General features: G+C 32.2%; 6 protein-coding genes and 1 long non-coding RNA gene across 11 annotated transcripts in view; 6 read left to right on the top strand and 1 right to left on the bottom strand.

The window, feature by feature from the left end:
* Positions 1–1,356: 1,356 nt before the first annotated feature.
* Positions 1,357–25,330, top strand: LOC132752743 (uncharacterized). Of its 4 annotated transcripts, XM_060743114.1 has the most exons (9): positions 1,379–1,500; positions 17,490–17,501; positions 18,815–18,943; positions 20,405–20,467; positions 22,483–22,544; positions 23,011–23,077; positions 23,539–23,631; positions 24,712–24,911; positions 25,216–25,330. In XM_060743114.1, exons 1-9 carry the CDS (start codon positions 1,422–1,424, stop codon positions 25,240–25,242), a joined length of 732 nt encoding a protein of 243 aa, XP_060599097.1. In that variant the 5' UTR covers positions 1,379–1,421; the 3' UTR covers positions 25,243–25,330. The 4 variants fall into 4 exon arrangements, with proteins under 4 accessions (XP_060599096.1, XP_060599094.1, XP_060599097.1 ...); XM_060743113.1 differs by lacking the exons at positions 17,490–17,501; positions 18,815–18,943; positions 20,405–20,467; ... (3 more) ...; positions 24,712–24,911; positions 25,216–25,330 and adding exons at positions 2,456–2,581; positions 4,058–4,120; positions 5,412–5,473; ... (2 more) ...; positions 7,697–7,896; positions 8,398–8,517 and having other exon boundaries at positions 1,357–1,515; XM_060743111.1 differs by lacking the exon at positions 17,490–17,501 and having other exon boundaries at positions 1,370–1,515.
* A 3,892-nt stretch (positions 25,331–29,222) lies between these two features.
* Positions 29,223–32,448, top strand: LOC132752742 (uncharacterized). Of its 2 annotated transcripts, none has more exons than XM_060743109.1 (3): positions 29,223–29,305; positions 29,936–30,117; positions 32,139–32,448. In XM_060743109.1, exons 2-3 carry the CDS (start codon positions 29,938–29,940, stop codon positions 32,331–32,333), a joined length of 375 nt encoding a protein of 124 aa, XP_060599092.1. In that variant the 5' UTR covers positions 29,223–29,305; positions 29,936–29,937; the 3' UTR covers positions 32,334–32,448. The 2 variants fall into 2 exon arrangements, with proteins under 2 accessions (XP_060599092.1, XP_060599091.1); XM_060743108.1 differs by lacking the exon at positions 29,223–29,305 and adding an exon at positions 29,609–29,747.
* A 3,361-nt stretch (positions 32,449–35,809) lies between these two features.
* LOC132752741 (uncharacterized) lies at positions 35,810–37,489 on the top strand. The gene is made up of 3 exons (XM_060743107.1): positions 35,810–35,936; positions 36,732–36,907; positions 37,254–37,489. Exons 1-3 carry the CDS (start codon positions 35,915–35,917, stop codon positions 37,437–37,439), a joined length of 384 nt encoding a protein of 127 aa, XP_060599090.1. The 5' UTR covers positions 35,810–35,914; the 3' UTR covers positions 37,440–37,489.
* Positions 37,490–38,496: 1,007 nt separating this feature from the next.
* Positions 38,497–40,648, top strand: LOC132752740 (tol-Pal system protein TolA-like). Its single transcript, XM_060743106.1, has 3 exons — positions 38,497–38,515; positions 39,797–40,254; positions 40,355–40,648. Exons 1-3 carry the CDS (start codon positions 38,497–38,499, stop codon positions 40,646–40,648), a joined length of 771 nt encoding a protein of 256 aa, XP_060599089.1.
* A 1,784-nt stretch (positions 40,649–42,432) lies between these two features.
* Positions 42,433–43,494, top strand: LOC132752747 (uncharacterized). The gene is made up of 2 exons (XM_060743117.1): positions 42,433–42,684; positions 43,172–43,494. The coding sequence occupies exons 1-2, from the start codon at positions 42,448–42,450 to the stop codon at positions 43,352–43,354; spliced, it is 420 nt and encodes a 139-aa protein (XP_060599100.1). The 5' UTR covers positions 42,433–42,447; the 3' UTR covers positions 43,355–43,494.
* Positions 43,495–58,629: 15,135 nt separating this feature from the next.
* On the bottom strand, positions 58,630–70,030 carry LOC132752746 (uncharacterized). Its single transcript, XR_009628848.1, has 3 exons — positions 69,894–70,030; positions 69,691–69,747; positions 58,630–58,802 (listed from the first exon to the last, which is right to left on the bottom strand). It is a non-coding gene; the product is annotated as an uncharacterized LOC132752746 (long non-coding RNA).
* A 696-nt stretch (positions 70,031–70,726) lies between these two features.
* Positions 70,727–72,089, top strand: part of LOC132752745 (uncharacterized) — a 1,732-nt gene continuing 369 nt past the window's right edge. The window contains exons 1-2 of the mRNA XM_060743115.1: positions 70,727–70,950; positions 71,872–72,089. The exon at positions 71,872–72,089 is cut by the window's right edge and continues 369 nt beyond it. Coding sequence (XP_060599098.1) covers positions 70,873–70,950; positions 71,872–72,089 — 296 coding nt within the window. The 5' untranslated portion in view covers positions 70,727–70,872. The remainder of the gene's footprint in view (positions 70,951–71,871) is intronic.

Genomic DNA, 72,089 nt, shown 5'->3' with positions numbered 1-72,089 from the left:
AACACAACCTCTGTGATATATTTTTTTATATCTGTTATGCATTTTTCTTCTGCCATTTTATCACAAGTGTTGCGCATTCCGTAACGTAGTTTATACATGCAAATAAATCTTTATTTTATTTACTATTTTACATGAATACATGCTCATAAATGTTTTGAAGATTGTACAATGTAGTATTAACGGAGTTAATCTTCCATAGATATGTACATGTGATGGTTAAATTTCATGGATTTCAATTTGCACGGGAATTTCGTGCTTCATAAAACATTGATTGTTCTAAAGAGGCTCTTCTGATGGATTCGTAATTAAATTAAATTTATTATGAGTTTGTTATTGGATTGTGAAATGTTACGCTATTGTTAAATACCCCATTCTTAATGTTAAAATCCCCTCTTAATGCCCCACTATGCAATCACTATTACATGGTTAATGTAAATTCAAAAGCACAACATTGATTATATTAAGGCCTATTAGAGACAAATATTTTGGCCCATTCACAAACTTTAAAACCCCATATTTTCCCCAGTTATAGAATACTTTTCAACACAACATTTAATAAAATAGACAATCCCTAAAATGTGTTATTGAAATGTCGAAAGCAATATGGATATAAACAGAACTATCCTGATTTTAATAGCATTGAAATTGAGTATACATGTTTCAGGATTAAGTATACATGTATAAGGAAATATTGTTCAAACCTTGCCTAATTCGTTTTTGAACCTAAATTGGTCATCTTTCTCCAAAATTGCAAAAAAAAAAAATGTTGTAGTCTGAGTTCGGTTGAGCCGGTTCATGGCCGATACTGGAAAGTGCAAACTACCGACCATGCCCCTTGCACAAGCATAATTATCAACATGAATTACGGTCTCCAAGTTCCTGCATACCATGGACAAGCCGTCACAAAAAGCAGAACACATGCCATGTACATGTAAGGGCGATTATGCAGTATTTAAGTTGAAACCACAAAACAAGAAAAAGTAATGACATGCTGAACGACCTTTAGTAATCAGGTTGTAACTTCTAAAATTGAATGTTCGGGCGACTTTTTACTGCCTCCATACAGCAAAAAACAATGCTATCACGAAACAGTATTACGATACTTACATTTAGACACTATTACTGTTACTGCACTAACTAGGTAAGTGTATATGTTCAATTTGAGTCTGTTAACCTTCAGTATAATGTCTGTATTGTACTTGCTATATGAAGTCACTCTTTGTATTGTACAAATTAAAAATGTAGTCAGTGTAATTTTGTAATATTTTACATATATACTGAAACAATGTGACGACCAGGGTAAGAAATGCTTACAATTTTATTTTTTTCGGGCCTCATCTCGTGTAGCTAAGGGTATAAATACTGGCACATGCAGTGACATCTTCACTATTCTTCTTGGACAGACGACATTAGAGTAAATAATGCAGCTTCAAGTTTTCATTCCTTTGTGCGTGGTCTTCTTGTGCGTTGTTGATAGCCGCAATACGGATTTTCAACGACGCCGTTTTCCTCCAGGTAAGTGAAGATTCTTTGTTATTTTATAATACATAATGGATACTTTTGGCACGAACATAACACTATAGCTGGAAGTTATTATGTTTCTCGTGATACTTTTAGATATTCTTGTACATGTAATCACTCGGTCTTAGTGGTAATATGCATATGTTCTGAAAAAATTCGTATGATGCATATAAATAAAGAAATAGTACACAACACTAAGAGTCTCGTAGCATTAAAATGACCTATCGGTCCGCCGTGACAAAGCCAAAAGTTTAGGTATGCTTGATGTTTAAGGCTGAATTGGTGGTCACTATTATGCTATAAGGTCTGAAGTTTTGATTATTCCGCACCTTACTGGAATAAAATGGTAAAAGTACGAGAAAAAAAATAGTATTTAGATATAACAAAACTATTCCAAGCATGTTATACCGAGAACTTTCGGAAGTTTGCCTAATAAATGCCTATTTATTACATGCCATTTGTTGGTTTATAGAAATAAATCGGTGAAATATAAAACTGATATGTACACCGTTTTGATAATCCCGTTATGTTGTTTTAGTGAAATACCAGCGTGCACATTACTGGAAACAACTTAATGACGTCAAGTTGTATTATTTGGCGCGCTTTATATTTAGAATTGGATTTTCTTTGCATATAATAAGAGTTTTAGTTTAGTGCAAGATCGATTTATTCTTCACCTTGTGAACACCCAAAAGTTCATATTTGACTCGTGGCTACGCCACTCGTGAAATATACCTTTTGGTGCTCGCTCCGTGAAATCCGATTTTACAGTATTTTAAACAAAATTTAATATCCTCTTTTTAAAATGTACGTTTTGTATACCGGTATATATGTTTAGAATTATATGAGCTATTTAATCAATAATAAATATTGCATTATATAGGACTTGTGAATGTATCAAACTTGTTTACTATATTTAATAACCAAATTCTAGGATCTCGTGAAGTAACGACCGAAGAGCCCATTCCCACAGAGAGCTATCCGTCTTCCCCAGATGAAGTTCCTGATGTCGACATTCCAGAAATCGATTACGAAAACTGGCCATACGCAATGATGGAATGTAAGTTGCAACAAAAGTTGACCTTTTCGTTTTTCTCAAATAACCAGAATGTACGTTGTACCTTGTACGTTGTATAAAGTATTTTTGTGCCCCCACTTTAGTGGCGGGCATTTAGATTTACCCTTGTCCGTCCGTCCGTTCTCTTTTGTTTCGCACGTAACTCAAAAGTAATTGACCTAGAGTCAAGAAACTTAAGAGGAATGTTGATCAGTATGTGTAGTTGTGCACCTGGGTATTTTCGTGTGGATTTATTTAGTATTGTTAGAGTTATTGCCCTTGACTTAGTAAAATTTTGCAATTTTCAACTTGTGTCGCATGTAACTCAACGGATTTGACATAGTCATGAAACTTCTCAGGAATGTTGATCAGCATGTGTAGTTGTGCACCTGTGTATTTTCGTGTGGATTTATTTAGTATTTTTAGAGTTATTGCCCTTGACTTAGAAATGTTTTGCAATTTTCAACTTGTGTCTCGTGTTACTCAAAGGATTTGACATAGAGTCATTAAACCTTACGGGAAGGTTGCTCAGCATATGTAGTTGTGGGATTTCGCTTGTGGATTTATCCAGTATTTGTAGACTTATTTCCCTTGACTTAGTAAAAACCTGTTCATTATGTTATTTGTTCCTTGAGTTATTATCAACCGACTTTACAGGAATAATGATAAACATTACTAAATTACAGGAATAATGATTCACATCACTGTGAAGCGATGCACCTTGGACTTTGCATGTAGATTTTTTCAGTTTTCTTAGAGTTATTGCCCTTGACTTACAGTAGTATAAATTTGCAATTTTCAACTTGTTCATGCATAGCTCAAAAAGTATTTCACTTGTAGGCTTGAAAGTTTACAAGAATGTTGGTCACCATGTGTACTTATGCACCTTGGGGTTTGCTTGTGGATTTATTCAGTATTTGTAAAGTTCTTGCCCTTTACTTTATAAAGATGTTTAGTTTTCAAAAATATTTGACCTAGAGTCATAAGATTGACAGAACAATGGCGCAGTGGGGGCACCCGTGTCCTATGGACACATTTCTAGTTTTGTATACGAAAGTTACTGACCAATAGAAACAGCTTTTTTTCTAGCCTTTTCTTGGCAGTAAAACAAACGCGTTTTTTTTTTCAAATAGAAAATTTCACCGTCAAATTTTCTACATAACTGAAATTCGATGCAGCAATGAATTGTTAGTATATTTCGTAATAATTATAGTTTTAAAATTTGCACTTATTTACGAATTATTTAAATCATTTAAATGAAATAAAATTACAAACCTGTTTCTTTTTTACTCAATTGAATGATTAAATATTTCCATATTAAAGTCGGAGACACCATCACCAGCATTCCCTGACTATTTCATATCTATATTTGGATTTGTGTTGGATACATTAGCTGTAAAACTAATGTCAATATACATGCACTACTATAACAAACTTATATAATGCTAAATTGTATTGATATATGTACCCTTATTTCAGTTTCAAGCTTGGTTGGTAGATGTGTAACAGCACGACTTGTAACTGGGAGATCACCAAACAAACGTAAGTTATTACTATATCATTTGTAAAATACTATTTGCAGAATCCAAAATGTCTTAACAAATGCATGTTATCCTCTTTGTAGCCTCGTGCCCATTGCCAGGTCAAAAAAATTATATCCCCCCATTTCAATAACAATGAATAAACAGTAAAGGTCAATGTGAAAAAAGGTTATTATACATGGATGACCAGAACTGATTCTAGTGGACTAGTGCATTTCTACATAACGCCCTCTGTCCATCTCGGATAGCGCCTTGTCCAACAGCTTTAACTGTGTACTCGTCCATTAAAATTAAAGTAACTCGACATCTATTTTATTATTTCATACTTTCCTTAAAATATGACTAAGAGTTTATGCACATTTTCATGTGTGAGATAACGGACTTCTATGCTAAAATTGTAGTCGAGGGTCGAATGTTCGATTACGGAATTATTGTTTTACTTTAAATTTTATGGAAATATAAATTTCACTAGATATCAATATTGTACGGAAGTTTAACTTTCCGAGGCTTTGTATTTTATTAAGAGCACCGTTGGAAAATTGATCTCGCAAGACTTAAAGGTCGAGCGGGACAATTTACCTACGCTGCTACTAGCAAAATACACAGCCTCGAAATGCTAGTACAGTGAAATTGTCATTTTATTATATAACTCTACGTTAAGAAATAGTTTCAATATTCATAACATTTATTTCGTTAATTGATTCGTTAAAAAGAGGTCAACAAATAAAACATACAAACACGGATGAATGCGTATTTTCTTGCTAAGAGGACATATAGATAGTTTTGATTCCCGTTATTAAATGCTACATAGCTATATCTAAGATGGGAACCAATGTGAAATAGTCCGGCACTTCTTTATATAGTAACAAATTTGCCTGAAACATAAAGCGATTATTCTATTCCTTGAAGTGTATTCGAGCTTCATGATTTGCTTGTAATTTAGGGATAACATGGGTATATAATAAATCATTAAATAAAAGTATATAATAAAGCATCAAATAAAAATGTTGTGTATTAACTGCAATGACTCTTAAAACTAATGAAGGTAATGTAACTATGCACCTGGCAATTGTGTTTTAAATGTAAAATTGTTTCAAAGGTATCGTGTGGCCTTTACTCTAAAGACAAATTACATAGTGCTAGAGATTATTCATAAATAATGTCTTTTATAACTTTACATACTTCTGCGGATGAGTAATGTATTAAAAAGTTTTCAAGCTATTCAACAGTCGGTTTGTTTTTGTTTTGAAGCTATGACCTATTTCTAAATTGTTTCTTACATTGCCTTGCAGCTCAAAGACAATTTCTATCGTTTGCTTGTCCACGTATATTTGAGGCAGCCAGACATTATGCAGTAAGTAGAATATTTATACATTTTTTGTCAATCTAGCCTCTTGAAATACAATTGAAAGAATGCGTGTTTACAAAGTAAATATATAGATAATTATATGCATAAATACATATGGATAAATACATATGTATAAACTGTAAACTTGTCATACTTTGCACAAAACAATTAAGGATTCAACCCGAAACAAACCATAAAGATCAAGCTCAGTATTGTAATAAGTTGTAAATTAAGGGGTGTGTATTTTTTTATAAGTATCTTTTGAAATGTTGAAAAACATTCACAAGAAGTTTTAAAAGAATGTGAAAAATGGAACGTATTTAATATATAGAGTTCGAGGGATTACCTATGCACACAAATCTCAAAAAGCAGTGTGCAAAACAAACTTATGGATAGTAGGGGTTTCAAAATATGCTCACATATTGAAACATCAAGGTCCTAGTCTGCCATATATTCTACTACACACATGAAGAAATTACTTGATTATATGCATAATCTAATGCCATACATGCATGAATAAGGATCAGTCATTAATTTCATCGTAAATGTGACACTTACATTAAAATCTTTTATTACTTTTCAGGAGTCGGAAGAGGGTGAAAAACATAAGATAGAGGAGTTTGCAGAAAAAAGCTTTGGTCTTTTACAATGTAAGATGGCTTTAATGAATATCTTAATTGTATCATTCATTACATAAATGTTTGTAGCTTGGGACCGGTAATTCTGTAAACTAAATGGATAATTGATTTCAACCCTTAAAGTTCTATTTGTCTGCAATGGACTTTCCCTGGTTTACATTTCGAAAATAGTTTATTCGAAGCCTAAATGTACCTTTCAAAGCACGTTAAGCCTCGAAATGCCAAATGCTTTATATTTGGATTTTCAGTTATAGTTTGTAAGTCATTAGCCACGTAGTAAGCGTAATTAATTTCTTTCTATCGAAAGAACTACATTTAAAAATATTAGTTTCATACCGCACAGCAATTCTGACCTTGAAGAAGTAACACAGAGTCGGTTTCATAGTAATATCCGCGAGGGAGTATTTAAGTTTGTTTCCAATATAAAATGCAACTCCGTTTTGATAACTGTCTTTGAGAACAAAGTCAATAGTTGTTTTTAATGACTTTATTGAAATTTGAGGATTTGTTTTTGCTATCTGTAGGCGCAAACCTTTATGCCGAAAAGGAAAATGTTGAAGCCGTCAGGAAAATGATGAAATCAGGTCCAATGAAGTCTAGGCATTACAACATTCCAGGTAAAACATTATAGTCTAATTTGTTTGACCTGTCGGTTATAATTACAGTAAACCAATCATTTTAATTTCTGGTCCATCTCCGGTAGTTTAGGAGAATTAATATGGGGTATTTAACTAAAGTTTAAAAAAACGTCATGACAACTTAATGCGTACGACATCGTCAAATCAGCAATAACAGTCTAATCATCTAACTGCGTGCATTTCCCAGAAAATTACCGAAGATCAATAGAAGCTTTAGATTGTGTGTATTGATCGCATAGTCGGGTTCATAGAATCAAACAATACGTTTTGTTGCACATTAATGTAACCTTACAAATGAGAAACCTAGCAAAAACATCGATTTAAAATTTGAATTGCAAATAGAAATTACCAAACTTTAGGACTACATAGCTTTGTCGGCCTTTACGTCCAAAATATAATTTGATAATTGAGCCGTCCGTTTGTCTGTGTCGGGTTAACCTGGCACCTGAATACATGTATATCTTTGATTCTACCTGTACCAATGCCTGGTCATTTACAACTCGGCTTTGCAATACATTTTCCTTAATTATTTCCATTTTTCCTGTAAAAATAGAATGTTAACCTATGTGTTCTTGTGAATTTGAAAAATAGAATTATATATCAAATTAATTGCAGTTAATCATGTATTTATAATTTCACTTGCAATCTGCAATTGTGGAACTATTAACTTTATTGACAATATAATTATTACAAATTTGCATTTTGTCTTTATATAACACTGGTATGACATTCCCTTACCTTGAATATTGTCATAATAATTTTATATCGCGATTCTAGCCAAATGCTATATAGAATAGGAGTTTAATTGAAGCAGTTGCTTCTTACGTGGTTAATATACATGTAGATATTTCAGATAAAATGCCTCAATGTTTTGCAGGTCTGCATTTTGACTAATAACGAACTACCTTTGCATGTCAATATTTGATAAATAATTTTACAAGATTATTTTGCAGGTCTAAGAGCTGAATCTACAGTAACGGGAGATTGGTCAGTTGAAGAAATGTCCAAAGTTCTGTTTGAGGAGTCGAGAGAACTGTACGACTTATGTGCCAAGACATTTAATGACGCTTCCATATCTGTAGGTGAACAAAACATGGATATGCAGAGAGCAAATACACCAGCAAAGCGTTTTATTTTCATCACTATGGGAATAGTAAGCTTGCTGAACTTCATTTTCTACGTATCGCTTTTAACTCTTTTAAAATGTTGTGGTGATTTTGTTGGATGTTTAAATTGTATTGACACAACTATTCAGATTTGCTAGTTGAGGAATATTTATATAGGGTGCCCTCCATTCATTATTCCGGCCAGCGCCTTCCTAGCTAACTGAATATCTTCCTCCAATGAAATGCATCGAATCCCTTATGAGATTCAACGCACAGCAGCTATTCAACATCGGCGACTTTCATCCAAGTTCTCTATCAATGGTTTCACTTATCCTCTAACCATTTTTGATCATTAATTACTCATAAAGTACCAAAAAATACTTGAAACTAATATTGCTTAAATTTTTTAAGCTTTATATATTCTGAAATTGAATATGAAACATCACAAAAAATATATAATGAAGGCTTTCTCTAGGACCGTCAAACCCATTTGTCATAACTGGTATTATCTGAAGAAAAGAATTAAAATGTTCATTATATCGTTTCAGATTGCTGCTGCTAAGGCGCTTGGATAAAATAACCAAGCCAGCTTATGTAATGGTGGAGTTGTTCTTTTTTTCTAATTACTTGTTTGTTTATGAAAGATTATTAAATTGTACTTAAAAACAGCAATGGTTTGTATTTCATTGAATTCACATCTAAAGATGCACACAAGTGACGTGCATTAAACATTTTTTAACGTTTTATCATAACAATGTACATGTATTTGTAACACATTTACTCGGCCACAGGTAACCTGAGAAATAATAAACTTTCAATCCCTTTTATCGCTATTTCACTGGATGTAAAATGTCATAAATACTTATGGCAAATCACTAAGATCTTTGCTACTCTAAAAAAAAGACCATCTTGATCCCTTTGTATTGCAGCTGCAAATAAACCAGAAGTGTTTTTTGGTCACGCATGTGTAATAAACCTGAAAGGAAACTTCATAGCTCGGTTCAAAATGTAAGAAATCTAAAATATGGCAAAAATATCAATATTTGATTACTCAAAATGTAGTGAATTCATATTTATGAATCTTAAAATATGGATAGTATGGAGATTATACACATCAATTTTATGTCGTACTCGAGCATCGGCGACCTGGTCAAGATTTCTGATTCAAGTTTTTTTTACGCTTTATCACAAATAAGTTCTTTCTCAAAGTATTTACTCCAAACTTCAAAAGTGTTTCTTATCATCAATCATATCATATGTGACAAGGTTTACAACTCTTAACACAAAGAATATGAGTTTTCCCCCTTGAACTTAGTGATGTTTTTTTTATCTAAATGTATCTCAAACTTCATATGTGTTTCATCACTCGAATCATTTGGGAGAAGGTTCAATACTCTAGCTTGACTATTTCTAGATGTTTTTCTAGAAACTATTATTTTTACTTTAACTTCCTCATTTCTTGTAGCATTTACTTCAAACTCAAACATATGACACGGGTTATAAATCTAACGTCCATAAAGACTTACCCTCAATGTCTGTCAGTTTGTCTTTTTGTCCGTTCCCGGAGATCACCTTAAAGAACTTTCCAACAAATTTACTCAAATTAGAGAGAATTTGAAACATGATATAGATATTCGTCCTGAGAAAATTGGATCTTCTGATTGTCTCTTGTATAAATATAATTTCATTACTAGACGGGAAAACTTAACACATTACTAAAATACAGACAAACAAAGAACTCGAAAGCTCATTTATTCATTGTGGCATAATTCAATGACCAATGGCCCGTCAGAATGTTTGTCTTGTAAATGTTAATTTTCCATAGGCCACTAGGTATTCTTACCGTTGAAGCAAGTGTACCATGCGACTTAAGAAATTTATACGGTTAACAGAATAAAAGTACTTTTAACAGTATAAAAATCTGTGGTCACGTGTTTTTTAAACTTCCAATGTTAGAATAGTTGAGTAATTGTTACTCTAGACTCGATTTGTTGCATTTTGTTAATTTTCAGAAGTATTTAAATATTACATTGGTTGTGGATAACAGTAAAAATATTATTCTTTAACCTCGGGAAATTTTCAGTTACCGACAAACCAATGATATTTTATATACTTTAAAAATGAAATTTGCAAATTTAAATTGCCCGATTACAGAAATCATGCTTTCAGCATAAAATATATGGCTCACTATCCTACACTTGAATCTTATCCTGAATCTATTATTTCTTCTAATTCCGCGTACAAGTAAAGCAACCACCGATAGTACCAAAAACACCATACATTACAAATGACTTTAATATAGGTAGCTTAAACTCCAAAACCATTGACCACCCCTTCTCAAATATTTTACGTAAACCAGTATTAGAGTATAAAATTCTTAAGGACACAGACTATAAACCAAGATACTCTAACATCGCAATTCAATTGCCATCGTCTTTGATATTTACAGAAATATTCAAGTTGAATTTGGTATATTTTTTTCACTTTTGTCGGACTTTATTCAGGCGGTCAAACCATAAAATTGTTGTAAGAATTTGTTTTGCCAAAAATCTCTTCAAAATATTTGTTCATTTCTTTAGAGATTTTCGATTTTTCTTCTTTTCATTCTATATATAAAATTAGACTTATTCCACTTTTTGCATAACACAAACGTTTCAAAAACGTTTTCCGTGTATTAAATATGGGGAATATATTTCATAGTTTGTTTGCAAGGCATGTTCCAAAAGTACGTACACATGTACTTCATTTCTATATTCGTCTAAAGCGAGACTTTAGTCATTAATTATAAACCAAGATACTCTTAACATCGCAATTAAATTGCCCCTTTTTTATGAGATAGGAACAAAGAGCTGGCTACCATTTTATTCGACGGCCGACTTCAAAGACAAATATGGCATTTTCAGTTCCGGACTAAAACGAACCAGTATTTAGTAATTGGTGTAATTTGTTTTTTGCTAACAAAATCAACAAGTCTAAACTTTCAGGTTGGCGCCTTTTGGATAAAGCGAAAACAAAAGAAAACGTATTTTTTCCAAGTTCTCTATCGTCTATAACTATGTTCTGTTGATATTCCAAAGTTTTGAGTTTGTTTACAACGAGTTTATATCAAGTGATTCTAAATTATAACCTTGTCAAAATTTTAATGTACGTGAACCAGTTTACAGACACAAATTTTCTCATTTAACCTCGTATTTACCTAAGTATAGAGTGAAGATAAGAAACACATCTTAATGAATCATTTGTGAAGAAACAACAATTTGTGTTTATCTTAGTTCTTCCCTTTTCGGCAGACGTGACCCGTATAGTTAAGGCATGCCAAAATATGTAGCAAAACATGTTTATGAACGTTTAGTAATAAGTACGTTCAGGGGCTGTTCCAAATGTAAAGAAAAAAAGAAACAGAAGAATGAATTAAAAATTTGAAAAAATAAAATTTTTTTTCCTTTTCCCTTTCTTGTGTTTAGAATCTAATTTTCTCTTGTTATTGTCCCTTTTTTTATTTTTTAAACTAATAATTTTGATAAAAAAATCAGTAATTTGTTTAGGGGAAATAAAAAAATTTTAAAGGCCGACTAAAAAAAAACAACAAAAACAGTTAAAACCCAGAGTTTTTTTCGGATCAGCTTTTCAAAAAAATTTCACTATAAAATGCGAAGAGAGGTAATATTTTTCAAAACAACGACGAAATCTTATTAAGGTAAGACATTGTCTTTTTCAAAATTGCAATACAATATTTAGCATAATTCTTTGCCATGTTTGTTAACTTCCAATTGTTAGCTGCAAACATGGACTTACTTTTTCGTCTTTAAATATCGCCAAAAGGTTGACTTGTAGATTCCTTTTGGTGGATGAATAGTTTTTTATTTGTATAGCTTGTAAATTACAAACTTTATCACAGCTTTGATTCATATGCATGGTGTGTGAATCAAATATTGAAGATATGAGTGTAAAATGTTGAAATGTCACATACACTGAAAGAATTATTTTGTACGTGAGTACAAGGCATCGAGGTCGCTTACAATATATGACGGTTTAAAATGATGTTTGAGAAATAAATATATCTTTTTTTTATTTTCGAATGTAAATGTGCTTCCATTTACATAAAGTTTAAATGTGCTTTTCCTTTTCTAAATGGGTTTTTTTCTGAAGGGGTTTTTTACTTATCAAAAAAATTTTTTTTTGTTTCAGTTTTTGCATCAAATAAAAAGCGGTTGATGTACAAAAGGTTTTTTTCTGCAGGTATTTTTGTCAAATTCAAAACTTTTTGAAAAAATGTACAAATTAGAGGGGAAAGGGAAAAAATTTTGGGGGTTTTTTTGGGGGGGGGCCCCCCCTTCCCAAATTTTTAAAAATTTTCTGGCTTTTTTAGAATTTTTAAAAATCCCTAATATAAAATATGTAATTTTTATTATGTGGTAGGGATATGTGGGGATATTTTGAATTTTGTTGGGGGGGATCGGTTCTAGCAGGACCGGCCCCTGATATAAGCTCAATCAAGATCACTGACTGTAATTGTCATAGATGTCTCTTTACCCAGATAGGTTATGACTTACATGGAACTGTATCTGCGACTTTCGGAGGGAGCAAGGTATATACTTGGTCAATTTGATTTTAAAAAAAAACTAACATAAGCAACGGGAAGTAACTACGTTTGTTAATTATCGGTATATATTGAATTGTTTCCCCTGAATTTGAAGGACATTGGGAGGTGGAAATAAATAGATAAATACATAAATATAAATTTCAGAAGCCACTTTTGCTGATGACGTTTTACAAATCGATGCATAAAATGAATGAATAAAGGACGTAAATAATAAATGAAGTATTGATATTGTTCTTTGACCATCACTGAGCATTTCATATTGTGTTCCTCCAAGCAAATATATTTTAATGACTTAATGGTGATTTAAGTCCATACTGATCATAATATTTACAGCAAAAATATCCTCATTTGTTCATATTCATTCCCCAATCTGTATATTCATAAATATCAAAACGCCAAGATTATTTGCAAAAAAAAAACAAAAAAAACAAAAAACAACAGGCAACTTCGTGTTACATCTTGAAAATGTTTAAATCTGATGCACATTTGCAGCATTATAATTGCTTCTACGTAATAAGTGAAGTGGGCAACTGTCCACTGTTGTATTTACAAAGATGGTGTATTTGTTATAAAATGATACATTGTAACTATACAAATTCCGATACGTTTTTACAGATACTTCTTACATAAATATCTCAAATTACTATTAATTACTATTATGATTTTTAGGTAAGTTGTTCTGATGAAGCAATCACAGATTTTGGAAGTACAGTAATCGGTTGGAACTACAACTGTCCTATTAGTGGCTCGTCAGGTGGAAACATTTGAAGTATCATACAACTACGGACATCAAAAATATGTGGTAAAAACTGACACTGAAAATAGATGTTCTGGAACACCGTGTAGTTCATTCGGCCCTAAAATAAAAATGTGTAACGAATGGTACAAATTAACTTATCAATCGTTTGTTGTGAATATTTTCTGTTGTTTTTTTTATGATTCATTGCAATTTCGTCTCGGAAAATAAATGTATACATGTATAACAGGCAGTAGTTTTGTTTGAAAGATATTTAGCTGTCTTTTAATATGTTCATGTTTGAGATCTACATGGTTGTAGACTTTGAATCACTTTCTTTTTGTCACAATCAGGTTCGAATCCCGGAGATGATCTTGCATTATATCGTGCGAGAAAGCAAATCAATCCAGCTAGCTTGTGGCAAGTGGTTATTCTACTCGGGTATCCCCTTTTGTCTTAAATAATGTGCGGATCTTAACCTTTAATATATCAACGAAATCTAGTAAGTCGACATGTGACCTTTTTAGAAATTAACTGTTAAAAAGAAAACGGCTGAAAAATATCCTGTTTTCCTGTCACATTTAGTCTACAACATTTTTCTTCACATTAAGTTCTAAATATGTGATGGAAGACAACGGCTATGAACGAAAAATTAAATAAAAATATCGAAAGAATAGCTAAGTACCGAAATAACACAAGTTTTGTATGGCAATGTGGCAGGGGAAATTTAAAAAAAAAATCGCACAAAAACAAAACAAACAAAACAACAATATTTAATGAACATAAAATAAAATAAAATAAAATGAAATAACAAAGTAAATCTACAAATTTACATACATGTTTAGATGACAGCTTTGAATGTGAAAGGTATATTTGAATCTACATATAATACAAAGTTGTACTTTGGTGTTTTTAAAACCTTTTCATTAACTTATATTTTACATGACATGATTTAAAAGATAATAGTATGAATATAGCTGTAATTTGTAAAGAAACAGTTTTAAATTCACGAGAAGAAAAAGAAATGTCGTACATGTGTCTTTGCTATTATCAACTGTTGAGTTCGATCATAATCATACATTTATGCAAGACTGTTCTTTGTCGTTGAGTATCGACATCGTTTTATTGAGTTTTATGGCCCAGCAACACATATGGTGTGAAATAGGAAAGATGATTTTGACTAACCTCGGGTGTTACAAACTAAAAGCAACACCAGGGGTCAAAACCACCTCACCTTCTGGAGCTAGCTAAGAGATACATAGACTCCTGTAATTTTAACCTGCTTGATAACCTTTACGATCACGCAGGAATAATCGATGGCTGAAATTCTGATGCTTCAACCTTTAAAGGCCACCCCGTCAGCAACAAAGACATGATTCATCTAGTGTGAACTGAGTCAATTATTTTTTACATACACAAATTAATATTTTCATTAGTTAACTTTTACATCCTAGTGATATGCATAACATAGTGATGTTAATATGTGACACCGGAAGTTTACTTAACGTGTTTAGTTCAATGTAATTACATTTCACCGAGTGAGCACCAAAAGGTATATTTCAAGAGTGACACGAGGTGAAATATAATCCGATCTTACACTAACTAAACAACTTTTCTTTTTAATATATGCAGAGAAACGTTAAAAAGACATTTTAACCTAATACTAAATGAAAAGCCTATTACTAAATGAAAAGCGCGCCAAGTAATAATTAAACGTGACGTCATTTATGACGTCACGCCATTAATTTGGTTTCCAATACTGTGTACGCTGGTATTTTACTGAAACAACGTAACGGGCTTAAATTCAAAACAGTGAAATTATCAAATTGATAATTTTATTGTTTTAAACAGTGAAATTATCAGTTTTTTATTTCACTGATATATTTCTATAAATCACCGAAAAGCATGTAATAAATAGTATTAACCCTAAATATTTTCATTTATCACATAAACCGCGGCGCAGGAGTGTAATAAAGCCATTTAATAAAAACGATATTACACTAGTGTAATAACACTTTGACGTGACGTCATTTGCGCTATATATAAACATAGCGTTAGCGTTACACTATAGGCTCGTCATTGAAAAATTACTCATTTTAACAGTTTAATGTTCTTATTTTATATATGTGATAAATAGAATATTATATTCGTGTAGATTTAATACTAAATTTATTGAACTCGTTGAATAAAACAATATTATACTCGCCAGAGGCTCGAAAATATGATTTTATTCAACTAATTCAATAAATTTAGTATTAAACTACACTCATTTTATATCCTCTGTTTAACAAAACGTCCAATACACATATAACGTAATGAAGCAAAATATAATAAAATGACAGATATAGGAATGCAGCAAAGGTGTTCCATACAAAGAATATTATTAAACAAAAAAACAATAAAAAATTTAAGCGATATACGAGATGTGAAAAGGGTGCATATTACAAAATTGAATCTTAATTTAACGTAATGATCGGTTATCATTACAAAATACAACGACAACCTCTGATATATTTTGTCGAACAATTTATTATATCTGTTATGCATTTTTCTTCTTCCATTTTATCATTTACACTTTTTAATCTGTGTTGCGCAGTCTGTAACAAACTTTATACATGCACATGCAAATCTTTATTTTATATGCTATTTTACACGAATACATGCTCATTTATATCGTCACAAATGTTTTGAAGTTAGCGTTAGCAATGGTGTATTTACAGAGTTAATCTTCCATAGATATGTAAATGTAATGGTTAAATTTCATGTTTTTCAATTTGCACGGGAACTTCGTGCTTCATAAAACATCGATTTTCCTAGAGAGGCCCTCCCGATGTTTTCGTTATTAAATTAAATTTATTACGCGCTTGTTACTGAATTGAAACTATTCATACCAACGGATATTCAGATGCTAAAATCCTTCTTCCACAATTCCACAAGTTGAAGATACATATTTTCCCCACTTATATAGTACATTTACACATAACATTTGATACAATAGAAAATCTCTAAAATATTTTGGGATGTTTTTGAAATGCCTTAAGCAGTATAGATTTATGTAGGACTATCATTGTTTTAACTGCTTTGCAATTGAGTATACATGTATAAGTAAAGGTTGTTCAAACCTTGCTTAAATTGTTTTTGAACCTCAATTGACAGAACACGGCATACATGGACAGAAAGTAAAACGCCATTTCCCAGGTTACTCCCGTGCTCCTCCTACTTTGTGCTATAAACAATGCACATATATTAGTTTAATAGCTGCAATCTTGTGACATTACAAACTGTTGAGCAAAGTTAATTAGAAATATTCTTACAACATGTCACCGATGCTATTTCTGTTACAATTATATTTTTTTATTTATTTATTTTTATAAGCATAAATATGCATTTATAGCTATCCAATTAGGAATAATTGTGTTATATGACAAAATATTCAGAGTTACTAGATAGTGCGTTTGTTCAATTTGATTTAAAGTATGAACCTTAATTACAAAAACAGAGAAAAAAGAGTCCTTTTAGAGAGTCCAAAATTATTGAAAATGTTGTAGTCTCGGTTCGGTGGAGCCGGGATATCGCCGGTAGTGGAAAGTGCAAACTGCCGGCCATGCCCCCACCCCCCTTGCACCAGATTAATTTTTAACATGAATTACGGTCTCCAAGTTCCTGCATATCATAGACAAGCCGTCAAAAGAAAAAAAAAAGAAAAAAAAAGGAAAAGCAGAAAATATATCATGTACATGCAAGGGCGATTATAAAGTATTTAAGTTTTAACCACCAGTATTTAAGACGAAACCACCAAACAAGAAAAAAGTAATGCCATGCTGAACGACCTTTAATGATCAGGCTGTAACTTCTAGAATTGAATGTACGGGCGACTTTTTTACGGCTTCCATACTGTACAAACAACACTGATTGTATCATGATAGAATATCATAATACTTACAATTATACAATATTACTGCAGTTTAATTTGAGTTTGTTTGCCTTCTTCAATGTAATGTCTGCATTGTTATTGTTATATGAAGGCACTCTTTGTATTGTGCAAATTAGAAATGAAGTCCAGGTTATTTTGTTATATTTTACACATGTACTGAACGGGTAGGAAATCCTTACAATTTTATTCGTCCGGGCCTCATCACGTATAACTACGGGTATAAATACTGGCACATGCAGTAACATCTTCACTATTCTTCTTGGACAGACGACATTAGAGAAAATTATGCAGCTTCAAGTTTTCATTCCTTTGTGCTTGGTCTTCTTGTGCGTTGTTGATAGCCGCAATGCGGATTTTCAACGACGACATTTCCCTCCAGGTAAGTGAAGATTCTTTGTTGTTTTCTTTTGTAATACATTATGGATACTTTTGGCACGGACATAAAACTATAGCTGGACGTTGTACTGTTTCTCGTGATACTTTCAGATATTCTTGTACACTACATCAGTCTTTGTGGTAATATACAGGTGTTCTGAAAATGTTTGCTGCATACAAAAAAAACCAGGACACAAAACTGAGGGCCTCTTAGCTTTATAATGACCCATGAGCCAGTCCGTAAACATTTTGAGACATGTCCGAAAGTTAAGGTTTGCATAGTGTTTTAGGCTGACTGGGAGGCCACTACAATGCTATTAGGTCCAAAGTTACGAGTACTTAATTACTCCGCACTTTACTAGAACAAAATGGTTAAAGTACGAGAAAAGAAATTGTATTTAAATATTGCAAACATATTCCAAATATATTATGCCGAGAATCATTGGGAGTCTGCCTATCTATTACATGCTTTTCGTTGTTTTATAGATATATATCGGTGAAATATAAAACTGGTACTTTCATCGCTTTGAATGTAAACCCGTTACATTGTTTCAGTGAAATACAGGCGTACACGTTACTGGAATCAAACTTAATGACGTGAAGTCGTAAATGTCGACCCGTTGTATTTGGCACGCTTTTCATTTACAATTAGATTAAAATGTCTTTAAACGTTTCTTTGCATCACAGGAAATTGACAATTCTATAAGCAAATGATTAAAAAAATAACGGCAAATATATACCCCATCTACACTATAAATAAACAAAAGGAGAGCAACGCCTTTTGCACATACATGTACGATACACATTTTATCTAATTACACGCGTGGAAAATCAATGTCAACAAACTAGTGTAGCAATTTCGATACACAATACAAAATAATTTCTTTTACAACCGCTGATATTTTAAATCAAAGCATTGTATAATTGGCAATATTTACAAAATTGTCAAACAAAATATTTTGTCTTGCACTCCATGCGCTTTTGCACATTTGCCGTTATTTTTGAATTATTTGCTTATATTCAATTATTGATAGAATGTCAATCTCCTGTGTTTGCATATAATAAAATATTTTAGTTTCGTGCAAAATCGGAATATGATTCACCTTCTGAAAACCAAAAGTTCATATTTCACTCCTGGCTGCGCCACCGTGAAATATACCTTTTCGTGCTCACTCTGTGAAACATATTACGATCTTACACAGAACAAATGTCCTCTATTTAATGTCCGTTTTGTTTACCGGTATATCAAGAATTTATCTCATTACATATAGGAATTGAATATGTCTAATTTGTTTACAATATTTAACCAAAATTTAGGGTCTAGAGAAGTTACGACCGAAGAGCCCATTCCCACAGAGAGCTACCCGTCTTCCCCAGATAATGAAGTTCCTGATGTCGACATTCCAGAAATAGATTATGAAAACTGGCCATATGCAATGATGGAATGTAAGTTACAACAAAAGTAGACCTCTTAGTTTTTCTCAAATAACAAGGAAGATACGTTGTACCGAGTACCCTGTATGTCGCATTCGATATTTTTTGTACTCGAAAATTCTTGACCCAATAGTCACTAGAAGAAACGGCTTTTTGTATCATTTCTAGACAGTAAATCATTTGTTTTTATTTAAAATAGAAAAGTTTACCGTCCCGTTTTCAAAAAGTGTCTCACCCCTTTGCCCAATTTTGTTTGCATATAATATAATATTTTGGAAAAAATTATTTGTTTTAACAAATTTAAAGTAATCAAGTAGCAAGTGATCATTGCTTTTTATAATCTTGTTTATCTTAAATAAAGTACATGCTTGTAAAAATTTACCCTTTCAGACGCTCAAAAATGTAACATCTTTTTCCAACTTAATCCAATGATCTTCAATACTTCATACAAAAGCATCATCTGATTATATAAACGGGTTCTAAAAAATATTTTGTGGCTATTTTTTCGTGTGGATATATTTAGCATTTTTAGGCTAAGCAAAATTTACAAATTTCAACTTGTGTCGCATGTAACTCAAAGTATTTGACCTAGTCATGAAACTTTATAGGAATGGTTTGATCAGCATGTTGAAGTTGTGCACCTGGGATTTCGCTTGTAGATTTATTCTGTTTTTGTTACTTTATTGTCATTGACTAGTAAAAATTTGCAATTTTCAACTTGTATCGCACGTAGCATGGGGTCATGAAACTTTACAGGAATGATCAGCATGTGAAGTTGTGCATCTGTGTTTTCGCTTTTGAAATGTTTTGTCAGTCATTGCCCTTGACTTAGTGAAAATTTGCAAATTTTCAATTTATGTCGTGCGTAGCTCAATATGTATTTAAACCTAGAGTTTGTGAAATTTAAATGGAATGTTGATGAGCACGTGGATTTATCCAGTATTGGTAGTGTTATTGCCCTTGACTTGATCTGTAGGCCTGAAAGTTTACAAAGAACGTTGGTCAGCAGGTGTGTTTTATGCACCTTGGGGGTGAGCTTGTGTGTATTTATTCAGTATTTGTAAAGTTCTTGCCCATTTAACTTAGTAAACAAGATTTTTAGCTTTCAACTTGTGGCACATGTAGCCAAAAAATATTTGACCTAGAGTCATAGACTGACAAAACAGTGGAGTGTAGGGGCACCCGTTTCCTATGGACACATTTCTAGCTTTGCTTAGAGATTGTACAAAATCGCATGCTGTGTAATCAATTGAAATTAAAAATCTTGCATTCATTGAATGAATTTATTCTTATCATATGAATATTAAATGATAATAACCCCAGCATTATGACTATTTCATAAGGTATTTTTGGATTTTTTTGTAATGTTTATTAGCTTGAAAACGGCAACAATAGTGATAAGTGATAAATGACTATGTACATACGCCACTATACCAAACTCTTACAATGCTAAATTGTATACCTACTTTTCAGTTTCAAGTCTGGTTGGTAGATGTGTAACAGCACGACTTGTAAAAGGGAGGTCACCAAACAAACGTAAGTTATTACTATGTCATTTGTAAAATACTAAAATACTATTTGCAGCATAGTCCAGAGTCCAAAGTCTAAACTGTCTTATCAAATGCATGTGGTACTCTATGTACCCTCATTCCCGTTTCCAGGTGAAAATTTTTTTATCTCCATTATACCCCCGCACAACAAAGTTGTAAGGGGGGTATACTGGAATCAGCTTGTCCGTCCGTCCGTCCGGCCGTCCGGCCGTCCGTCGGTTTTTTCTTGTCCGCCCAATAACTTAAGATTCCTTTGACCCTTAGTCTTCATATTTGGCATGGAGGTTAGTCATGATTAGTAGATGACCCCTATTGATTTTGAGGTCACTGGGTCAAAAGTCAAGGTCACAGGGACCTAGTCCTAATTATAAGACCTATACGTAACCTATTTCATATTTATCATTTATTAATCTGATATTTTACATTTTTCATTTTCCATGTTACGTTAGGTTCTTAACAGATCTTTTGCAAAATCGTGTAGCAAAAAAATTGACATTAGACATCGATTTAGATCTAATGAATTTAAACAATTAAAACAGCGTGTATTCACATTAATTTTGACCTATTTATGAACAAAACTAAAAAATAAATACCTTTTAACAAAAATAATTGAACTGTCACATCCGAAAAGTCATGATTAAATCCTCTCATTTAATTAAATTCCTTGTACAGCCAATATACAAATGGCCGCCATACAGTGCGCGAAATCTGATTGGCTAATTCAAATGCAAGCGTTTAAATGAGTCCAGAAGTTCCTAACGGAATATTTTTTCAACGAAATAATTGCCCATGCACCGTCAGTGTGTTCGAATATATTTTTCCGTTCAAAAAATTGGAATCAATCTGTAAAACGCTTTACTTAACCAGTATGGCCGATGAGCGAAATAGACTGATATGTATATTTTATTTTCAATTGATAAGTACATTGTTTGAAAGTTTTTGTTAATGATAGACCATGCATTTGAAAGAACAGAAGATAAGCTCTTGAATAAAGCTTGAAAGGCAAGTCAACAGACATTTTTTTTTAATTTTCAAAATGCTACGCGTTTTTGAGCAATAACTATTAGACGTCAGGCTTGACCAACATAAAACTATAACAAGCCTGTAACGTCTAATCTATTGGACTAACAGGGACCTTGACAAAAAAAGCTTTTCTTCTTAATTGCTAAAGAATGTCCCGCATTGTATTGATTTTGACATTTTCACATTTGAAGCATGTAGAATACATAACTTAGCAATGCACTGGCTTAGTAACTTCAGATTTGGCCTGAAATGGCCACTGTTGATTCTGACAAAGTGGTATGCGGGGGTATTCACGCCATGATAGTGGCAGTTTTAGTTGAAATAACAATAAATGAACAGTAAGGTCAATGTCAAATAAAGATCATTATACATGGATAACCAGAACAGATTCTAGTTTGGACTAGTGCATTACTACAAAAGTAGCAAAATACAAAGCTTCAGAAAGCTACTGCAACACACTCATCCTTTTATTATATACCTCTACGTTAAGACAAATAGTTTCAATATTTATACCTTATCAGTTATTTCATTAATTGAAATATAACAGTCAACAAATAAAATACACAAACGACGGATGAATGCGTATTTTTGCAAGAGGCCAAACCTTCCAATAGTTTTGGTTCCCATTTTCAAATGTCTCCCAACAGATTACTCTATCCTTTGGAACGTATTTGCGTGTTTTTTAGGGAGAACGAATTTAGTAAAAATGTTATGTATGAACTGCAATGGCTCATAAAAGTAATGAAGGTAACTGCTCCTGGTAATCGTGCTAAATAGGTAAAATGGTTTCGAAAATGTTATAGCCTTTACTGTATCTAGGAAAAAATACAAAGATTCAATTAAGGACATATTCATATTCATTAAGCACTATTTTAGAACATTAAAATACGTAATAATAAACATTATTTAAGTTATTTAACAGTATTTGTTTTAGAGTTATGTCATATTTCTACATTTGTTTCTTACATTGCTTTTCAGCCCAAAGACAATTTCTATCGTTTGCTTGTCCACGTATATTTGAGGCAGCCAGACATTATGCAGTAAGTAAAATATTTATACATTTTGTGTCAATCTAGACTCTTGAAATACAGTTGAAAGAATGCGTATTTTAAGTAAATTTATTTGGATAATTTCGTATGTTTCGTAAATAAAGTATTAAATTGTTTTTCTAAGTATCTTTTGAAATGTTGAAAAATATTTACAAGAAGTTTGAAAAGAATATGAAAAATGGAATGTGTTTTATATATCGAGTCCTAAGCACACAAGTCTTCCAAAAGCAGAATGTGAAAAACAAATGAACTTAGATATGACTGTAGATCTTATAAAAGCAATTTAATTATCGGCCTCAAGGTCAAAGTCTGCCATATATTCGACTATATACCTGAAGAGAAGACGTGACTTGATTAAATGCTTAATTTAAAGCCATACATGCATGAATAAGGATCAAACTTTCATTTCATCGTTCACCTCATGCTTTGATTATAAAAACTTTGGACTATTTTTCAGGAGTCAGAAGAAGGCGAAAAAGATAAGATAGAAGAGTTTGCAGAAAAAAGCTTTGGTCTGTTACAATGTAAGATGGTTTTTACGAAAATCTAAAATGTATTTTCAAACTGGTCTGCAATGAACTTGCCCTGGTTAAGAACTTAAATAGTTCATTCGAAATCTAAATCTACCTTTAAAAGCACGTTTAACCTCAAAATACCAATCCTGATCATTTCGGTTTTCAGTTTCTAAGTCATTAGCCATGCAGCTAAGCGTAATTTGTTTCTATCTATCGAATGGTTTAAAAATCTTTATTTTATACCACAATACACGACAATGCTTGAGAATTTTAAGCTTAAACAATTACGACTTATTCATATACATGTAGTAACATTATTTAAGTCGCTCTCAGAGGAATATCCGCGAGGGAATATTGTTTCCAATATAAAATGTAAATCTGTTTTGATTACCGTCTTTGAGGACAAAGACAATAGTTACTTACAATGACTTTATTGAAACTTGAAGATGATTTTTGTTTGCTTTCTGTAGGCGCAAACCTTTATGCTGAAAAGGAAAATGTTGAAGCCGTCAGGAAAATGATGAAATCTGGTCCAAAGAGGTCTAGGCATTTCAGCCTTCCAGGTAAAACATTATAGTCTAATTTGTTTGACCTGTCGGTTATGAATACAGTAAACCACTCATTTAATTAAATTATTTTCTAATTCGCTTGCTCAAACGAAAATAAATTATTTATTCTCTTAAAAAGCTATTAAGCATAATACACAACAAGACATAATTAGGATTGGCCAATTGCATTGCTTTTATTATATCAGAAATACAGAAATAAATTCAAATATAAATCATTAATTGAAGTTTGCCTCTTCTCACTCCATACTTGAATGAAAGCATCACCTGTTAAATATAACAGAACATGAATAACCATCGAAATGAGCTTATTTTTCTTTTAAACAATAACCTGATATGAAACCAGTGTACTCAATCAAATTGTAGGGGTGGGAGGGATGGGATGGGAAAATAAACATGCGAATAAAGCAATGCAATTACCTCGAGTGATTTGAAAATACCTTTCGATACTTTATATAGAAATCTGATACGCTTAGTTGATGCACGAAAATCTCGTGCAACACAATCTTTACACAATTACTATATATTACAGCGTAACTTAATAGCTCTACAAAGAATAAATACATTTTCTGATCCTTCCCCGGTTCTGTCCGTGTAGTTTAGAATTAATACGGAGTATGGCATACATTTTCCTTAGTGATTTCCCCTTTTCCTGTCAAAAATAGAATGTAAAGCTGTGTTCTTGTAAATATGAAATATCTATATATCAAATTAACTGCAGTGAAACATGTATTTTTAATTTACTTGAAATCTGCAATTGCAGGAATATAACGTTATAGACACGCTATAGTTTCTTATTTCAAAATTGCAAACAAATATTCATAATTTCTTGCAGAACGTTCCTTAATTAACTGTGAATATTGTCATAATAATTTTATATTTCACCACATTCAAGCCAAATGCTATACATGTATAGAATATGAATATTATTTCATTATTGGTTTCTTATTTGGTTAATATCGATAGTTAAGACAAAATGCTTCAAATGTTTTTGCAGGCATGCTTTTGCTAATAAGCAACTACCTTATCATGTCAACTTGTTTTGATAAGAAATAATTTTACAAGAGTATTTTTTAGGTCTAAGAGCTGAATCTACAGTAACAGGTGATTGGTCAGTTGAAGAAATGTCCAAAGTTCTGTTTGAGGAGTCGAGAGAACTGTACGACTTATGTGCCAAGACATTTAATGACGCTTCCATATCTGTAGATGAACAAAACATGGATATGCAGAGAGCAAATACACCAGCAAAGCGTTTTATTTTCATCACTATGGGAATTGTAAGCTTGCTGAACTTCTTTTTTCTATATATCACTAGTAACTCTTTTTTTTAAATTTTGTGGTTTTGTTCGATTGTTTTAGTTGTATTGACACTGTAAAGGTCAAGGCGAATTTACAGATTGGCTCGATAAGGCACATATATTGCATAAAATATTTTACTTTTTGTATATTCTGAATTTGTATATGAAACGTTCACAAAATATAATTATATAATGAAGGCTTTCTCTGGGACCGTCTAACCTATTTGTCATAGCTGGTTTTATCTAAAGAAAAGGAATTAAAATGTTCATTATATCGTTTCAGATTGCTGCTGCTAAGGCGCTTGGATAAAATAACCAAGCCAGCTTACGTTATGGTGGAGTTGTTTTTTCAAATTACTTGTCTGTTTATGAAAGATTATTAAATTGTACTTTAAAACTGTAATTGTGTTTCATTGAAATCGCATCCAAAGATGCATATAAATGACGTGTATTAAACATTTTTAGCTCGACTATTCGATAAGAATGGGAGCTATCCTAGTCACCCGAGCGTCAGCGTCGGCGTAACCACTTATGTTAAAGGTTTTGTAATACCTCAAATATTTTAAAAGTCCATTGACATATAGCTTTGAAACTTTGCACTCATCATGCCCCAAATCTGTAGACAAGAGAAGGTATTTCGACAGAAGAATGCCATTTTTTTCGACGTGAAGTTTGCATACCACCTTAGATATATTCATATTCAATTGACATCTGGCTTTGAAACAAAATTCTTCTTTGAGAGCATAATGGACCTCTCCAATGCCTATAACTGTAACATAGATTTCAAGAAAATTGGCCCTTTCGTTAACTTAGTAAAAGAGCCTTGATAGATAATGTTAAATTTTCTATCGAGCACCAATAGTCGAACATGCTGTCCTACCGACAGCTCTTGTTTAACATTTTATCATTACAACAATGTACTTGTGCATGTAGTGTAACACGTTAATTAACTCGGCCACAGGTACTTGAAAAGTAAATAGTAATCGAATTCCTTTCCCTTGAATCCTGGATATAAAATATCCTTTAAGTTTAGATACTGATGGAAAATTTGTGATGAAACTGTGCTGCACTGAAAGAATGGACCATGTCACCGTGTATATCCAGTAACGCTGGAATGTGCAAGTAACGCAGAGTTGTGCAATTTAGTCGCTAAAACCAAAGGGGTCCAAGACACTTGGGTGTGTTCATAGATAGAGTTATTAACTTACACAAGCCATTTGAGAAATTATGGGGACAATATTTTTTATAGTCTCTATATAAAATATATAAAATTTTGTATTGTGTATATGTATGCGATTTAACCCTTCTCATAACTGTGATTCTATTTATACGACACTTGTAGTTTGACAAATGAGCCGCGTCACAACAAAACCAACATAGTGGGTTTGCGACCAGCATGGATCCAGACCAGCCTGCGCATCCGCGCAGTCTAATCAGGAACCATGCTGTTCGCTATCAGTTTCTCTACTTGTAATAGGGTTGGTAAGCGAACAGCATTGATCCTGATCAGAGTGCGCGGATGCGTAGGCTGGTCTTGATCCATGCTGGTTGCAAACCCACTATGTTGGTTTTGTCGTGACGCGGCTCAAATGTCTTCGGTATAAGACTATGAAATTGTTCTAAAGGCGTTAAATGAACATATTTATTTGACGAAACACAAGTTTATCGGGTTGTCATTCTCACGAATGATCTAATGAAGTAAACATTCCTGAAAATTGTAATGCTGGTTATAGTCTGAGTTTATTGACCTGTCAATTATGCATACATTATAGGACTCATTTAAATATTCGATTCCACTTCGGTTTGGTCCGTGTAGTTTACGAGAATTAATGTGGAGTATATTAATCATGGATTGAAAGTCACGCCAGTTTAATGTGAAAGTTTTCGTTAATTCACAATAGTACAATCGGTAAAGAGAATGCCTAATAATTGAGAGGTCTGGTTCGATCCTCACTGTTGCCATTGTTTTAGTACTCTTTCTTTATTTTTGCAGTATATTTTAATGGAACAAATTTGTAGTGTGTTTTACGAGTTGCATAGATATTTATTGATTTTAATCCGATTTAATTTTTAACATGAATTCTTAAAACATGCTATTTAAAAAGAGTATAGATATAACAAAATTAAGTAAAACATAATAAAACAAAACAACAACATAAAATAATCATAATTATATAGCTTTAATAATTTTGAAAGTATTAATAAGAAAAAAACATGGACCAACGCGGTCTCGAACTTAAAACACGTGTGGCACTTAGATTATAAACTAGTGCTTTACCCTATCGCGCTATATCGCTGAGTACACTTAGTTTAGAGATACAAATTAAATTAAATTCCATCGTACAGCGTACATCTCACGGAACTTACCGAAAATCTACCGAAGATTAATATACTGTGTGCATCGACCGTGTAATCAGTATGTAATTGACAGGTTAATAAAACCAAACAATAAAGTATAATGATGTAGCAGCCGTATGCGCTAATTCATTTCATTAAATTTTATTTAGAATAAAATATTTTTGTTTACTGTGTATATTGTCCAACAACATTGACCTGGCACTTCATTAACTTTCGTAAAGGTCATTTGAATAAACACTGACCAGTATCTATCGAATATACCAATATATTTGCTAACTTCACTCGTCAGTGAGGTGTGGTGTATTGGTATAGATGTCGGACTACCGATCTGAAGGTCTATGGTTTGATCCTTTACAACACCCCATTATGATTTTTTTTTAATTTACTCGCAAGAATTAATTTGAAATAGTTTTACTACACCTAGTTTAACAAAACCTTTATAGTGGTGTTTTTATACACAATTATATTTTTTTATTTTATAACAGTATCATATTTTTTATAACAGTTTCTTTCAACGGTTCCTTTTGTGACATTATGAAATCGTTTATGCTTTAACGCATACGCGCTATAAAGGCAATTATTATAAATACTACACCGTTGGTACACACAAATAAAAGATTTGCAATAGTTTTGAGAGATGGCAATTCTAAATATAAAAAAGTTGCAGTAATAGGATTCAAACCCACCAGAATTCGTCTAAATTCTTCAAGTGAAGTGAAACCTCCTTTACCAACTGCGCTAAGATTGATTTTTAATTTACACAATTTTATCAATTCGATATTTACATTCATATTGATTTACAGGTAGATCGTAACGTTTACGGAATATACCGACAACAGGGTCAAATGCAAGAGTGCCAGGGCAATAGTGTTGTACAATAAAATTTGCCAATGGCGTTGCACATATTCGGCGTAACTTATACGTTATTCGCGCATTTCTACGTTACTGAATATGCACGATGATGTAAACCCAATTGCATCTACAAATAAACAGTAGCGTTTTTGGTCTCTTATGTGTAATAGACGGTTTTTATCTTAACAATGAGAAAAGTCTTACGCCTAACCATGATATTCAGACTTGGTTAGGTATTATTAATTTTATGTATGGTATTAGTTAAACAATGTGTGTGACGGGGAATTTAGAAATAAATAACTACAACAACGGTTTAATATGATCAATCTCGAATTCTTTATTTGGTAAATTTTCAAATCTGTCTCGGATTTTCTTTTTTCACGACCAAGCCCTCAAGTTAGCCGGAAAGCTGTTATCGGCATTTATGCCATGTCTTTAAAGCGCTAAAGTTCATAAGCAATGTTCCATTTCCTTTCATGTGTTTGACAAAAACAACTCAGTTTTGCTTGTATATCATTATCTTCAAAAAAGATATACCCCTTGCAAATTGTTAAATTGCTTTCCCTTTTATAAATCGTTAAAAAGGTACGAATGTGACAGAAATAAATTTTTGTTTTCGAAATGAAATTTTAATGGTATAAAAGAGTGTTACTCGAAGAAATTTAGCAGATGGCAAAATGGACATTTTGTACAATTTGTTTCCTTACGGTTTCAAATAAGACTGCCCTTTTAATTACACCATTTTATGTTCATATTTAATTTCTAATGATTTTTTTAAATAAAATTGCTGGTGGTAGAACACCACTTTGTTGTACCTTTTGAGCCCACTCTTTTCTTTGGTGTCCTGAAAAGTTTTTTCAAACTAGACACATTTATCTCATCAATTTTGAAGACCTAAGTTTAATTGAGAAAGAAAACGAGAACAAAAGTTTTAAAAACAAAACAAATTTACCCAGATTCTCCATCGTCTATAGCTATGTTCCGTTGATGTAGTAAAACTTAAAATTTGATTGCACATAATAGAATCGAATGATTCTAATTTATAACCTAATTTAATGTCTACGTGAACCAGTTTACAGACACAAGTTTTCTTATTTAAGCTTGTATTTATGTAAGGTTAGAGTGAAGATAAGAAAAGCAACCAAATTAACCATTTGTGACATGTAAGTACTTACAAACAAAACAATTTGTTTTTCTCTTACTACTTCATTTTGAAAGAGAAGTGAGCCGCACAGCTATTGCATGTCAACCAAAATATGTAGAACCTACAATTATCAAAACAACTTTGGCTGTTCCAAATGTAAAAGGTAAGTCAACAAAAAAGCAAAAGAAGAATTAATTAATAATTTGAAAAAATCATTTTGCTTGTAACTTGCTTGTATTTAAGATCTAAGTTCTTTTGTTAGTTGTACCTTTTTATTATTTACCAACCATATGGTATAAATTTATACTGTGATATAGCGGAGTAACAAAACTATGCCGACTAAACGAATAGCCTTAAACAGTTAAACTTTAAATTTTTTTGTATTGGCCTTCCGTAAATATTTCACTATAAAATGCCAAGAGAGATAATATTTTTCAAAACAAGGAAAAAACCTTATTAAGGTAAGACATTGTCTTATAATACATTTATTAATAAACAAATACATATCCAGTACATTTTCAATACAAATTTATAACGAATTATTAACTTACCTCAATATATAAAACCGTTATTTTTATTATTTCCAAACGTTATTTCAAATCAACAAATTAAATGACATAATGTTGACATGTAATATGTTTTATCTAAGCAATGGGACTGTGTGTAGTATATGTGGCATATGTGCTGGTGTTGGTGGGATCGGCTCTAGCAGAACCGGCCCTTGATATAAGTAAAATAAAGATCACTGACTGTAATTGTCAAAGATGTCTCTATACTCAGCTTGGTTATGCCATACACGGAACTGTATCTGTGACTTTCGGAGGCAGCAAGGTATATGAAATATTGTATGCTAGAGTAATTAGATAGAGGATATTTGTTTAGTTCAGTGTAAGATCGGAATATATTTCACCGAGTGAGCACCAAAAGGTATATTTCACGAGTGGCGCAGCCACGAGTGAAATATGAACTTTTGGTGTTCACAAGGTGAAATATATTTCGATCTTACACTAAACTAAACAAATTTTCTTTTTATTATATGCAAATAAACGTTTTAAAAAGACATTAAATCTAATACTGAATGAAAAGCGCGCCAAATAATTATACAACGTGACGTCATTTACGACGTCACGTCATTAAGTTGGTACCCAGTACTGTGCACGCTGGTATTTCACTGAAACAACGTAAGGGGCTTAAATTCAAAACAGTGAAATTATCAAAGTGGTAATTTCACTGTTTCAAACAGTGAAATTACCAGTTTTCTATCACTGATATATAGAGGATATTTGTTTAGTTCAGTGTAAGATCGAAATATATCTCACCGAGTGAGCACCAAAAGGTATATTTCACGAGTGGCGCAGCCACGAGTGAAATATGAACTTTTGGTGTTCACGAGGTGAAATCTATTTCGATCTTACACTAAACTAAACAAATTTTCTTTTTATTATATGCAAAGAAACGTTTAAAAAGACATTTTAACTTAGTACTAAATGAAAAGGGCGCCAAATAATAATATAACGTGACGTCATTTACGACGTCACGTCATTAAGTTGGTTTCCAGTACTGTGAACGCTTGTATTTCACTGAAACAACGTACTGGGCTCAAATATTCAAAACAGTGAAATTATCAAATCGATAATTTCACTGCTTCAAACAGTGAAATTACCAGTTTTTAACTCACTGATATATTTCTATAAACCACCGAAAAGCATGTAATAAATTTCTATAAACCACCGAAAAGCATGTAATAATAATACTTAATCTTTCTTATTTTTAAAAAATAATCTACGGAAAGTAACTACATTTTGTTCAATATCGGTACATATTGAATTGTTTCCCTTAAATTTGAACGACATTTGGCGAGAATTAACATTTTATAAAGCCAGTTTTGCTGATAACATTTTACAAATCGTAGCATAAATTGATTAGAAGAAGTAAATAATGGATGAAATATATATATGAATGTTTCTCGTGGGACTAGTTCCGAAATGGCCGCTTCGTGAGCCGCGATGTTGTTAAAATAAATGGTTACCGATTTCTATCCGCCTGGCGTCTGGCATAGTGGTAGGAGTTGGGAGGTACATATAGTATGCAAGCAAAAGGTGTCTCATAAGTCAGAAATGGCTGGCCCTTTCAGAAGGGGCGACACTATAATAAACAAGAAATTTTCCTTTACCTTTTATTTACATGTTTTTTTTTTACCTGTACTGAGGTTTCCATATTGTGTTTCTAAAAACAAATACTAAATTAATCTGTCCGCTAGTCTTTGTTCTGTACCATAGCGTATTGTTTGACACCAAATATTGAAAATAACTGTGAACTCCAACGGTGATTACAGTAATTTCCCTTACTTTTTTACCTTAGCGGTCTACACGAATTTATGATTTTCGGCACCCCCCCCCCCCCCCCCGCGAATCTATTTAAACATTGTGAATATTTGTATAGTGTTGTTGTGTAGACCCAAAAAATGGACCTTTCTGCGAAAATTTGCTTCCGCGAATTCAAATACACATACAGTATTTTTTAATGACTAAATTGTATCTTAGGCATACTGATCTTAATAAAGATATAACTTTAATCGTTCAGTTTTGTTCACCAAGCTGAAGTCATAAATATAAAAACGTCAAAGATACTTTTTGCAAGTTATAGGCATCGCCATGTCTAATCTTGTAAAAGGTCAAATCCAATGTGCCTTTGCAGCATAATCATTGTTTCATGTGTTATTAGTGCAGTGGGCCACTGACTAGTTTTGTCTGTACTGAGATGATGTGTCTGTTCTAAAAACAAACTCCAACAGATTACAGATACTTCTTACATAAATAATTCAAAGTACTATCAATTATAATTTATTTTAGGTAAGTTGTTCTGATGAAGCTATTATAACTTTTGGAGGTTCAGTAATCGGTTGGAACTACAACTGCCCCATTAGCGGCTCGTCAAGTGGAATATTTGAAGTATCATATAACTACGGGAATCTTCTATGTGGTACGACCTTCGACAGAGTGTTACTACATAGATGCTCTGGAACACCGTGTAGTTCATTCGGCTGAAGAAAAATGTTTTACGAATGGTACAAGCTAACTATATCAACCCTTTGTTGTGAATATTTTCTGTTTTTATGATTTGTTGCCTTTTGTTCTCGGACAATAAATGTATATAACATGTTGTAGTTTTGTTTTAAAAGACACATTACTGTCTTTAAGTATGTTTATGTTTGGGACCTCCATGGTTCAGCAGACAAAGTCGTTGACTTTAAATCACTTGCTACTGATCACAGTCGGTTTCGAATTCCCGGAAATTATCTTGCATTATATCATATGAGAACTAACTAACTAACTAACTAACTAACTAACTAACTAACTAACTAACTAACTAACTAACTAACTAACTAACTAACTAACTAACTAACTAACTAACTAACTAACTATTTAACTAGCTAGCTAACTAACTAACTAACTAACTAACTTACTTACTTACTTAATTACTTACTTACTTACTTACTTACTTACTAAGTAACTAACTAACTAAGTAACTAACTGACTAAGTAACTAACTTACTAAGTAACTAACTTACTAAGTAACTAACAAAATAAGTGACTAATTAACTAAGTAACTACCTAAGTAACTAACTAACTATAACTAAAACTAACTATAACGTCCTATAATTAACACTTACTATAATTAAAACTTACTATAACTAAAACTAACTATAACTAAAACTAACTATAACTAAAACTAACTATAACTAAAACTAACTAAAACTAACACTAACTTTAACTAACACTAACTATAACTAAAACTAACACTAACTTAAACTAAAACAAACTATAGTTAAAACTAACTAAAACTAACACTAGAACTAAAACTAATTAGAACTAACACTAGAACTAAAACTAACTAGAACTAAATCTAAAACTAAGTAAAACTAAAACAACATGTATAATTAAAACTAACTACACTTTAAACTAAAACTAACTTTAACAAAAACTAACTATAACTTAAACTAAAACTAACTATAACTAACTAACACTAAAACTTACTATAGCTAAAACTAAAACTGGTGGAATATTTAGAAATTATTGAAGAGAAGATGGATTTCGTGAGCATGAGGTCTATTAGAAAGTATCATGAATAAATTAATATTTTAAATGAACAAAAAAGTTTTACTCTTTCCCAGTTACGGTAGCACAAAAGCGCTGATAATTGTTTCCTTGAACGGCTTTCAGCGTTATTCATTATTGCTGATGAATGGCTATCGATGTTATCATTAAAAAGATGCGAACGGCTGATGACGTTACTAAAATTTGATGACACTCAAACTTAAATACCCTATAAATTTAACAGAAAAGCATCTTTGAAGGTATTGTTTGGAATATTTAATGACGAAATGTTGACGTTTACGAATCGTATGATAAAAGGATTTATTATAAATAAAAAAATTGTTTTGTGACTTTAAAAACAAATGCTGCATCTCATCGGATAGTGTGGTTATTTTCAGTCAAAATTCACGTGAAGTAAAGCTTGCACAGGGCCAGAAATTTGTTAGCATGCTCCTTTGGATGTTGACTATGAATCCATAACATTGATTTACTCGAACACAGTTGGGATATGTTAAAAATAGATGAATACTTACCGTCCGTCAATTGTGTTTCCTGCGCCGACATGTATATACCGGTACAGCTGTCGACGCTTGAACTGCTGTCTGCCCATTTGATTGTACGGTGTGTATATGGCCTTTTTATATTGTTGGTGTTGTAGCGTGTATTGTTAAAAAAGAAAAATGCTGTGATTGATTCTGTTTTCCTGTCACATTTAGCCCACAAAAATTTACTGCACATATGTTATGGAAGACAACGGTGCAGCAATATTGCCAAACAAAACGTGTGTTATTCCTAAGATTCAATGTCACGAACAAATACAAGTTGTACAAATGTTTTATTTGCCTATACATTCTACGCGTCCCAAATATTTGGTACTTAGGTATTCTTTTGATTTTGTATTTATTTACTGAATTATTTTCTAAAAAAAGAAAAAAAAAACACACAAACAAAACAAACAACACAACAACATTTAAGGAATGTGAAATAAAGTAAGTAACAAGTTAAATCAACAAATTTACATACATGTTTAGATGACAGCTTTGAATGTAAGGTAGATTTGAATCTACACATAATACAAAGTTGTACTTTGATATTTTTAAAACCTTTTCATTAACTTAAATTTTACATGACGTGATTTAAAAGATAAAAGTACAAATATAGCTGTAATTTGTAAACAAAATGTTTTAAATTCACGAGAAGAAAAGAAAACAAGTCTGTGTACGTGAGCGTAAATTGTAAACAAGTTGTACATGTATTTTGGTACTGAAACCGGAAAATATCAAAACTTTAAAAGGGTTGTTCAAGAAAATTTATCAATAAGTCACTCTTTATTGCCTTAAAATATCCTTGTCATTCGAAACTGTATTGGTCATTGAATAAGTTCAAACGTAGCAAACCAATATAAGTTTGTATGACAATGTTACAGTTGAATGAACGAATATATAGGAACTAGACATATAAACTTGTATATGTTTTGTATCATGGCAACAACCCTGTTTCGTATTAAGGTAACTCAAAAACGAGAACGGTGATCCCATTTTTTTCGCTTAACATTTTTCTGTTATCATATTCTAACAACATGCCAAGTTTAAATAAATTCTATTACATTTGTAATATGGTATATATTTATCATAGAATCTGGTTTACATTTCACATGTAATATAGTATACAATAAACATGTACATTGTAATATGGTATACTTACAACATCTAATACGGCAAACATTTAACATGTAATATGGATTACATATAACATTAAATATGGTATACATTTAACATTTAATTTGGTATCATTTAACATGTACTACGGCAAACATTTAACATGTTATATGGTATACATTTAACATTTAATATGGTATACATTTAACATGTAATATGGTATACATTTAACATGTTATATGGTATACAGTTAACATGTAATATGGAATACATTTAACATGTTATATGGTATACATTTAACATGTAATATGGTATACATTTAACATGTAATATGGTATACATTTAACATGTTATATGGTATATATTAACAAATAATGTGGAATAAATCTAACATATAATATGACATACCTTTTTCAATTGACAAGGTATACTTTTAACACATTATATGTTTTATAATTATGTTTCACATTTAAAATGTAATTAATATGATATACATTTAACATTTTATATGAAATACATTTAACAAAGGTATTCATGTCTACTTTAACCAACAAATCATTGAAAAATACAAAGCAGCGAAATATGAATGGTTGAGAAAAAGTTCGCAAATGCCGACATGTAATTTTAGAGTATTTACTAAGCATTATTACAGTTTTGTCTATTATTTATCTAAACTCGATTTTTATATTGTCATGAGAAGAATTTGTGTTAAAATTGAAATATTTACTATCATTAATGATCAATTGTTCACAATCTTATACAATTTCTATAAACATACAGGTATGTCATTTGAATTTTATTATTTTCGTACCAGCCCTTCATATTGTAATATATTATTATTGTGCAGCCCCAAATTCTATTTCAGTTTGTTTGGATGACATTGGAAAAAGTAACAGGTATGTTTTCCAAAACTTTATTCCTGTTCTTCGACGAAATTATAAATCAGTATCTTTTAACAGTCTAAGCTGAAATTAACTTTTACCGTTTCACGCTCGTTCAAAAAAATCTACTTTCATATGCTTTTAGAACTATGTTTGTATTGCTTTATTTTGGTTTATTAGACAACAAATCCATAACATATTTACTTTTACAATCCACTTTCTAATGAATAAGTTGCTAAATTTGTTGGAAGTTCTAGTCCAACAACCGGTTTAAGATTGAACATTTCTAAAGCCGGTGCTATAGATCTATGAGATATTTTACTTTTTGGTGACTCTCATTGACAGACTACAAATGTATCACAGGTTGAGAAAAATGTGCAACCTGACTTGGACTCGAACCCGGAATCTTCGGAATACCTCTCCGCGGCTATACAGACTGTGCTATCCTGCTGCCTAAATAGTGAACAGTTCTGAGCCGTTACAAATTTCCCCGCTACCTCGAATGTCACAGGATGAGAAAAATGAACATTTGGACTGGGACTCGAACCCAGGAGCTCGGAATACCGTGCCGCGGCTCTACCCTGAGCTTTCCGGCAGCCTACACACTTTCTCTCCTGATTAGTGAACAGTTCTGAACCATCACCTATGTTCAGCGCTCAGTTTTATTATCAAGTCAATCTTTATTTGAAAGACTCCTACCGTAATCTCGGATCATGTTCCAACCCGAACATTGCTTAATAAGGTTGTATGTATCTCAATAAGTTTGTAAAAATATTGAACTAATGTTAACAATAATATATTCTTTTTCAGTAATGAAGCTGTGCACATCAATTCTTCTTTTGTTGCTCCTGAGTTCTGTCTTGGCTGGACCTGCTCCAGATATAAGTAAGATAGAGATCACTGGCTGTGATTGCTCAAGGTGTTACTATACACAGATTGGGTATGCCATACGCGGCACCGTGTATGCATTGTTTGATTATAGTAGGGTAAGCAAAAGTTTCTTTTTAAAGATAATTGTTTTCCTTAGCATAGTGTAAGCTCTTACATTGAATGTTTTAAGAACCATAAATAGCATCAACATCAATTGTTTTTTATCTTTGACTTTTATGAAAACACGGTGTGTTGAAGATAAATAGCATATTAATTTAGAATATAAGAATCATTAATCTTAAACTTTATTCACTTTTGTATAGTTTCAACCTACGGTAAGACATTCTTAATAGCATGACCAATCAAAATGAACGTCATAAAAAGTATTTTAATGAGTATGACCACTTTAATTCATTTTTTTGGTATACATATACGTTTGATAATTTGATAATATATCTGCAGGTCAGATGTACTTCACAGGCGATTGTAAATTACTGGAGAATGGTAATAGGGTGGAACTATTCGTGCCCAGTCAAGCCAACGGGAAAGTTCGAAGTTAAATATATAACCTCGCGGCCTCTAATGTATGGACTTACCTACGACAAGATTTATGTGTGCGACTGTACAGCTCAATCTTATCCATGTTAAACTGATGTAAATATTTCTCAATGAAATAAAGATTGCACAATATAAGACTACATTAATTTGCTCTTTGTTTTTTTAACTGATATATGGTTAACAAATGGTATCTTTATACCTACATATATAAATTGTTTTCGTATTGTGATTTATGTAGTGTACACATTTTATTCTTACAATAAATTCCTGAGTTGATTTGTTTTAAGGCTCTCCACGTTAGGTCTACAATACTTCAATAAAGACCCATCAAAATGCACGCTGAACTGGTGAGATTATAAATATAAAGCTTGAAAATTATACAGCTCACTGTCCTCTTCTTACATACATTTATAATAGGAATGATTTATGTCTCCTAAGATACATAACAAAGTAAACTTAAATATTGCACGAGTTACTGACATTAACGTAAAACATTGTAAACTAATTAACATGATAAAGTATCCTTTGAAACTCCGTAAATATATGTAGGCCTATATGTTCAATTTCAATTCTTTGATTTTTAAGATTTTAGTTGTCAACAATGATTTTTCATTTGCTCTTAAATGCCATAGAATGAAAACAATTGTTATGTTTAAATGGGTTTATGTTATTTTAAAACGAAACAATTAGTAATGGGACGGACAAGTATGCGCAATGACGATGCGCAATTCAGGAAAGGTCGTCTGCAAATGATTTTGTAGAACAAAAAAAGAATAAACTTCACATGCTGAAAGAAAGTGGAAAAAAACACACACACACACACACGCGCGCGCACCAACCCACGCGCACGCATGCACGCAAGCACGCACACAACTAAGCTTAAATTAGATATTTCAAAAGATTATTACATGTATCAAAATCATGAATTATGAATTATATTCTGATCTTTTTAGTAAAAACATCCGTAGCCCCAAGCATATCTCCGTTGTACCAAAAAGTCGGTAAGGTTATACATTATCTATCATTAACGACACAGTATATCGGAATTGTTTGAATTTCAAAACAAACATCCATTGCCCGACTTTTTTTTCTATGTTTTTACTTTTCTAAAAGTACACAAAGTATGAGTTTTAAAGATTCTTCAAAAATGGAATTGAAACAAATGCGTAAGGAAGTATTTGCATTTCTTTTAAAAAGGGATCAGTTAACATAAAAGTTCAAATAAACATCTAAAACTGTGCACATGGTTCAAATCATATTACTACCGGAAGAAAAAGACAAAACAAAAAAACCCCCCAAAAAACAACAAAAAAAAAAACAACACATAAAACAAGATAAATTCACTAATTTGACATTGACTGTTTTACGTTTCTTTCTTTCTTTCTTTCTTTTTTTCTTTCTTTCTTCTTTCTTTCTTTCTTTCTTTCTTTTCTTTCGTTTTTAAATCCAAACGATTATAACTTGTGTTCTTTTTCAGTAGAATTACCCTTAAAATTCATGTTTGATTCTTAAACAGATGCACGTTCAACTTTTTAACAGATTCACGTTTAAGCTCTTTATAGGTAATGAAACTAAAACTAATACTGAAGGTTTAATGTTTTATGTTATTTTTAGATAAATCGTTTCATACAATTGTTAAACCAAAATAATTATGGCGGAAAATGAAATTTGCCGACGATTAAACACCAAACAACATCAAAATTCAACTTATTGTTAAACAGATGAATTAAATCCGTTAAAGTTAATCGTTTGTATGTATGTCGTAATTATGTTCTATGTTGTTTTTTCCGCTAAAAATATTGATAGTATCGGCAGTCACCGGAGTTTTCTTCATTTCGCAATTTAATGTTAATTTTATGATATAAAAAAACTGTAAGGTATACCACAAACCAGGATGTTGTTGTTCTTAACAGCTAAAAGGGTTGGCCATGAATTTCATTCCTGTTATATTTATTTCTATTTAATTGATGGTATATAATAATAATAATAATAATAATAATAATAATAATAATCATCATCATCATCATTATCATCATTATTATAACCATCAATCATCATCATACTCAGTCTATCAATCACCATCATTCATCAGAACAATCGATCAATCAACATCATAAATTATCATTATCATAATCATTTTCGACATCATAATTATTTTCATTATCCTCACCATAATCATGATCAACGACGACATTTACAACCATTAGAATCGTTGTCATATTCTTCATAAGCGATATCATTTTATAAAATAATGGTGATGATGATGATAATGATGATATTTTTATACATATATAATGATAATTTTAATAATACTGACAACATTATAAAAAAAAAATGACACCAATGAAGCAAAACATCATCAAATATCAAAATCAACATTTATAATAATAATAATAATAATAATAATAATAATAATAATAATAATAATAATAAAAAATCATCATCAGCAACAGAAGCAACAACAGAAGCAGCAACAGCAGCAGCAGCAACAGAAGCAGCAACAGAAGCAGCAACAGAAGCAGCAGCAACAACAGAAGCAGCAACAGAAGCAGCAACAGAAGCAGCAACAGCAACAGAAGCAGCAACAGCAGCAGAAGCAGCAGAAGCAGCAACAGAAGCAGCAACAGAAGCAGCAACAGAAGCAGCAACAGAAGCAGCAACAGAAGCAGCAACAGCAGCAACAGAAGCAGCAACAGAAGCAGCAGCAACAACAGCAGCAGAAACAGCAGCAGAAGCAACAGAAGCAGCAACAGAAGCAGCAGCAGCAACAGCAGCAGAAACAGCAGCAGAAGCAACAGAAGCAGCAACAGAAGCAGCAACAGAAGCAGCAACAGAAGCAGCAACAGAAGCAGCAACAGCAGCAACAGCAACAGAAGCAGCAACAGAAGCAGCAACAGCAGCAGAAGCAGCAGCAGAAGCAGCAGCAGAAGCAGCAACAGAAGCAGCAACAGCAGCAGAAGCAGCAGCAGAATCAGCAGCAGAAGCAGCAACAGCAACAGCAACAGAAGCAGCAACAGCAGCAGAAGCAGCAGAAGCAGCAACAGAAGCAGCAACAGAAGCAGCAACAGAAGCAGCAACAGAAGCAGCAACAAGCAGCAGAAGCAGCAGCAGAAGCAGCAGCAGAAGCAGCAACAGCAACAGCAACAGAAGCAGCAACAGAAGCAGCAACAGCAACAGAAGCAGCAACAGAAGCAGCAACAGAAGCAGCAACAGCAGCAGCAAATTCTTCATCATTACCATCATGCTTGTTACTTCAACATCAACATCATGATAATCGACATTTGCACAAATTATTATAATTTTACTTTACGTTGTTTTTCAAGACATATAGAATGAATGCAGGAAAATGATTTTTTTAATATCCCTGAATGTTTGTTATAAAAAATGTATATGTGGAAAGTATAAAAACAGGAAAAGTAAACATGTATTTGTTCAGTAATTGTAAGAAGACGAGACAGGTAAGACTGTTAATATTTTGTATTTGTTTTTCAACTGATTATGTTATTTTACCTTCATGAATATATTAAAATGGTTGACAATAGTCGGATTTATTAAAGTTATTAACTCACATGTCAAAATAAGATATCAAAATATTTCAATATTGTTCGATTTAACAAAATTTTGTATGGGACATAAAAATGGCAACAGAAAAAGCCATTAAAATTATAAAGCTAAACATAGAAAACTTGCAGAAAGAATATCTTTATGATTATTTGAAGAAATGAAACTTTGGAATGAAACTATCACAATAAATGTAGAAAATCGTTATCAATAATAATAATAATAATAATAATAATAATAATCATAATAATCATAATAATAATAATAATAATAATAATAATAATAATAATAATAATAATAATAATAATAAATGTTTCAAACCTTTCGAAACCTCGAAACGTTGAATAATAATAATTATGATAATATTTCATTATAATAATAACAAACAGTAAATACCTACAAGTAGCTAGGTAATGTACGAGTTTATATGTCGTTGTTTAAAATGATATTTTTTTTCTACCTTCAGTTAGTTAGCAATTTTATTCACTTAATCTTTACAATAAGAGCAGAAATTTTATTTAGACATGTACATTAACATCTTACTATCTTTACATATTATGTGTAGGTTAGTGTTTACTGATGGATTGAGTTGGCCAAGAACGGCTGAAATGTAAAAAATATACAGTTGGAATAATTTACGTTCTATATTTAGAACATAATTCAATTTTTACGTGCATGTATAAGTGGATATTTGTTTGCCTTTTTTTTGGGTGGGTGGGGGGGGTGGGGGGGGGTGGGGGGAGGTGGTTTGAAAGTTATATATACAATGTATACACGGAAATAAAGGAAAATTAAATTTATCAAGGCGCAATAAAATTTAAAACAATTCATGTAATTGAAATATATGTATTTGGTTTACGCACAATGTAAAGCTCAATATTTTGTTAACTAGGAGGCCTTTACGCTTGAATTGCTTAGACATCCTTGTGATATGAGGCTTAACGAAACGTGTCAATAACGTTACATACAGATGTATATTGAATTAAAGGTACGAAAATAAATGAAACCTTACGATGACGTAAATCCCAGACCCCTACTTTTAAAATCTACAGTCATAGATACAAAGAACTATTCTACAAATTACAGACTGTCAAAATACAGATATTTATTTCTTACACACGTGACATTTTGTGATCTGCACCGGCTCAGTTAAGGCTTTCTGTCATAACTTATACAATATTTCATTATTTTAGATGGGATGAAGTGTAGAGCCTATTCGTTCTAGTCAATAATCTAAAATCAAAATGACTTTTTGTAAAAAATCAATATTTTTCTTTTCATAAATTGAAACAGCGAGTTTCGACTATCCGAAATTCACACTGTTTTCTGACAAATAATAAATAAAAAAAAAAAAAAAAAAAAAAAAAAAACAACAAAAAAGCAACAAAAAAAAAACAACATTATATATCTGGGTTACTCAGCGGGCTCTACACCTTACCCATGAATAATGAATATAATTTAAAAAATGATATCTGGAAGACTGATTTTAATATTGATTTTCTGCCCGAACAGATCACAAAAAATCAAGTGTAAATTTATGTCGTCATTTCACTCGTTACTCAAATACATTGTACTTGCTCGTGGTTTTTCAGATAACAGTATGATGGACGGTATATATCTCTCAGTTTTCATTACCCTTGTAGTCGTGGGTTCAGTAGTAGCACCTCCAGCTTCAAGGATCAGCGAGATCAAGATAACCAGATGTAGCTGCACCAGCTGCTCGTTCAAACAAATTGGTTACGGATACGTTTATGTTTCGTTCAATAGTGCAAGGGTATACTGATATTACTATTATATATTATTGTTTCGAACTTATATTTATGAATATTCTATTTTGTGTACTTGTTTTCTTATTATCTATTGGTTTAAACATATTTATTTAAGTTCTATTGTGAAACAAGTCTTGCAACTTATATTAATTCTTAAGTGCCCGTTCCCTGGAACCAACCAGTGCTGGTGTCAATATGAAGAATCATGCACATGGCCCGATTAAGGCATTAACTCATGATCCCATGTTCAAGTCAAGCGACTTGACTTCGGCGACAATGAAGACGACAATGATGACGAAGATGATGGTGTTGATGATGATGATGATGCTGAATTTCTGATAATGATTGAGATGCTTTTATTAACCAGTAAATAACTAGTTATGCTAAAATCTCATGAACCCATAAAATTACTTTCTAAACTACACATCCAAACAATTTCTTTTTACGGAAACGGTAGTTTTGTTAATTTTATCTTGCTCAAATATATTTCAGGTATCATGCACTAAATCCGCCATTTTACGAGGAAGAACAGTAATCGGGTGGAATCACAATTGTCCAATATCTAGTTCATCTGGAAAATTTGAAGTAAAAGCTGGAAATATTTGTGGAAAGGATTACGACCGTGTGTATCTGAACAATTGTAAAGGATATCCCTGCAGTGGTATAGGTCGTTAGAAAACAGACCATTTGACAATATTGCAATGTTACAGTGTTTCCATTCTGTCAACGTGTTGCCCACTGGACATTAATATGATACGAAATAATACAGTAGAGTAGTAAGAAAATAAAAAAAATGAGAAATTATATAATGCGATCAGTGCAAAACGAATTATGGTCTATAACATAATAAATATTTTTACATGCTTCATGTTGGCTGTTGATAGTATGTATAGATATGTACCGATTAAAGTAAATAGTTTATGGCCCAGTATGCTTTTATTTTCATTTCTTAAAACCCTGTATTTATTGTGTCCCATTATAGTTTGTAAAAAGTAACGTACTGGCCAATTACTAGTATCCGAATCATCTTTTGCTTCTGTTGTTTTTAGGCAATGAGTACAAATATATTGATTTAGTACTGTGTATGAAAGTCGAGACTCTACATGTACTTTGTTTATACTATGCTGCTAGTGAGTAATTACTCATTCAGCACTCCTTTTCAGGTAATAAACATCTAACATGTATTAAACCATAATTTTACAGTAACAAAATTCCCTTTTGCCCTCTGTAAACGATATTTTTTATATTTATTTCTGAAGCATAGTGTGCCTTTAAAAAGAGATTATATACTTCTTGAAATATTTTAAACACATTGGTCTCTCTCATCAACTTACTCATACAGAGTAACATCTTAAAAAGTAAACCACTTCTGTTCATGGTCGGTACTGGAAAATGCTAGGTATCATCCACGTCCCCTATAAATGGGCTAAAACAGAATTCAACATTGAATATGAAATGGGTAACATTTTGAATATATAAAAAAACGTCCGCTGTCATGTTCATTCTGCCGTTGCAACGAAGCCTCAGTGTAACACGTCAGTGCCATTCCACGACACGAGGCGTGTGCCCTAAACAAAAATTATGGATGCAGTAAAACGGTTTAGCTTTACAGGTGGCAGAAAACACCAGGTGTCTTTTATAGAATCATGTCAGGCTCGAGCGATACGACTCCTTATGGTACAAGATAAACATCTTGAGACCAACGTTGTATTGCTTGCGGCGGCAAATCTTTAAAAGTATTTTTCACAAGACGTTGACGCGCTAATGGCGCTGTTGTTATTACGTGCAGTCCTTGTGCCGTTTGCTGATATCATTATATGCTGGTCATTGGAGTAGAAATCACAAGACCTGTTTATTTTTTTTTTTCGACGATTTTAAAACATTTTTTGACAGTCAAGAACAGTTGGTAAAATTTACTCTTGTAGGAATTTCATCGACATAAACACACTTCTCGTGTATTTCTTTTTAGCCATTCAACAACAGCTTTAATTCGATTGAATATATTTTTAGGCGAGGATGTTGAAGTTATATTAAATCCTTTCCTCCTAAATGTAAAGTAATTATACGAGCTTCTGAATATAATCAATATTGCCTTCTCACATAACTATCCTCCCCAAAATATAGAAATTCATATTATATGGTATATAACCGTGTTGTGTAAGTGCTACTGATATACAGTGTGACAATTTTATAATTATCTATGACATTGATTGATATCACTCTTAACTTTTATCTGATTGATTGAGTTTGATTTTCTCTCAGAATATTAGCCACATTCAGAGCGTTTCTGCCATCATCGGTTTAAAAAATATTCTGTCTACAACGGTAGAATCTTCACTTCGACCGGACAGGTTTGAACGGCGGTAACATTCTCAAAAAAAGAAGGCACAGCTGGTTGCCCAACGAATAGCCTCCAAAGATATTTGGCAAGCCTTAGGATGACCTTTTATAATAATATTTTATGTGCATTACTCAAAATTCGTTCATTTATCTTAAATTTGAGATATTTTGAAGCAAACATTAAATATTTTCACGAAAGTTTTCCCGAAGCTGGTAATAAATCCGCTCATCTTATGCAGATGCCCCAGTCAATGGACAGTAAGTTTATAACAACAAAATTGTCATTATTTAAAAAAACAACAACAAAAAAAGCCAAAAGACTTTAAAATCTTTATCGAAGGCCACTGTCCGAAGACCTCACAATTATGTCATTGCGATGTTTTATCATCCCAATGTGAGAAAATATCACAAAAATGTCATGTGATGTTGTGTCACGGTAATGCAAGAAGAAGTGACCATAATCTACTGGTGATATATTGTCATGGCAATGTGAAAGGAGCTCATAATTATGTCATAGTAATGTATAGTCATGGTAATGTGAGAAAAGCTTACAGTGATATTATTATTATGTGTTGTCATGGTAATGTGAGGAAAGCTCTTAGTGCTATCATAGTAATGTGCTGTAATATTATGTGTGAGAAGAGCTCACAGTTATGTCATGTAAATGTGTTGTCATGGTAATGCGAGAAAAGCTCACAATAATCTCATAGTAATGTGCTGTCATACTATGTGTGAGAAGAGCTCACAGTTATGTCATGTAAATGTGTTGTCATGGTAATGTGAGGAAAGCTCATAATAATATCATAGTAATGTGCTGTAATATTATGTGTTAGAAGAGCTCACAGTTATGTCAGGTAAATGTGTTGTCATGGTAATGTGAGAAAAGCATACAGTGATATTATTCTTATGTGTTGTCATGGTAATGTGAGGAAAGCTCATAGTAATGTCATAGTAATTGCTTTCATAGTAAGAGTGAGAAGAGCTCACAGTTATGTCAGGTAAATGTGTTGTCATGGTAATGTGAAAAAGCTTACAGTGATATTATTCTAATATGTTGTCATGGTAATGCAAGAAAAGCTCACATTAATCTCATAGTAATGTGCTGTCATACTATGTGTGAGAAGAGCTCACAGTTATGTCATGTAAATGTGTTGTCATGGAAATGCGAGAAAAGCTCATAGTGCTATCATAGTAATGTGCTGTCACAGTATGTGTGAGAAGAGCTTACAGTTATGTCATGTAAATTTGTTTTCATGGTAATGTAAGGAAAGCTCATAGTAATATCATAGTAATGTGCTGTCACAGTATGTGTGAGAACAGCTCACAGTTATGTCATGTAAATGTGTTGTCATGGTAATGTGAGAAAAGCTTACAGTGATATTATTCTAATGTGTTTTCATGGTTATGTAAGGAAAGCTCATAGTAATATCATAGTTTTGTGCTGTCATAGAATGCTTGATAAGAGCTCACAGTAATGTCATGGTAACGTGCTATCATGGTAATGTGAGAAGAGTTCACAGTATTATTATAGTAATTGTTGAAATAATAATGTGAGAAGAGCTTACAGTAATAGCATAATGATGTGTTGTCATGGTCATGTGAGAAGAGCCAGAAGTTATGTCATAGTGATGTGTTGTCATGGTAATGTAAGCAAAGTGCACACACTGTGGGTAAGCAACTTAGGTCATGTGACCACAAAAGTCAACGTACAAGGCCAAAATAGCTCGGCTGAGGTATTTTTTTTAGTGATTATTTTTCTGTCAAGCCGATTTAAATTATGCTACATAGCCTACCGACCGCGGCAGTTCCGATGCTTTCTAAAAATGTATTTAGTTTCGTCTAACGTTTTGTATTTTATGAGAACATTCAAACAATATTTGCAAATTGTCGATGACAACGTACACACTATTGTGTGAAAGTGTTGATGAAAACTTAATAAGCGATACGCACGTCAGTTCTAAGTAAAATTTCAGATCTTAAAATATATAAGAGAATGTTTTAATGAAAAAAGAACTGGTTTCCTGCTGTCATGTTTTGTATTTATTTAAAGATTGACCAACTTACAAAAATGTCAACGTACACTTACAGTCTAGAAAATGTCAACGTACACACTCACAATTCAGTTTGATAGTGGTCTAAACATGAGGATGCAACTTCGGAGTAGGTTTTCTTTTCTTACAAAAAGTTGGCTTTCAATTTAGATTGCCCTCTGAAACTGTATACAAGTACAGGTTTATACAAAGGAAAAAAGTTGCAAGTACATTCATATCATCACAAATAAGCTTAAACAACCTTTAACTTTTTTATAATGTCATTTATTTGTTCTTTTGTGATTTTCTTTTTTAGAAGAAAAAATCCAGTTACTCAGACTGCTTAATGATTTGATGAAGCAGCAGTTTTATATACTGTATTAATTTAGATCATTTTACATTTAATAACGAAAACAGCCAGGATAAGCATCTCTTGCTTAACCAACCTAGTGGCTTCTGTAGCAACAAAAGTTTCCACGCCGAGTGACTAGTTTATAGGTATTACCGGTATTTCAGCAGTTATGTCACTTTAACCCTTTGATTACATCACGAACGTTCTATTAACATTTTATTTTCAATAATATATCTCCTTGCACTAGTTATGTAATTGCCACATGTTATTGACATTGTTATTTAATACATGGACTAGCTTAATAGACGTGATATGTATTTTTGCATTTACAGTTTTCTTTGCCCTTTCTGTTCACTGCAAAGTTTGCAAACCATGTCTGCTAATTTACAAGTCTATGATATGTATTCAACAAAAATGCTCAAGTGCCATACATTTTAATAATTTGCATTGCAATCAAAATTTTAAATTCAAGCAAACCATTTTATTTGAGCAAAATGTCGATAAAATGTCTGCATTGTAACAATCATTTCAATATATATTGTGGCATTTCTATGATTACTAGTGGGTCATATGACTGTTGTACTTGATATAACTTTTTAAATGTTTAAACAATGTCATTGATTCATATCTATAGCTCATACATTGCGCACAAAATAAGATAGGTTAATTTATTACTAGAAACCATTTTCCGGTAAATTTATAACTAGTAACCATTTTCCAGTAACTGGTTTCTTGAGCAGTCAAAGCATTTTACTAGAAACTTGGTACTAGTAACTAACCATTTAACAAAAGGGTAATTTGTTGCCTTAACCAACCTATAAAATTGTGAATTGTTTATAAGATATTTTTAACATAACAAGTGCAAGTAGATATATTCTTAAAAATATAATGTTAATAGAACATTAGTGATGTAATCATAGCTAGGGATCAAGTGACGCAACTGCTGAAAAACCGGTAATATAAAATTGTAACTCGGCGTCATCGTCAACCTTGGACCCTTTTGCTGCTACGGAAGGCACTAGTTGGTTGAGCAAGAGACCCTTATCCTGGCTGTTTACGTTATTAAGATGACTGTTATTACGATATATATTGTAATACGATCTATATTAATCCAGTATAAAATATAAAAACGGCTGTTTCTGCTAATCATTAAGCAGTTTGAGTAACTGGAAATTTGTCTTCTAGAAAACAAAAGTACATAAATAAAAAAGTTAAAAGTTGTTTAAGCTTATTTGCGATGAAATGAATGCACTCTAAACTATTTCCTTTGTAAAAATAATAGTAATTATGTACAGTTTGAGAGGGCAATCTAAATTGAAAGCCAACTTTTTGTTGGAAAAAGCCACCTATTTCGAAGTTGCAGCCTCATGTTCAGACCACTATCAAACTAAATTGGGAGTGTGTACGTTGACACTTACTAGACAGTATGTGTACGTTGACATTTCTGTAAGTTGGTCAATTTTTAAATAAAAACAAAAAATGACAGCAGGAAACCAGTTCTTTTTTCATTAAAACATTCTCTTATATATTTTAATATCTGAAATTTTACTTAGCACTGACATGCGTATCGTTTATTAACATATTATCAACACTTTTACACAATAGTGTGTACGTTGTCATCGACAATTTGCAAACATTGTTTGAATGTTCTCATAAATGCAAAACGTTGGACGACATCAAATACGTTTTTAGAAAGCATCGGAACTGCCGCGGTCGGTAGGCTATGTAGCATAATTTAAATCAGCTTGACAGAAAAATAATCACTAAAAAACTTACCTCAGTCGAGCTATTTTGGCCGTGTACGTTGACTTTTGTGGTCACGTTACCAAAGTTGCTTACCCACGGTGGCACAGTTATGTCATAGATATGTGTTCTAACGGTAATGTGAGAAGAGCGCACAGTTATTTTATGGTAATGTGTTATTATGTTTTTGGATAATGTGTTGTCTGGGTCATGTGAGTAAAGCTCTCAACTATTTCATGATAATGTGTTGTCATGATAGTGTGATAAGAGCTCACAATAATGTCATAACGATGCGTTCGGTGTCTTGGTACCATGAAAAGAACTCACACTAATATTATGGTGATGTATTGTTATGATAATGTGAGTAGTGCTCAGAGAATAATGCCATGGTAATGTATTACCATATTCAAGTTTACATGGACCCACGGTATCCACGAAATGCGAGTGACTATTGTTTAAATGTTGTTTTTTTTATGTCATCTCAAAATGTCGATGACATGAACAAACAGATAAATCTTGCAATTTTGTCTCCTTAATTTCTAAGAGTTATCTCCCCTTTTTCATGGAACGGTTGCCTGAAACATTTTCGCTGCTTCTTTTGTAAAAATGGATTCAAGTTCTCAGAACGTTGTGTAATAAGACTTTTTTAACAATTTTTTATACTATACACAATAGTAAAACTACTATGAAAACAATGAATAACATAAAATAAGCGGGAAAATTATTAAGACTACATTCATATAGAAAATGCACTGGCATTACAACCTCTGCAGAGCCACACTTTGTGGGAACCAAACTTTGCTGAAAGATGTTGTTGCTGTTATGATTTTCATTCAGTTGATAAATCTTACTCTGGAAGAATGTAAAAGAGTTTTATTGCTCTCCTTACTAGGTTGTTACTCTACAGAGGGTCGCTTTGCACTGAATCACTTTAGTATATGAACTTAAACAAACAAACTTATTTGAATTAAGAAAAGTTCTGCAAACTTCTTCAGCGTTATTAAAATAACCTTTTTTATTATTGCAATAAATATATAGATAAATACATAAATAAATTACTGGAGCACTTTTAGAATCTTTCCGCAGCAAAATCAATATTTTATAATACCAACCCTTACCCATAGGCTTCTAACCCTTACCCTTACCCAAAACACTGTCATAACTCCTTACCCTATCCCTAGAAATAATCATTCATAATGATTTGTAGAGAAACATAGATATTGAACAAATAATATTGGATAAATCATAGTGTTAAAAATAGCTGAGGACAGATTCTAAATTCAAGCCAAATCATTTATTATTAACGCACGCACACATGAATGAATGAATGAAATAATGAAGAAAGGAAGGAAGGAATAACAAACAAATAGTCATTGCAAATGAAAAAGTACCTGTAATATAAGATCAATTAAAGTTATTTTCGTATACCTATTTTCTCCTATATTGCTAGATCTCCTAGATACAAAAAATGCAAATGCATTATGCTAATTTGCTTAAAATATCCCATTTGATTGGTTGGCAACGATCAATACTAAAAATAAAACCAAAACCATGTAATAAAACGATATAATTAGGTCATGACTTCATATTCTATTTGTTGCGTTTATTGATCTATCACCTTAAAGAAAGTAGGCCTCTAATGAGAAATATAATAATTACCTTGTTAATGACATAGAAAGAAAATTGAAATTGCTAAACGTTTGCATGATTAAAGAGAATAATGAATGAAAAAATAGGGGTAGGAGCGGGGGACTTCATCAACTCATTTTCTTGGGAAGATAACACAAAACCTGGCCTGGACACAATTCGGGTGAGCGTTGTAAATTTTCATGATTCGGTCGCAATTTTGTCAAGTTGGTTACCATTTTGCTCGCTTGAACCGAGTGTGCAACGGCTAAGTGTCCTGTCCATTGATAAACTTGTGCAAGCGTAGCATTTGTCAGCGTATGAGAGGGAACATATAAAATAAGGGGCAACATTTGTCAGATGTATGAGTGCAGTATACCAGCGTATAAGCACTACTGATTTTTTGAACTGAAGTTTCCATTAAAAGTTTGTTAGATATACATCCAGTTCTTTCATCGCATAGTCATTATAATCCGAGTATCTGAAGCAGTCTGTTTCTTTGTCAAAATGAATTTACATGTTTTATAATCATAATCTAGTAGAGACATGATTACAACATAGTAGTTGTCTTGGTAGCCACACTTCGCAAAGGACATCAGCAGGCAATAAATTCCAATTTTGCACACTGTGCACATACATTGGGAAGTTTCTGTATTGCAAAAATGCAAGACATATTAAGGCTTCCATCTGGTGAAATCGGTCTCAAAAAAGAATAATTAACTAAGTTACATATACAGCTTGGTGACTTTTTGATCAAGAATTAAAAGTGATATTGTTAACTGTCTAGGATTAAAACAAAGTCTTATTCGTTTTACATGATTATTTTTATGTGACTTGCACTGAATACATGTAATACGTGGAGAATAGTTTGTTTGTGAAAGTAATTGATACCAACAATAGAGATCAGATATTATTCATTCTGCTTGTTCTGAATTCAAATGGAACTAAAATCAGATAAAATTATAGTACGGAATGCCCCCCCCCCCTAGTATGTATCAAATATACATACTTTTATGTAAAAAATCATTGTTGTCAATCAAACATTGTTTTCATTAATTAAAAAGTAATAATATACGTTAAAGCGGTGTTTATCAGCTGTGTTAATTGAAATGTACAACAGCGATACGTCCAGCCATATTTCATTAAATCTTTTGAACAGAACATACTCTACATTCTCTGAGGTAAATAAGTACAGTATGAGGAAAATAAAATAAAAGACAGATTAAAGTTTGACAAAATAGTTAACTTAGTACATTAGGGGAGACCGTAATAAAGATTGAAACTAGTACATATTCCATATAGGATACATGTAGTGTATATTAACCCTACTAAATGGCATTTATATTCATATGATTATTTAAATTTAGCCATTAAAGTTTTTACAAAAACAGACAAATGCACATAATGTTCGTGACGTTCTCAGCCTATCAGCCAGCTCAGCCTAGCACGATAACCCCATTAAACCATGATGAGTGCATATAACCTGTGTCTGTCTATAACAATTTTCAAAAGTTTTGTGTAAATTGTTAAAAAATATGCTGTGAGTTTTTATGTACTCATTATAGACAAGACTGCAAGCTTTACCATTTTCAAGACAATTTATTCTTCTTATTTCGTTCGAAGTTATTTGGAAATTTATTTCTTCGTTAAAATTATTTTGTTGCACTGGATTTGCATTAGAGAACAAGAGGCCTGTGTTTGCATCCTTAAAATAATTATTAAATTCGTGCATGCTTGGTATCTTGTTGTTAGAATGCTTTGGAAACATTCCAGTAAAACTTATATACATTCCAGTAATTATTATAATTACAAGGGTATTGATGATACCTCTTTTATATAGTCTGATTTTATCGACCTGTCAATTATGAATACATTATATATTCAATCCCACTTCGCGTTTGTCCGTTTATTTTACGAGAAATAATATGGAGTGTATATAACTAACGTTTGGAAAACTGCCACTAGCTTAATAAATTCTCGTAACATCCGCAATAGCGCAGTCGGTTAAGTGATGGGTTTCTTAAACACAGAATATAAAGTATGAATGAACCACTGGCATTTAAGATGCCATTTTCCAGGCACTTGTTTACATTCGTTTTCCACCTAATGTCCTAGAGCATGCTATTTCTGGTACTTTGTGTGTTGAAAGGCTGTGAATCATGAGCGGTATCCCATGGTTCGTCGGATGGTTCGATTCGGTGCGCTGGTGATAGTGTTACTCTGACTTCAGGCGGGGTTATGACGGACGTTGTTTCCTTGGTCACGATAACTTGAGACTGATAGAAATCTGGTGCGCCTGGCTTCGTCCTGACGCAGAGAGCGATTGGTGTCTTGAAGTCGATGTAACACGACTTTTTGCACTTTCCTTTTAGGCGTCAATAGAATGAAAGCTACAGCTACTACTGAGGGATTGACCATAAGGAGAAATAATAATATTTTTATTGGATTGGTCCGTTTCATGATAAAAGCATGTGTTTCATATTGGCAAACGACAATGTATTCTGACTGAAGTGTATAAACCGGCTGCGTTGCATATTACTAACCCATCGTGGAAATGCGTCTGAAATGACCGGTCCATTCATAATGATTTTAGCCGGGTAGACAAGTTTCATGCGCTTGTTTGGATTTTTAGACTTTAAACGTTTATATTCTGGCCGTATTTTTTTTGCATTGACAATATTCCTTGGGAGAGCAAGTATATCATCGTGATAGTCAATCGAAGATTTTATGCTTTGACTGTCGCCTTGATTGTGTAAACATTGGTCCAGTTTGGCTACAATTTTGTGCATTGATTCACATTGACTCCCGAATTTAGTAAACATATCTGAAAGCTTTCTATCCACAGGTAGTGATTTAAACTTGCCGGGTGACATTTCTGAATGGATAAATTAAGAGTCACTGTCTTTACTTGAACGAATTTTCCTTTGTTTTACTTTGTATAATTTTCCACTTGGTATTACCATTGAAAACATTACGGCCACCATTACCACCAAGTTTATCTGTATTCAGCACGTTAAAAATTGTTTTCTTAGTCACCAATTATCATATCTATACTTTTCTCACAAGGACTTGAATTATTATTTGCTCTTTGTGTATTTTCATCAATTATTTTGAATTTGACAGTTAAATCTTGAAAAACACTATATCCTCTTAAAAAGTTCAGAGAAAATAAGGATTACCTTTACCAAACCCGACACGGAAGTATTTGATATAATTGATAAAAATAATTGAAATCAGATATCATTCATTCTGCATGTCTTGACAACAGATGGAACTAAAATCAGAAAAATCTTAGTACGGAACAACATCAAATATATGAAATATATACTTTTATAAATTGCATATTTTTTATGTAAAAAATGAACTATTGTAAGTCAAGCATTGAACAAAACACAAATATCTTTAGATGTGTCTAAACAAACATTTTAACCACCAAACATTTCACATCATAGTGCTTGCGCATGTTTCAGAACGACTTCATAAGCATGATTTATACCTTATTAACTGTCTTATGGGTAGCAAATAACTCACTGCCACACTGGGACTCTTTTATCACTTATTGTAAATTCATATCTCAAAACATTACCTGTTATTTTGACCAGTCAGCCGTCATCCTTTTAAACTCACTGTGGAAATTAATTTATATAAATTATATTGTGAATTTAATTAAGTCACACAGTCATTAGCATTATTTACCTCTTTATTTATATATTCAGACACAATGTCCTCTGTTAGAAATGTTTGCAACGATCGTTATATCGACTTCGTTTTTCTCGATATATCTCGGTGAAATTTGAAGGTCCCAATTTTCTTCCTTCTTTATCTATATTGTAACTATTTGTTTATCTCGATATTTTTATTTCGATATTTTCAGTAACAGTTATTTTCACTGTTATTGCTTCACTATAGTGGTGCATTACTGAATAAACCGCACTATGTGTATTTATCACAGACCCCCGTATTTCCGCTGGAACATGTAAACACCCGCTAATGTAACTTGTCTAAATATAGGCTTTGCAATATAAGGCACAAGAACAAGACATGGAGATATCATACTTGGTTAAATATTAATTTTGATTTACGCCATGCGCATGTCTTTTGTAGAAGTCAATTTCTGTATGGCTCAACACTTATACGTTTATCTCGACATTAAGTTATCTCGATTTTAGACAACCCCGATGACTTCACGATAACGTGTATCTATGTTTGAAAATATGGAAATAAATATTGTTTAAACTAAACATTGTTTTTATTAATTTTTTAGCAAGGGGAGTTAATAGGCTGTTGAATAAATGTCTTTTTTGGCGTTTAACGTGTATGAATAGACGCCGGAGTCAAAGGACACATACATATCATTAATACTAGCTCCAAATTTGGCTGTTTTGGTCGTTATTATATTTTACACAAAAGAAGAAATAATATAGCTGTTCAAATTCAAAAACGAAACATGTCTGAATTCTTAGTGACAGTATTGCTTGTCATTTTAACAACCATCTAAACATGCTCTTTTTTATTGATTATTCCCTGCGGTCAGGAGACCGCAGCGTATTGGTTCGCGTTTAACTTTTGAGGCATGGAGGAGCACGTGATCTGTTTTGGGTACATGGAGGAGCATGTGATCTGTAAACCGTATATGATTGGTTAATTGACCTTTTCGAAAACTTAGCTAAATACCGTGCGCCGGTACGTTACGGATTTACCTCTAGGGTCATAGTAATTAAGAACTAAAAACGATTACGTTGTATTTCTTTGTAATAATTATTTTACAGTTTAAGGTGGAAAAACTTAAATGATGTGTTTGAAAATTTCAATGTTTCTTTCATATCTATCTCAAATTTTATAAACAATAAATTGTTTATAATACTGAAAATCTACACAATTAAAATATTCGTAGTGGCATCTGGCATAATAAATAGACATTTTCTGCGTAAACTTGTGTGTTTAAATTATTTTTTGCTCGGAATTAGTGATAAAATGGTAGGTATATTTAATCATTTTCTTAAAAAGAAATAATTGTTTATGTTCGGCCTTCTCCGGTCTTCAACGGTTACCAGTTTCCAAAGAACTTCTTCTATATTGATCGATTATTATTAGCTCTATTCCTGATGCAAACGTTTATTTATCCCCCTTAACAATGTTGAAAATAGTTAAATGAAATATCTTTATATCATTAAAAATGTTCCCCGCAGGAAACCATTTTACTTGTTTCATTGCTAGATCAATATTCGGTTGTTCCGAGCTTTAGAATAATGCATTTTATGAATTGGTTTCATGCTTATACAGCTAATGTATGTCGAACTGTGTGTGTATTAAGTCGAGAAATATGAATACTGAATAGTGAGATCGGCATTTCGACTGTCAAATTAACATCTATAATGTCGAGCGATGCATACCGAATGTCAAACTAGGTATTCAGAATGTCAAGTTATGAAACCGTATGTACATTCGCTCACATATAACAACGTAGCATAAAGTTCGTACTGGTTACCTAGATGTAATAACTAGTAATCGGGCCAACCATTGAACAACATTTGCTCTTTACAGAAATATAAGGCACACGCTTAAGCCTAAGGGAAATGAGACTAGAAGCCCATCAGGCATGGGCGTTTTAGGATGGGAAATTCGTTCTTCCTGTATATAAAGTATATGAAGTTTCGTAAAAAACAACTTCATTTTCTAGAGCCAACAGTAAAAACATATTGTCTGATAATATAGCAATATTAGGCCTAAAGGCCTCACCAATTGTTTTGATTGCCGAATTGTTGTTCGGGTATATCAAATGTAAGTTCGTAAAAGACCTTTCTTTCTAGCCAACCTGTAAAAAACCATTTGTCTGATTTCTTTGCGGATTTGTTTTTCCATTCGTTTGAGGGTTTTTCATTTTAGCAAAATAAGGTCCGAAGCTCTTACCCCAAGCAAATTATACAAGAGTGTCCCGCGTGGCATTATCATTTCTTGGATCGGATATTTCAAATTGGATTATCAGTTTTTTCTGTATATAAATTGTATAAACCTTCCTAAAAAGCACACTTTTCTGGATAAAACTACTATTTGTCTAATAACGTTGCACATTTAAGCCGTTACATTACTTTTGAGGACATTCTTGACAGCAATATAAAGCGCAATGCTCCAATCTAAGGGAAATGTCGCCGAGAGGCGCGCATGGCAAGTTTCATATTTTGGTTTGGAAATTTGCCTTCTTCTGTATATTTTTAGATCGATTTAAAAGTTCGCATTTTGGAGACAAAACCCTTTTGGAACCGAGGACCATATTATTTGGAATGATCACAAAACAGGTGTCTTTCAACTTTAAGAAAACCTAATGATCAGTGACAAAAACGTGTTTTAGAGCACGTTCTTACAGTAATTAACGTCAATCAGTGACCCATGGTCAAATGAACGCTACGCGCTTAAAAATATGAAGTAATGATCTAGAAGATTATATTTGTTTCAAGGGTTTTAACAGCAATATAAGGCTCAAACATCTAACGCATATCATCCTGTGATAATTTCGCTTTTTAGGCCGGCAATTTGTCCCTCAAGTAAAGTGTAACAATTAACGTAAAAAACTAAATTTTCTAGAGAACCGTTACAATTCCATTTGTCAGATTCCGTTTCTGACTCATTTTTTCATTTATTCCCAATAGTTTTGAAGGACTTCTTTACATCAATGTAAAGCCAAAGGTCCTAACCCTAGCAAAATGTCCGAGAGAAGCCCGTCTCTTGGCATGATCGTTTTTCCACCGTCGAACGTTCTTTCTGTATATTAAGTTATTAAATTTTTAAAATATAATAATCTCTGGCCAACTGAAAAAATCCATTCGTATAATTCCGTTGCTGATTCATATTCCCATTAGTTTGGAGTGTTTTCTTTACATCAATATAAAACCTAAAGGCCTTATCAAAGCAAAATGTCCGGGGAAGACCAGTCTGGCATGATCTTATATTTGGATTTATAATGTGTATAGATTTTCGGTAAAATCTTAAAGAAACTCCGATATTTTCTCGAGCTAACCGTTAAAACACTATTTGTCAGATTCCTGATGTTTCGCTTTTCAATTAGTTTGGAGAGTCACCTTTACAGCAATAGAAGGCCGAAAGCCCTATCCCAAGTAAAATGTATGGGAAAGGCCTGTGTCGCAGCTCGTATTTTGTTCTTTCTGTACATAAATGTATCAATGTTATTACGGAAGCAAATATTTCATTGAACTATCAAATTTTATTTTTTCTGCCATATTCCATCAAACTCGGACATTTTAGAAACAACTTATTTTTATAATTTTAACTTTTAAAAAAAATAATTTTAAGACTTAATCAGTTCATTTCAGTTTTTAACATTCTACTATTTCATTCTTTACAAGAGATGCGGTTGATGTAATTTAAAAAAAAGCCAAAGATTACAAACTTATCATTTATAGCTGTTAATGTGCTTTAATAGATCTTGATATATCTTCGAAACATAACATCATTTCAAATTTAAGATGAGGTCAAAATTTCTTTCTTTCAAAACATAATATGTTATTGTTTTGTATTTCAAAAGATTTACGAAAAATGGGCCATAATTAGGTTATTATAAGACTTGAACATATAAGTTGTTAAATCATTTCTAGTTGCTTTACACCTTAACGATTTTCAAATGTAAAGTTCATGCATATTTTGTACGGAGCAGCTGTTATATCCAACCTATTGCCGCCGTCGTTGATGCGGCGATCGATAAAGCACCTAATAAAACCCGTTTCAGAGTTTTGAAACATCCGATGAAGAACCTTTTAATTGATTGCCATGTGCCTCGTTTGTTCCATGTGAGTTCTGGGTAGTCATAGATATTTAATCCAATGTGAACCTCACCAGACGGATTAGAAACGGCCTGAAGAACCATGGCATTTTGGTCTTGAAAACCAATAGTAATTTTGGCATCATCAAGATCTTCTTCTGCAATCTTCATCCGCGCAAAATTATATAATTTTCTATCACGGTCTGACATTCCAATTCTAACATTTCGAACTTCACGAACGTATGTATCAGTAGAAACCTGAAAAAATATAACTGATAACTGATTACAAATGCATGGAATTTTGTGTGACAAAAATCGTTCGAAATTAAATGTCAGTTGTTTTTCAAACCACTAAGGCAAAATACAATTTTGCGGAAACGAAGTGAAATGCAAATATTTAATAGTTTCATACTGAATTGCGTAATAGAAAATTGAATTATCTTTAAACATAATTTTACACCTGCGAAGATTTTAAGATATCACATGCATGTTCAAAGCATTGTTCATTTGAATACCTAAAAGTATGTGAATTGCATTTGAATACCTTCGTTATAAAATATTGTATATCATGAATTTTATCAATAAAGGAACCATCATACTACTAGTATCATTTTTATGGTCTGTTCTTTCAAAAAAGAAGAAAAGATTGACATAACATTTTATAAAATCGTCAAAGAATTTTTTTAAATGATAGAACAGAGCATAATCTTTATTGAATAAACACTGATTATAAGGTTACATTTTGAAATTACATGAACGCAAAACATATATCAATCTAAGGGGTATCTGTATTGCAAGTTTCTTTTGGGGAAAGTTGTTATAATAAACTTTTATATTTTACAGATGAATAAAGAATGTTTGCAAATGTACAATTGACACTTAATATAGGGGCATGTTTTTTTTTTTTTTACAAATGAACACATTTAAGCTCATATATTCCAGAAAAAATCTTTAAAAATGAGAGGTGCATTCCCTTTGGTAATTTAGAACATTTTTAAAAATACTGTATATGTGAGGAGTATTGTTTTAGACATTCCTTAAGAACTAGCAAATACTGCTGGGTAGGCGTGATCGCTACTATACAAGAACAAAAACATCAATAACATTTCCATTTACTTATCTTAAGAGCACAGTGTGCAGAATGGCAGAAGGTTATTTCATTTCCCAAAGAATAGTATACGTATCTAATTTATCGGTTATGTAAATCAATTAGATTAAAGAACAAATATCATCTATGTCCTGAATGGATTTCCAGATTTCATCCATTTGGACTGAACAATGATTCACGCGCTCATTAAATCGGTGTGTGTTTACTTTGGCCTAAATATATACACACAATAGGTCCAGTGCAAGTTGGTACCTAAATATCATTTCATTTTATTGGCAAATCGGCAAATAAACATTACCTTTGGCCATTAACAGAGTATCATGACAAATATGGCCAAAACTTAAATAGTTACAAACATTATATCATACAATATATAACAAAAGAGTACAAGAATGAAACTAAGAAGCAGTTACATCTTCAAGAGACTGTTGCCTCAACTTAAATGCATTATGAATATAGTGAGCACATTTAAGAATAAGCTTTTTGTTATTAGTGGACAATATAGTCGAAAATTTTTGTATAGTAGGCCATGAAATGTTTCCTAAATATTTGGTTCTTATAACAGTATAAACTGGACAACATAAAAGGAAGTGGTATTCTGATTCAATTGAGTTATATATACATATTTTACATTTGCGATCATTTCTATCAATATTCAAAAATCTTCCAGTTTCTATTTCTAAGTTATGCAAGCCTAGTCTGAAACAAGCAAAATCTTTTCTTAACACATTATTTGTTAATACATCAAGATATTTTTCATAACAAAAAAAAGTTTTAAATTAGTATCGAAAGCTTTCTCGTAGTCGATGAATGCGCAATATAGTTTCAATTTACAATTGACTATATTTTGAATAATAGAATGGAGTAAAAATACACAATCTGTTGTAGATCTATTGTCTCTAAAACCGAATTGAGAATCATTAAACACTTTTTGCTCTTCACACCATATGTTTAATCTATTTCTAAGAATAAGTGAAAACATTTTAGCAAGTACATTAACAAGTGTGATTTCTCGATAATTGGAAGGATTTGAGATATCACCTTTTTGTGTATCGGAACAATAATACCTTTAGACCAGGCACTTGGATAAATTCCATTATCAAATATTTTGTTAAAAAATACAACAAGATATGAAGCAATAAACGTGTTTGCATCAATAAAAAAATCTGCTACAATTTTACTATAATCATCACTCTTGTGTCTCTGCATAGAACGTATCGTTTTAGTGACTTCCTCTACAGTAAATGCGCAATCTAATTTATCAATAAACATCTGTTCGGGTCTACTCTTATGCTCATCTTCCTGAGAATAATAAGGCTGCTGATTGTTAGAGATATTCTTAAAATGGTCTACAAATTCAGATATATTAACATCAGATACATTTGTGGAATCCTTTTTTTCTAAATTTATTTATATACTTCCAAAATTTCCTTGGAATATGTTTACTCATGGAAGACAATTTAACTTTTTCCTTGTAATTAAAGTTACGTTTTGCTTTCTTTTTTGCATTACAAAATACACGCCTACTATTCAAAAAATTAGCACTTTTTGCTTCAGAAGGATTATTTTGGAAAATTCTTTTATTATTTAAGAAAGATTTTGCCTGTTTACAACTATTGTCGAACCATGGCACTTTTTTAAATTGCTTTTTAGTGTTAAAAGTTTTACCATTCATTTTAAAAGATATATCATATACAATATCTGTAAAGTTATTTATACACATATCAATATCAATTACATCAGAGGCTAATTTAACCGATAATTCATACAATAATATTTTTTTATCGTTCAACAATGCTTGAAATAAATCTGGATCAGTATCAGTCCAAACAATTTTATCATAAGTCAATATATCAGTGTGGTAAAATATCATATGCTCACAATCTAATGAAAAAACAAGTGGGCAATGATCAGAAAATTCTGTCAATTCCAACATTCATATTTGAAAAACTTGCAAAAGTTCTATAGTCAGTTATCAAATAATCGACAACACTTGCCCCTTTCACATTCCGACTGGCATTGTAGCAAGTAAAATCTCCTCTTTCAAGGCGACCGTTACAAATTAAAAGGCCATTTTCTTTGCATAAGGCTAACAGTTTATTTCCGAAGACGTCCACAGTGTTATCACGAGAAAAGCGTGCAGGTATTGCTTGTATAGATCCATCGTCATTCCGCATATCAATGTAACGGTCGAGGTTAATGTTCTCAACATAATCCAATCTTTGACCTGTCCTGTCAAATATGTGTCAACCAGATATTCATACTTGATGATATCAGCTTTTAATTGCTCAAAAAAGTCAAATTGATATAATTCAGGGGAAGCACTTTTGTACACATTGGATTCATTTGGCGGAATGTAACAACTACATAAATACTGGTCATTTTCGGTCCCAAAATATTCTTTCTTTAATTTAATCTATACTATGCCTTTCATATTCAAACTAACAAGCTCAATTTTGTTTATATACTTATTATTGTAATAGATAATAATACCGCCACTAGAGCGTTTAGCCTTTTTATTAGATTTAGGTCTAGGACATGAAAAGTGCTGATATCCATATGTTTGAATATTAGTTATTCTAGAATGCCAGGTTTCAGTAAACAAGAACACGTCATATTCATTAATTAAATTCAGGAAGTCACGATCAAACAACTTATTTATAATACCTTGAACGTTCCAGGATAACACTTTAATATTTTGTTGCTTCTCGGCATTATCCTAGTTTGATGGTGAAATGAAGCGCTGGCCATTTATAAAAAGTTTATCGTAAGCTAGGACAGCGTTCTTATTTTGCTCCTTTGCACTTACAAGATGCGGAATGAGTTTCCTTCTGCGTTCCTGTATTATCTTAGGATATTGGTCGCCCACTTTAACTGTTTAATGCCAGTTTCCTCTTGTTTGGAATAAGCGGTCTGTTTAACAGAAAGTTTATCTTGAATAATGTTAAATTTGGCGACAATAGGTCTGGTCTAAGTGGAGGAGAAACTGCCTACACGGTGCGCACGGTCTATTTTTACATTGTGTCGAAAAACAGGCATGCCCAATTTGTTTTCACAAAAGTCATATTTTATCTCTAAACATTTTTCATTCTTGCGCTCTTCAGGGGACGACAACTCTTTAAAGTTGTAGAACATAAGGTTGTCTCTCATTGAGCGAGACTGAGGATCCACAAGCTCATCGGACAATCTGCTATTTTCGGATTTTAATTAATCAAATTTGCGCGAAAGCTTGGAGTTGGTACGCTGTTAGTCGTGGAGGCTTGAATCTATTTTGGCTTGTTTCTGACATATTTCCTCACAAATTTGCACATCATAATTTCTGCTTGTCTGTATATCATTGATTTTGCGTGACGATTCGCGTAATTTGCTTTCAAGCGAGGACACTCTATTGTCCATTAAAGTTAATTTTTGCGACATAGTTATGATCCGGCTTTCAATAGAATCTAGTTTTCTTAACCGTAAATCTATCGCCTCGTGCTTCTCCATAATAGTTTGATTAAAGTTCAAAGAGGTTTGTTGAGGGGGTGTAGCAAAAGCCGGAGAGTTCATGTAACTTTAAATGCTGGGGTTGTGGGGGGGGGGGGGTAGTTCGGACCTTGGCACTGTGGAATCTGTGATAAAAATGTGCCCTGGGAGGAGAGTAGACTGTGTGATTTCTGGTCTGCCATCGTAGATCGTTTGTCTGGCTGAATGCTTAAATAATTTGGTGAAGACTCAGATTTCGTACGCTTCTTATGTCCTTTCTTACCACCCATTTAAAATGGAATCGTTTACAAAAACATCATCAACTACGAAAAACGTCTACAACATCCAAACTTGTACATCCAAAAGTTTGTTAACTGACAGAAAAGCTTAAATAAATGTATAATTTTTGAAATTTGTAAAAATTTATTTTATCAAATTTTTTTCCAAAACAGACGAAAATTCCAATTTTTTTCAATGTTAAAAACCCGGGAACTCAAAATAAAACTGCCCCATATTTGCACTGATATTATATATAACACATGTATTCAAATAGCGGCTTCAAGTTTTAAATCGGCAATTTTAAATGATTTCAAAGGGGGCGATTTCTGCCATTCCAAGTCTTTATTTACTCGTCCCTAGAAAGTCGAAGGCTTTTAATACTTTTTCATCAAATTTTGTTTCGGAATTTTCCTTCATGATGGTTGATGTCATAGCATGAAAAATGCTATTCAGTAGTAGATATAAGCCAAAAACTGTCCAATATGCTGAATATTGAATTTCATGAGGCGCGTAGCGCCGAAGGGAATTCCATATTATACTTATTGGTCACTTTGAGGCTTACACATTACTTAAATTACTACTTGTGTAATCAAATATCCTGTAAAAGCCATACGCTACGCAACAGAAAACATCTACAGCAGATGGAACATAGATATCTTAACAGTCATTTCAATCCAAAAATGATGAAAAGTTGAACATGACGTCTATTTTACTAAATATTAAATCCAAATTAAGACAAATCAAAAGAAAATTTGATACGTTAGAAAAATCGGTCGAAGAAATAAAACTCGAAAATAGTCAAATAAAAGCGGAAAATGTCATCCTTTCAAGTAAAGTTGAGTCTTTGTCCAATGACTTGAAAGCTTTTAAAAAATCAAAACTCGAAACTCGAACTTAAACAGGTATTTGGCACATATCAATATTAGAAAAAGTACAAATAAAAGAGCGAAAACATAATTTCACCAATTCACAAAAAGGATCACTGTATGACCCTAATAATTATAGCACTATAGCCTTCTCAAATTGCATAAGCAAGATATTTGAAAATATTTTGTCAAAAAGACTAAATTCATGGTGTGACGATAATGACGTCATTGATGAATCACAGGCAGGATTAAGAAAAGGGTATTCAACCATTGACAAACTTATTTTTACATAATCCCAAAATATTAAAAAAAAAAAGGGGAAAAAAAGGATAATTTCAAAATTAAAAACTGCCCCCAAAATCTGGTTTTTTTTTTTAAAATTGGGTTTAATTTAAAAAATTTTAACATTTTTAAAACCTTAAAAATTAAAAAGGTTTAAGGGAATTCTTAAAAAGGTAACCCACAACTTGGGGGAGTTTTTTTGGAAAAGGAAGGGAAAAACCTTTTTCCGAAAATATTTTTGGGGGGTTGTCTCAAAAAAAAACCCTGTTTTTCATGAAATTTTATGAAATACACCCGGTCGTTTAAATTTTTTTGAGACATTTAAACTTTTGCAGTAAATTTATAAACTCACAAAGCATATAATTCCAAAAGTATTTTTGCAATAATTGGACTACAATTAAACACCGAAAAATTAAAAAGTCGGGGTTTTTTCGAAATGATGGCCCCATTGCTAACTACGAACGCGGGTACTTTAATGGCATCAAATTAGAAGTTATATCATACTAAAAATATTTGGGACTATATTTCACTCCTAAATTGCAAAACAAACTTCTAAAGCAGTGTTTTGTACTCTGAGTCGGCAACGATACTTTGGTACCTTTAACTCTAAAGACGCTTTTACATTATATGACACGATAGTCCGACCGATCTTGTGTTATGGTGCAGAAATTTGGGGCTACCAGTATTCAGCCATTATTGAGAAAGTGCACACTGACTTTTGCAGACGTATTCATGGTCTTAACCAGAATCTAGCTAACATTTTCCCGCTCTGCGAATGTGACAGGGCTCCATTTTCAGTACATTACATAACCAAATGTGTTGAATGCTGGAATAAACTATTACAAATGCCAAATGAGCGTTATCCAAAACAATGTTATTTAATGCTACACAGACTAGTCGAGGCCGGTAGAAAAACATGGGTAACGTGTATTAAGGATGTTTTCTTTGAATATTGGTTCGGATAATGCGTGGATTGCTCAAGAAATTGGAAATCATACAAACTTTATGGCATTACTGGTTGATAGAGTCAACGATCGAGCTACGCTTAATATCCTCTCGAAAGAAGTAAACTCTCCCAAAGCCAGTTTTTAGAAGCACTTTAAATCACATCAAGATACAGAGAGATATCTATCAATACTTCTGCCATTTAAGCTGAAAAGACAATTAGCGAACTTTAGATGCTCTGGTCACAATTTAATGATTGAAAAAGGACGCCACCAAAATATCGATCGACAATTCAGATATTGCCCATATTGTCTAAATAAACATGCTCATTATGTTAATGATGAGTATTACATGTTGCTCGTATATATATTATATGATGAACTGAGAACACAATGTTTTATTCAAACTTGGCTTAACTGTGAACCAAATATTAACTTATTTTATTCAATTATGTCATGTGACGATGAACTGGACATTTTCGCTCTTGCAAACTATATATACAAAGCTTTGGAAACTAGAAATATGTTAATTAAAAAAGGTTGGAACATCCTAATTTAACTAATTGGAACCGATAATATCAACTAGATGATGTTAGATGCATAACAAATATATAAAGTGAACAGTATTTAAAGAACTCGAAAAATTTGTTCCATTGCCGTGCTTTAAAACACATTCTTAAATTCAGCATTGTTCATGTTGATAATAATGCTCTTTTTATTCACTTATTCGTAAATAATTACCGCTTATGTATTGATCACGAATAGTATTTGTATATGAATTACATATTGTTGATGCATCATATATTTGTTAGGTTTACGATGGTTAGGAAAGTATCCGCCTATATGACTGAAATACTGTTGGGAAAAGGCGTAAAATGAAACAAACAAACAAACAAAATATTTTGTAAATAATGAATTACTATAAAAAAATGTACAATATTATGTGTATCGTCGGCGGGAGGCCTTTAACTACAATAAAACGTATGTTGTTATGTTTTTGTTAATGAAGTATGATAAAACTAGAACTGTGCCCAAAGGACACGGATGCCCCCACTGACAACATATATATGGTATATAGTGAAAAATCAACAAAGGGCCATAAATCTGTTAAATTTGGTCGCAGCAAAAATTCCTTCCTTCACTTCCATCTATACATTAAGGTTGTTCATCCCTGGAAGTTTAATCAAAATCTGCCATCTGGTTTAAGAGGAGTTGCGTTCACAAAATTTCTATATGGTATATAGTGAAAAAATCAAAAAGGGCCAAAATTCTGTTAAATTTGGTCGCAGCAAAAATTCCTTCCTTTACTACCATCTACACATTAAGGATGTTCATCCCTGAAAGTTTAAGCAAAATTTGCTGTCCGGTTTAAGAGGAGTCGCGTTCACAAAATTTCTACATAGTATATAGTGAAAAAATCAACAAAGGGCCATAAATCTGTTAAATTTGGTCGCAGCAAAAATTCCTTCCTTCACTTCCATCTACACATTAAGGTTGTTCATCCCTGGAAGTTTAAGCAAAATCTGCCATCCGGTTTAAGAGGAGTCGCGTTCACAAAATTTCTATATGGTATATAGTGAAAAAATCAAAATGGGCCAAAATTCTGTAAAATTTGGTCGCAGCAAAAATTCCTTCCTTTACTACCATCTACACATTAAGATTGTTCATCCCTGGAAGTTAAAGCAAAATCTGCTATCCGGTTTAAGAGGAGTCGCGTTCACAAAATTTCTACATAGTATATAGTGAAAAAATCAACAAAGGGCTATAATTCTGTTAATTTTGGGCCAAGCGAAAATTCCTTCCTTTTCTGCCATCTACACATTAAGGTCGTTCATCCCTGGAAGTTTAAGCAAAATCTGCCATCCGGTTTAAGAGGAGTTGCGTTCACAAGATTTCGGGACGTACGGACGGACAGACGTACGAACGGACGGACAAGTGCAATGCTATATGCACCCCACTTTGTGGGGGCATAAAAAGGAGAAAAAAAGGACAATAGTCAAAAATTAACAATCCAATTAAAATCATATCCTCACTGACGCTCCGCTACTTTTCACAACAGTTTTATGATTTTAAGAGCTTGGAGAACGAAAACCAGTAGGCTTGAAGATAGAATTCGTGAAATGAGCAAATAAATCATCGGCAAATAACAATTATTGTTTTTTTGTAAAATTCTTTAAAATGCGTAATGGGCGAAGGAAAGACTTAACATTCCTCGTGTTAACTTACATTTTACTTAATCTTTTATGTAGTAGATAAAAGCCGAAAACTGTTCAATATGTAAAATATTGAATTTCATTAGGCGCGGAGCGCCGAAGGGAATTTCATATTTTACTTATTGGTCAGTTTGAGGCTTATATCTCATTAAATAACTACTTTTGCTGTCAAATATCATGTTACTATTAAAGCATTAAAAAATGCATTTTTTTTGCTAGAAATGTACAATATTATCTTTTTACATACAAATACCCTATAGGTAGCCTCTTGAATAATCAGATGTCCGTAGCATGACAAGTTCGTGTTTTGAAATATGACAAATTATGTACATGAACGCAATGATATACACAAATTATACCAGTTACACAAAATGGTATATTTATAAGAGGCTACCTATAGGGTATTTGCAAGTAAAAAGATAATTTCTAAAACACACAAATTGTACATTTCTAGCAGAAAAACGCATTATTTCTAATGCTTTGATAGATAACACGATATTTGATAGCAAAATAAGTAATTTAAGTAAGATAAAATGGGCTTGGTCATCGGCAAACCATCTTTTACATGAATATAGAATGTAATGCAATGCAAAACCTTCCTGTGGAAAGTAAAATATTTATCACATTACTAACTAGTGTGCCAATGTTTGGTTAACTATACGACAAATCGGTAATACTATGAGGTTATCTGATTTTAGTTTATTTGTCTTCAAATTCATGCTTAAATGCTTTCTGATTTGAATTCCTTACTCCACCAATAAATATAAATGGTCAATAGAAATAAAAAGATTATAGACAACCAATATGGGTTTTGTATGACAGGAAAACAAACTCCATTAGATTATTGCAAAAACACTTTCTTCTATTAGCAAACAGATCTAATACTGCTGTTTTATCGACTTTGAAAGATGTTTTGATTCTTTAAACAGGTCTTTTTTCCAAAAAATTATTAAATTAAATGAAAACGTTAGTAAAAAAATTTGTTGAAGCTATAAGCAGTATGTATGATTGTGTGAAAGCTGCAATGAGATACAGGCGTAATAAGTCTTTTTTTTTACTTAAACATTTGTGCCAAACAAGGAAATTTAAGTTCAATTCCCCTTTTTATTCTTTGAAAATATACTGTTACAAAATATGAATAACCTACAAGCTTATTGCCAAACATGGAGTATAAAAGTCAAACTAAAATAATGTTCTGTGAACTTAGAAGACACACGACTCGTGACTTTATGTATGATTTTGAAAATGTGAAAGTACTTAAATATTTTGGTATGAATTTATCTTTAAAAATAAGTGACAGCGCACTCAAGAAAACAACTGGTCCAACATTCACTGTATGCACTTATAACTTACGCGTCGATTCAACCAGCTTTAAATAACGATTTGTTTGAATAAATTTCTTTATAGTTTGGAAGGTTTTTAGAGGGTTCCGATGCTTTAAACAAAATGATAGAGAGGGTAGGAATATATCAATAGCAAAAGAGGTAACCCGTGCCGCTGAGAAACCGAAAGTAAAGTGTTTTTAGCACTTTAAAATGCACCTTTTTACTAATTATCTATATATGTCAAATGATAATATAACAATGATTACATATAAAATATGTGATGTGTACATAATACAATCATAGTTTCATTTTGGCCTATAGAACATGCCGAGGCGGTGGGTCTGGCGAAACATAGCGATTTTGTGTAGCTTATTGCGGAATTGCAGTAGTTTAAAAATCGACATTTTTTAGCAAAACACAGTTTAAACATTATGTAGTATTCCTTGGTAGTCTTTTTATCACTCAACATACCACATTTTATCAGTATGAAATAAACATAAAATTTTGCTTAATTGGTTTATGTCGCTTTCTTGTTTTCAGCAGTGAATGGCCTGTGTATGTGCAAAGATGGTACGGTTTGAGTAGATTTTGAAAAAAGATACCGATATGGATATGTACCGTGAATATGCATTTATTTGATGCTGAATAAAATTTGTTTACTTACATGTGACTTGTTATTGCCCATTTTGTAGCTTTTGAGTCCTTCCGTTGATAGAAGTTCCTAAAAATAAATACAAAATATGATACAACAAATAGTGAATAAAGATATTGATAAACGTCAGTTACAATTAAATGTTTAATAAATGTCCCCTAATTAAATCAAACTAATTATTCTGAATGAAATCTGCTGCAAAGTCAGTATTTTACCTTTAATACGAATACTTCTTAATTGATCGTTAAACAATCCTTTCCTGTGTTTTAAGGTTTTGATAATGGTTAATAAAGAAAAATCAATTTCAAGTATTTTAAAATAATGAAACAATTTATGTTCATTCGACTTTTTTAATTTTACTCCAATGACTAAAAATTAGCTATTAATAAAGTGTTTGCTCCATAGGAAAAAGTATGGTTAACATTACATTCCATCATAAAAAATGATATTCTACATGACTCAGCAAGACATTAAGCAGCTATTGCTGCTAATAATAAATCATACTCAAGTACATCAATTTGAACAAAACAATGTTTAGAATGTTTATAGGTATCCGATATCTAAGATGCATACATGATTTTTTTTTTGCATTAAAATATGTTGTTACGGAAACATTTTTTTATAAACGACAGAGACACACTGTTAAAATTTTCTTCTGAACAGAAAAACAACTTGAATATAGAATTTTCGAAATCAATTTTAAATACGTTGTACACGAGTTTGATATTTTATACAGAAGCCTAAAACTCTATTTTGTTTCTAAAATTAGATCGAAATGTACTAATTATCAATACTATGTTTTTTATTTCTTTTTCAGAGTAACTTTCTTACAAGTTACCGGGTATTCAATATTACATTAATTTGTTCTAAGACGTAAGGATTATTGTTGGTTTCAAGAGGTAATTAATTTACTTTAATTTTCAAAAACGTAATTAAATGACACATATTGGACACCATATATCTAACTAAATGAGTAGGTGTGACGTACATAATCTGTTTACGAAGACAATACGCTTGTAACTAATGTCATTGTACAAAATAACGCAATATTGGCGTGTAACAAATGAATGAATTAAATACCATGTTCGATTTGATTTTAGTTATTATCATAAACAATACTCGAACGGGAACTGTTCCAGCAGATATAAACGAATTACCTTTTGATTAATATATATCGCTGCAAGACGCAAAAGTATGACGGATAAAACACTACCCGGTCAGGCTTTGGAAACTCGTGACAGTGAAAATATGGGCGATGCTGGTAAATTTGAGGTAAGATATTATTGCAAATTATCATAATGAGATTATTTAAAAATGAGACAATAACTGATGATTTTAACAAAAAGAAACTTTTCTGTCAGCCCGCAAACATTCAACGAAACAAAGTCACAGCCTAAGGTCCGTTCAATGTTTGGGCCGACTTGGCGGGCACTATTATGTCATTCTTATCAGAAGTTATGCCTTTTCTTATATCACTAAATTCTAGCAGTGCCCTTTTAGGTGGTGATAACTATAAATGTTTGTCAAACCGACTAATTCATCGTGAATATTGCATGTATATTTATAATGTGTTACTATACATAGATACAATATTTGCCATGATTTCAACTGATTATGTGTGTCACATGACAAATTATTAGTTTGCGGTCCGGGGCCGATGTCATGATTATAATCGGCCTTCTGTACAACCAATTGTCAAATGTGACATCATATTAAACTCATCAAAACAGATTAAAGAGGAAAAAAACTTGGGAGTCGATTCTACTAAATAACTCTCTTGAATAGCATGGTGTCCACCTTTTATCCGAGCCTTTATGTCAAATTTGCATGCTTTGAGAAGGATATTTACTGTACGTATTCGCAATATCATAAGTATATGAATTGATACTTAAAATGATTATGGCAAATTTCACTACTATAAAAATGAATTTTATTTTCCTGGTATTAATTTAGATATTCTTCAAGCATAACTAACAGTAAAATCACTAAAAACAAAAATCAAAATATAGTATCTTAACTGAATACTCATTCATGGTGCATAAAGTATTTTGGCCTTGTTTTAAATGACCTTGCTTTCTTTTTCAATCAAATCTAGTATATCATTTCATTAAATTAGAATATTACAACGAAAGGATGAGCGAACCACTTTATAAAATATTTTTATAGTGTCATGACAACTTTTATTTTTAACAGGATCATAAAATCGAGTGTACAGAAATCAACAAGAGGTCTATTGGTAAAGCTATAATACAATATTGCGGACACGAAGGGACGGAGAACGACCAAAATACACAATATCTCAGAAGACTTCTGCAAGCCGTTATATCGCACATAGGAAAAGAACATCCTGATACATGGAAAGATGCTGAAATAAGAATTTATGATGAAAACTTTGAAATATATAGCATAAA

This window comes from Ruditapes philippinarum, unplaced genomic scaffold (genome assembly GCF_026571515.1).
Source record: "Ruditapes philippinarum isolate M1 unplaced genomic scaffold, ASM2657151v2 ctg1022_1_1_1_1, whole genome shotgun sequence".
Lineage (NCBI taxonomy): Eukaryota > Metazoa > Mollusca > Bivalvia > Venerida > Veneridae > Ruditapes > Ruditapes philippinarum.
This window is presented reverse-complemented; position numbering and strand designations above follow the sequence as displayed.

Excerpts from the sequence above, each read along its gene's own strand:
- LOC132752740 (XM_060743106.1), top strand. Across the intron at positions 40,255-40,354 it reads AAGCAGCAACAGCAGCAGAA|AAGCAGCAACAGCAGCAGAA; the intron begins GCAGCAGCAGAA and ends CAACAGCAACAG.
- LOC132752747 (XM_060743117.1), top strand. The coding sequence starts at position 42,448 with ATGTCGTCATTTCACTCGTTACTCAAATACATTGTACTTGCTCGTGGT. Across the intron at positions 42,685-43,171 it reads TTTCGTTCAATAGTGCAAGG|GTATCATGCACTAAATCCGC; the intron begins GTATACTGATAT and ends AATATATTTCAG.
- LOC132752742 (XM_060743109.1), top strand. The coding sequence starts at position 29,938 with ATGGGACTGTGTGTAGTATATGTGGCATATGTGCTGGTGTTGGTGGGA. Across the intron at positions 30,118-32,138 it reads TGACTTTCGGAGGCAGCAAG|GTAAGTTGTTCTGATGAAGC; the intron begins GTATATGAAATA and ends AATTTATTTTAG.
- LOC132752743 (XM_060743111.1), top strand. The coding sequence starts at position 1,422 with ATGCAGCTTCAAGTTTTCATTCCTTTGTGCGTGGTCTTCTTGTGCGTT. Across the intron at positions 23,078-23,538 it reads AAGCTTTGGTCTGTTACAAT|GCGCAAACCTTTATGCTGAA; the intron begins GTAAGATGGTTT and ends TGCTTTCTGTAG. Across the intron at positions 24,912-25,215 it reads TTTTCATCACTATGGGAATT|ATTGCTGCTGCTAAGGCGCT; the intron begins GTAAGCTTGCTG and ends ATATCGTTTCAG.
- LOC132752741 (XM_060743107.1), top strand. The coding sequence starts at position 35,915 with ATGACATTGGAAAAAGTAACAG. Across the intron at positions 35,937-36,731 it reads GACATTGGAAAAAGTAACAG|TAATGAAGCTGTGCACATCA; the intron begins GTATGTTTTCCA and ends ATTCTTTTTCAG. Across the intron at positions 36,908-37,253 it reads CATTGTTTGATTATAGTAGG|GTCAGATGTACTTCACAGGC; the intron begins GTAAGCAAAAGT and ends ATATATCTGCAG.